The sequence below is a fragment of the Rhinichthys klamathensis genome, unplaced genomic scaffold (assembly GCF_029890125.1).
Source record: "Rhinichthys klamathensis goyatoka isolate OS25496 unplaced genomic scaffold, OSU_Roscu_1.1 h1tg000303l_1, whole genome shotgun sequence".
Classification (NCBI taxonomy): Eukaryota; Metazoa; Chordata; class Actinopteri; order Cypriniformes; family Leuciscidae; genus Rhinichthys; species Rhinichthys klamathensis.
The window spans coordinates 3,457,896-3,529,984 of NW_026606822.1; the positions used below are offsets into that span (position 1 = coordinate 3,457,896).

General features: G+C 37.7%; 4 protein-coding genes across 6 annotated transcripts in view; 1 reads left to right on the plus strand and 3 right to left on the minus strand.

Moving 5' to 3' along the window:
* Positions 1-5,617: 5,617 nt before the first annotated feature.
* On the minus strand, positions 5,618-35,805 carry gnb1b (guanine nucleotide binding protein (G protein), beta polypeptide 1b). Of its 3 annotated transcripts, none has more exons than XM_056270403.1 (11): positions 35,446-35,805; positions 11,562-11,669; positions 10,583-10,621; positions 10,344-10,450; positions 9,830-9,893; positions 9,168-9,330; positions 8,626-8,692; positions 7,859-8,060; positions 7,537-7,753; positions 7,005-7,119; positions 5,618-6,488 (listed from the first exon to the last, which is right to left on the minus strand). In XM_056270403.1, exons 2-10 carry the CDS (start codon positions 11,616-11,618, stop codon positions 7,013-7,015), a joined length of 1,023 nt encoding a protein of 340 aa, XP_056126378.1. In that variant the 5' UTR covers positions 11,619-11,669; positions 35,446-35,805; the 3' UTR covers positions 5,618-6,488; positions 7,005-7,012. The 3 variants fall into 3 exon arrangements, with proteins under 3 accessions (XP_056126378.1, XP_056126377.1, XP_056126379.1); XM_056270402.1 differs by having other exon boundaries at positions 6,977-7,119; positions 35,446-35,804; XM_056270404.1 differs by lacking the exon at positions 35,446-35,805 and adding an exon at positions 14,256-14,363 and having other exon boundaries at positions 6,977-7,119.
* A 12,610-nt stretch (positions 35,806-48,415) lies between these two features.
* Positions 48,416-51,074, plus strand: si:ch211-161c3.5 (uncharacterized protein C3orf18). The gene is made up of 4 exons (XM_056270526.1): positions 48,416-48,746; positions 49,165-49,190; positions 49,319-49,445; positions 50,763-51,074. Exons 1-4 carry the CDS (start codon positions 48,459-48,461, stop codon positions 50,841-50,843), a joined length of 522 nt encoding a protein of 173 aa, XP_056126501.1. The 5' UTR covers positions 48,416-48,458; the 3' UTR covers positions 50,844-51,074.
* Positions 51,075-53,843: 2,769 nt separating this feature from the next.
* si:ch211-161c3.6 (high mobility group AT-hook 2b) lies at positions 53,844-58,101 on the minus strand. Its single transcript, XM_056270557.1, has 6 exons — positions 57,901-58,101; positions 55,477-55,633; positions 55,312-55,395; positions 55,165-55,212; positions 54,788-54,820; positions 53,844-54,022 (listed from the first exon to the last, which is right to left on the minus strand). The coding sequence occupies exons 2-6, from the start codon at positions 55,579-55,581 to the stop codon at positions 53,942-53,944; spliced, it is 351 nt and encodes a 116-aa protein (XP_056126532.1). The 5' UTR covers positions 55,582-55,633; positions 57,901-58,101; the 3' UTR covers positions 53,844-53,941.
* Positions 58,102-59,642: 1,541 nt separating this feature from the next.
* mst1 (macrophage stimulating 1) overlaps positions 59,643-72,089 on the minus strand; it is an 18,479-nt gene continuing 6,032 nt past the window's right edge. The window contains exons 8-18 of the mRNA XM_056270512.1: positions 68,045-68,216; positions 67,828-67,958; positions 67,095-67,197; positions 66,751-66,887; positions 63,530-63,562; positions 63,328-63,442; positions 63,122-63,199; positions 62,890-63,036; positions 62,667-62,773; positions 61,940-62,079; positions 59,643-60,013 (exon numbers count right to left, since the gene is read on the minus strand). Coding sequence (XP_056126487.1) covers positions 59,852-60,013; positions 61,940-62,079; positions 62,667-62,773; positions 62,890-63,036; positions 63,122-63,199; positions 63,328-63,442; positions 63,530-63,562; positions 66,751-66,887; positions 67,095-67,197; positions 67,828-67,958; positions 68,045-68,216 — 1,325 coding nt within the window. The 3' untranslated portion in view covers positions 59,643-59,851. The remainder of the gene's footprint in view (positions 60,014-61,939; positions 62,080-62,666; positions 62,774-62,889; positions 63,037-63,121; positions 63,200-63,327; positions 63,443-63,529; positions 63,563-66,750; positions 66,888-67,094; positions 67,198-67,827; positions 67,959-68,044; positions 68,217-72,089) is intronic.

Here is a 72,089-nt window from a genome sequence, read left to right on the forward strand (position 1 = left end):
AAGGTTCCATGGGTGTTAAAGGTTCTTCATGGAACCACAGATGCCTGTGATAGCAAACAGAGCGGTTGCAATCACACCAGGATCAAACACTGAAGCAGTAAAAAACCCAGGTGTTAAGAGCATGATGAAAACAACAGAACCGCTACGTACTAAAAACAGCACCAACTCCCCTTCATAAAAAAATGTAGGCTGGAGTTTTACCTCACTCAAGCAGCGCTAACAAAAACCTTGTTCATCTCTCACTAAACTCAATCTGTCCATTAGCTCTCCCTTCTACTAGTGACAGCAGCCTTAATTGGAACATACCATTTTCAATTTAATTAACCCTTCACCATATATTTGAATAAATACATAAAAATATGATTAAAGGGATAGTCCACCCAAAAAAATGTATTAAGTCATTTACTCACCCTCATGTTGTTCCAAACCTGTATGGATGTCTTTCCTCTGCTGAACAGGTGAAGAGTGTCGGTAACCAGACAGTTGATGGCCCCATTGACTTCCATAGTATTTTCTTCCTCATACTAGTATGGAAGTCAATGTTTGGGTACCAACATTCTTTAAATTATCTTCCTTTGTGTTCAGCAGAAGAAAGAAATTCATACATTTCAACTATCCCTATAAGAACACAAGTGAGATTGAACACAAATAAATGAGACAGATAAAACACATCTGTACACACAGTTCCATAAATGGCTAAAAGGACCTTAAAGATGGGCATTAAAAATGACCGCGCTCACTCTGCTAAAACATGGAAATAAAACAGCGAACCCCAGATAAATATAATAAATGAACAATACAGAAAAACAGTACTTACACAGTAATGGAAGACTGCGGTCTCTACATCTTAATGGCAGTGAAGAACTTTTATTTGTATATTCAGTTTCATCACAAACCAGTAAAGTCGGTCAAGTCAAGTCACCGTTATTTATATAGCGCTTTTTACAATGCAGATTGTATCAAAGCAGCTTCACAGTGATAACATGAAAATAATACAACAAAGTTTGTTTCTAGAAGAAAATTGCGTCATCGTCCACCTGAAGTAAGGCAGATCAATAATATTGTTGAATATTAAATGTCCCCAACTAAGCAAGCCAAAAGCCAAGGCAACAGTGGCAAGGAACCAAACTAGGTATAGTCTGTTTGAGAAGATATTTGATAGTTAAGTACTTTTCATTGTTACAAGAGGACATCATGTAAGGCACAGAAATCATTTTTCCCCACAGGAAGAAAAGTCACAAATGATTTTTCTTCAGTATCTTCATTTTATCCCCAAATGAGATTAAATTAAGACTTTGAATCTCCTTCTTTATCAGATAGATAGACATCTCACATGCCTCTACTAGAAATCTACTGATCTTAATTTAATCTGCAATCAAACGTCAGAAATCTTAATTAGCTCAAACGTTTCCCATCATATTCTACCAAGACTAAATTCCCCAATCTATGGTGTCTTTTTTTACTGAATCTAAATCTAAACTTTTTACCCAATCTAAATTTCACTTTTATGAACACTGACTCCTAAGCTAGGAAAGATAAACATTTGAGCCAAAAAGTTGCAGTTTTAGTCAAGATTCCTGGGAAGCAGTTGTTTTTTCTGCGGATTGCAGTATTTGAAACATTTATCAGCATATCAGAAATTCTTAATTGTATCATTAGATTATATAAGTTCCAAAAATGAGAATTTTCAAACTTCAAAGAAACATTCAAAGTCCATTTGAGAGGAATTTTGGTGGAACATTTGTTGGCTCGCTGTAACTGTAGTCAATATGATTGAAGACGGGAAGAGCGTGTGATTTATACTTTATTTATACTTGATTTTTCACTGACTTCTTCTAAATAGCAACATAAAAAGGTTAATCAGTCTTTTAGCATACATTATATATATATCATAGGCACATTTGAAGAAATGATTTCATTGTTGATTTGTAAACAACATTTTGTATTTATTTTCCTGTTGCACTAGTATTATCAGAGCCACCTCAGTGCTTTCATGAAGGCATCCTAAAGAAGTTTTACCACTATACTTATGTACGTTACCACGTTTTCAATGTCTTATTCTTTTAACTTATTGCTATATTATTTTTATATTCTCTTCATTGTTTGTTTCATTTCTATTTGGAAAACTGCTTGTAAAAATCTCTTTGTAAAGCACTATGTGCAAGAAGGTCATTTATGAAATCCGTTTCAATAAAGTCAAAAAGCTTAATTATTGGTCTTGTTTTACTAAGTAACTAAAAACAACATTTTTAACCAGATACTGACCTTAGCAGAGCTGAAAAACTGGTATACTACTTACTGGAGTATACTGTGTATAAAAAAAAAATATAGCTGCCTAACATTTTTAAGTGCAATCAAAAGTCATTTCAGCATCTCAACTTAGTTTGATGAGTTAACGCAATGTAAAAACATGTTGTCATATCTTATTGATCATATTGTTTTTACGGTGTAGGCCTACATTTTTATTTTAAAAAATCTGTACACTATTAGCATTTTTTTCCCCTCAGTTGTCATTTACTCGTCTGAATCTCTCTGTTCGACAACCATACAGAATACTACAGCTTGAAACCTTTATCGTAACGTGTCCCTGTTAACTCGTTTGTTTCCAAGGGAAGTAATTGCTAAACTGAGGCATAGACACATGGTTCGGCCTTCTTTTCATAAGAAACAGGAATCGATCTGTAAGATAAGGTATAATTGGACTAAAATCACTTCCTTTGGAGAAAACAAAACAGAAGAAAGAGAAAACAGATATCTGACTGAAGAGGCACGCGTTTCAGTTCATATCGGAATGATCTGAACTCATCTAAACATTCTCGACCACCAGAAATGTTTATCTGGTTGGTATGCTGCCTTCTGTTCAATAATAAGAGCACTAGAAATAAAAATGCACCATTGAGAGACAGGTAACTAAGGCTCGTGTTGATATAGCATCATGCTACAATTATACAATAACCCATTCATGATGTTCGGTTTCAAAAATACCTGAACCTTTGACCATGACCGAGTTGCAGACACACGATTGGCTGGTTAGATTATTTGCATAATAATGAGCAGATGTAACTACAATACATCATCTGCTTTTCCCGAAGAGAAGGCCAAGTGCTGTCAAAAACTAGACTATTAAGAAATAACACTAAGTAGTTTGTTGAAATCTTGTACATATGTTAATAAGCCCATTATGAATTTATTGATTACTTTGAGAGCAATACCAGGTCCCTTAAAAATCTGCATTTTGGTCATCGTTTACTCACTTATGTCATTCCAAACCTGTCTGACTTTCTACAGAGGAACATAAAAGGAGAAATATAAGTGCCCAAATGTTCTTCAAACTATCTCTTTTTTGTGTTCCACAGTTGAAAGGAGTAAATGTTGACTGCATTTTCATTTTTGGTTGAACTATCCCTTTATGAAAAAAGCCAAGGCTGATTGTTATGTGGTCTCAAGTGCAATATCACCATCAAGACTCAAACTCTGATTACAAGGGTTTATAATAGCGCAGTATTTAAGACAATCCATCTCCATTTTTCCTGCTGAGATGATCAGCCTCCACAACAGCTGTTTTATTTGGAAACGGTATTCCTAAGAACTCGAATGCACTTGCAGACAGTTATTGGACAGTATGACATCTGGGTTAAGTAGGCTACCAAAAAAGGAGACTCAAAGCATTTCAAATAAGTACAGAAAAGATACTCTGGTTGGACACAACACTGATGTTTACATTGGAACAACTTTTGTTTATACAGCCATGATAATGGTTTTATGTTCACTTAATAATTTACTTTATTTTTTGGCTAAATAGTACACATTTTCTTTGCTGTTCTTGACCAAAAGCCAAGGTTCCCACAGTAAGACCAATAAATATTCATGGCACCAGATAAAGATTTTAAATAAATGGATACAAGTAATTTTATAGAAATTGCACTGAATAAAATGAACTATTTAAGAACTATAGTAGGCTATTTCAGAGCGAAACGTGGCTAGAACTTTTAAGATGATAGGATTTCCTGTGAGAAATCAAAACACTGATAAAAAGTTGTTAAAACACGTACCTAAACTAATTTCTAGTACAAGCATGCATCCATTAGACTGGAAACAAATATCATTTACACCAGGATGTCTGAAGAACGAGGAACTGCTAACCCAGTAGAAAAGCTCTTGAATTACGGTTACTCTCTAGCAAAACATCAGCACATCAGAGACATCTCAGACTTGTTTTATTACATCTTAAATAACAGTACATTGTAATATAGTATCTATGTTGCATCCAGCTTTCTGTGGTACACCGACAGACTGAAATTAAATACAAAAGGTGAGATAGGGAGATCTACAGTTATTAATGAAGAGAGAAAATAAGGGGAATCCATTTTAATTGAACTGCAATTAATCTTTACTGGTGGCAGCACACACAAATACATCACAATTATTGTACATTATCGCAGAGAAAGGAAAAAAAAAAAACAATAAAAAAAGTCACAACTATTAAAGAAAGTGCATCTGTTTACAGTGGAAAAAGAACAGAAGACTCTGCCATGTCAGATGCCATTTCAAAACGTTTAAAGAAAAGCCAAAAGAGTTTCTATCGAACGTTTCGATGTCGAAATATCTGAAAAACTCACTGAAGGTTTTGAGCGTCTCAAACGGGACATTTCGTAACTGTCGTTTAATTTGGAATAACTTCAGGAAGCATGGCCATGATTTACAGGTCGTCTGCAGGAAATACATGTGGTGATTTCTCACATAGGTGCATAGCTTTGCCAGTGAAAGTAAAGGATGTATGCACAGCATGTCTAAAACATTTGTGTCAATGGTCAAAATTTCTGCTTCGTATCGGTTTCGCCGTCCCAGTGGAGGTAAGTGGGCCTAAAGACGTCAGCGCCCGTTTAAGCAAATTCTACAGCATGCGACTACGTTAATTCATGGCAGATGAAATAAAACGCTTAACTTAAAGATTTCAGAATTATCATTATTTTCAGACATTGATTTGTACAACATTTCATTCACATAGTAGTAACTGTATTTCCAAGCACAGACGCAGGGCTATCTGTCATCTCTTTCTGGAACTGGGCTAAAAGAAAAAAAAGAAAGTTTTGTTTTCCCCAAACACTGATCCCGACACCACTGAAAAAAATCTAAACGTTCCCCGCCCGACCTCCCACCGACGAAAACAACCCCAAAAATCGGAATTAAAGCCAAAAGCTCAAAGTAAAAAAAAAAAAAAAAAAAAAAAAAAAAGTATAAACTTAAGACCAGAAGATAAGCTAAGGGGTTAGTTTGAACGGTTTTTAATCCAATGAAAGAGAGGATTGTATTTTTTGTGTTTTTCAGTTTTTTTTTGTACTTTTTTGTGCATTTTCTACATTAAAATTAGCATTCAATGTGATTAACGGCATGTGCTTGGTTAGTTAACGCTTAAAACGTTAGTTAAGTTTCTTATTGTGCAAACAAAGCTGTGACGAGACTGGAAAGAAACATTAGCTAAGATATAATGCTGCATTCGCGTGCAAGTCGGATACCCATATTTACAACGGCCATTCGTAGATAAATGAAGCGAGTACCTCGGACTCTCAGAAATGGCAAAGTATTTAAAAGAGAGAGATATGGCATTTTTATGGCATTTTCTTTTTTCTTTAATGACAAAAGGACCAGGATTCACACTGAAAGATAACTAATGCACAGATCATGATTACAGTTTTGGAAAGCTAGGGCTGCTCTTATTCGCCGGTGATCGGCAGTAGCCCAGCGACCGTTGACAATCGGAACAGATTAGAGGTGAACGCTGTCTGGGGCCGCCCAAGAATATGATTATTAAGCTTTCCTCTCGCTCGAGTCACGTTCATGAAAACTAGACAACCTGTAAAGCAACCTAGTGCACATGAAAATAACAAAACACATGATTGGCATCTTCAAAAAAAAAAAAAAGGCTGCTCTTCCATCCTGGTCTAGTTTCAGCATTTTACATGACTTTCATGTCGTTTTCACATGGTTTTATAATAACAGGATTAAAAGATTTTACTAATCAGAAACATATCTAAACAGAAAAAACAGGCGGGAAAAAGATCTAGAAGATGAACTATCAGATAAAAGGAATAAAAAAAAAAAAAAAAAAAAAGAGTTAAATAATTTGTACAATTACACTCCAACATTTGCTTTCTAGACACATGATACATAAGCGTGGGATGATAGTGTTTTGTGTTTTCTCTTACAGGGTGACACAGAATGGTCCGAGAGGGAATGCAAGTTATTCATTTGATACCACAGGAAATCTTCTTCATTTTTTTTTTCTTTTTTCTTTTTTTAAGCTGGGTGATAAAACAAATTGTGCTCTTCTTGGTGTAGGAAAGGGATTGTTTTCCCTTAGAAGTTTTATTTCTTTTCATGGTGGTGTCAGTCAGTTTTATAAGGTGTTTTGTTGTTGACGATGCTGTGAAATTTAACATTCTAAAGTTGGAATGGTCTTCCAGTCAACTTTGGAGTTCAAATGATATCTGCGGAAAAAAGAAAGAGAAAAAAAGACAACGATGAAGCAGATATTCATATTATGACAACCTCATATAATCTTACAATATAAATATGCAAATGTAAATTTAACAGTTTCAATTATATAACGAGAAAATTAAAGTGAGAACTGATAATCTGAACTAATTTATTTAGAAAGAACTCTCTAGATAACTAAAGTTTTTAGATTTATATAATCTTGCGTTACAAATATACAATTTAACTGAAATGAAATGGAGAAACTAAACTCATTCATTTAGAAATAACAGAAACTTTTATTTGTCTAGAGCAACTGTACATTTATGTCAAATTAAAATGGCAAAAAAATTGTACAAAATGTGGGTGTATTACATATTGCTCTTCACTAACACATTGCCAAAAATAGCAGGTGGAACAAGGATACATTTACATGGCGTGTAAAACACACAAAGTATCTCTTGTTTGTCGTTAGGTTGTGCTGGAAGAGGCTGATTCTTACTGTATTGGACATGTTGTATTGAAAGCACCTTCACGTTCAGTTCCAGATCTTGAGGAAGCTGTCCCAAGACCCTGTAGCCACTGCCATCCCGTCATCGGTTACACCCAGACAGCTTACTCGGTTGTCGTGGCCGGCCAGCACACCTGAAAAAGTCCAAACGTCAGTAAACCATAATGGAGAGGATGCCAGACAGCGTTTTCGCAACAGTGATAAAGCGCCTCATTTGTATGAAATGGTGATTCAAGTCTCGCCTGTATGCATGCGTTAAAACACCCGAGTACATTTCAACTCATTTGATGATGCTACATATGAACATTATCAAGGCTTTAAAACGTGGACCGTTTATCAACAGCCGCTTGTGCGGTGCATGTTGGCGTATGCAAAAGAAACAAACCAATGTGGCATGTAAACAAGCAAGCACTGTACATATGTAAAACAACACCATTGTGAGAGTGAACGGTGGTTTGTTTGCTTTCAGGCCAGTCACTAGACCAGATGCCACTGATAATAACTATTACTAACATACGTGTGCAGATATTTTTTGTGTGTGCAAATCTCACCAGCGCGGTCGGCCTTGAGGGTGTCCCACACGTTGCAGTTGAAGTCGTCGTAGCCGGCGAGCAACAGGCGGCCGCTCTTTGAGAAGGCCACGGAGGTTATGCCACAGATGATGTTGTCGTGAGAGTAGACCATGAGCTCCTGGTCGGCGCGCAGGTCAAACAGGCGGCAGGTGGCGTCGTCAGAACCGGTGGCAAATGCGTTGCCATTGGGGAAGAACTGCAGGGGCGACGTGAGCTCACATCAGTATAAAATCACATGAACGACATCACCGATTCCTAAGAGTACAGCATCAAGCCCTAATCTACTGCTAGGAGCACTCACACAGATGGCGTTGATGTCCGACTCGTGGCCAGTGAAGGTCTGTCTGCACATGCCCTCACGGACGTCCCAGAGTTTAGCAGAGGCATCACAGGCCCCTGACACGAACAGCCTGGTGTCTGGAGCCAGAGACAGGCTCATCACGTCACCGGTGTGACCCGCAAACGTGGTCGTCTGCTGACCGGTCTCTATGTCCCAGAGAGCACTGCAGGACAGATCACAACATTCCCATTTAGACGCTTCAAAATCAAGATTCATACGAATTGAAAAATCAAAACACACGTAGAGTTGAAACACCTAATAATAAAAATAAATGTATATCAAAAAAGAAAGAGAAAAATAGACAGATTTAACCTATAACCTAAATGGGCCCAAACGTTAGTTTTATTTCACTAATATATATATATATATTATTTTTTTTAATCATTTTTCTTCATGAGCTCAATGAATGCAGCTAACACTATAACTTGGGTTAAAAATAAAAAGTACTTGTTTACTTGTCTCCCCATTATGTTGTTATTTCCTACTTCCTGTTGATTTTATAGAAAGGACTTTTTTTTTTTATCGGAGAAAAATCATGCAGTAAAAGAACATGCACATTATGATAAATACAAAGCTTAGGTAATGTAAATGAATCATTTCCAATATTTTGATTAAAATGTATATCTGACTCCTGACTTAATTGTTTAAAAAAATGACAAACATCCCTGCTAAACCTAAAAGCAAGATTCCTGATATGGGGCTGCTGGGATACAGTTCCTCACACTCACCAGGTGGTGTCGCCAGAACTTGTAACAATCTGGTTGTCATCAACGAAGCGGCAGCAAGAGAGGTATCCTGTAGATTGGAGGAAGTTTAATGCACATCTCTTACAAACAAATATTTCACCCCAAAATTGAGTAGTAAGTAACATTTCACTTAAAAACCAAAGAATATCTGTGAATGAACAAAATGTCATTGTTTGGAGGATGATTTGCATTGCTTTATTACACTGAAATATGAAGAGAACGTGCTGAATTGTCATGAAAAATATCATGAAGACAAAGAAAACGGTTTAATTTAAATAAAATGTGAAATATGACCTGGACAGAATCGAATATGAGTGCATTATGAAATCTCTGATGCTCTTTTATTAAGGTCGATCATAGATCTCATCTCATAGATTTTATTAATGAGATCTATTTAAAAGGGTGCAAAAAGACCAATGCAGATTCACTACATAATTACAGCTGTGCCAAACATCAAACCTTGTGTACGTTCACAAGAGCCAAGAATGGAGTGTGTGTGAGTGTTTCGGGAGGACGTCCTCTACCTGTGTGTCCGGCCAGCTCGCGGCTGACGCGTACGTTCCCCTCGCGAGTCTTGAGGCTGTAGATGGAGCAGATGTTGTCTAGGCCTCCACAAGCAACGTAATTCCCTGAAGGAGCGTAGGCACAGGTCATCACCCAGGAGGAGCGCAGAGGAATGGCGTGGACCTGAAAAACAACACATGAATGCTCAGGAAGTGACATGGAAGAGGACAGGAAGTAGTAGAAATCTGTAGCAGAAACCATTTCAAACAGCTGATCATCAGTGTTTAGATTAGTTCCTGTTAGAGCAAGATCTGCACTATTTAAGGACTAGATTTGTTACAAAACTAAAATGCTTGACTATGCGAAAGCTGTGTAACTCAAAGCAAAAGTCAAAATTGACTTTGCTGAATCTATTGACTTCAAACAGGTGTAGCTCATTTATTTTTTGTGTCTGATTCCAACAAATCATACATCATTTTGAAGGGTTTTAAATGGAGCATGTTAACAACTCATTTTTGAAAATGTGCTCATTGTGACTCATTTGCCAGCACGGGTCTCTCTCTCTCTCTCAAACACGCGCACATATAAATAAATAAATAAATATTTTAAGTAAAAAATAAAATGGCAAATATGGCCAATATCCATCTCTAGAAAAGTGGAGCAACACTGAGAAATATCATACCTTATTTGTAGTATAACTGTCCCAAATAATGAGTTTTCCATCCTGGGAGGCACTGACAAGCAGCCTGCACAGAAAACACAAGATGGCAGTGAGTGGGGTTTACATCCTGAGAACATTAAACCCTATAGAGAACGTGAAAGTAAAAATCACAGCTTGCACAACTACAATCAGGAGAATTGTCTCCCAGAACAATCTCAAACTATTCCCAGCACAAAAAAATTGTATCATTATGGATTTTTCTTGGCTGTAGCTATAATAGTAACAACATGCTTAGTCATAACACCTACTTTCAACCATGAGTCACCACCTACACAATAAAAGAACATGATTCAATGCAGTAGGGATAGCGTGCAGTGGCCACCACACGAGCCATGAACCCATCCACCCTCACTGCGAAAGGGAAACCCCTCTGTGTGTCTCACTCTGATGTATAAGGATGTTTTCAAATAGCTTGTGAAAAAGGTCAGGCTGTCATGCAAATAACGTGACGGGGTTGTTCTGAAATATGCTGTACCTGGAATCGGTGCCCCAGTGCATGGCATAGATTTTAGCCAAATGCCCCCGCAGTGTTCTTCTTGTGCGCATCTGGATTCGGCCAACAGGGTCGATGTTGGCTGTGATCTGAAAACATATGTGCCATTTTAAAAAAAATATCCACATACAAATGGCAGCAGTATGGGGATTAATCCATTTATTTAAATTAGGGTCACTTAATTCAAATAAAACCGTTTCTTTACATGTGGAAGCTCTTACCTGTGATAGTGTGGCATCTGCACAAGCTTTCCTTGCATCCTACAACAAAGAAAATAAGAAAACCAGTTTAGACGCTGCGGAATGAGGCATTATTTCATGATAATGGAATAAACAAAAAATTTAGGGTTAATGTTTTGTACATAATAACCATACAGTAACATGAGAGTTGTAACAGTGATATAAAATTACATAGATAAGCTTTGTTCCATTGAACAAACGGAGTATCCTAATTGCTTGCATTATTGACCCGTTAAGGTTTATTTAATCATTGATTGATTGATTACGGCTAAAAGGTTATAGATTTGAGAGACACATTTGTCAATTTCAGTCTAAAACTGAAGAGCACAATAGCTGAGGTTCGGTAAACATCTCTGGCTTAGATAATATGTAAAGCGCCTTGATGGAGGAAGTATCGGGTATAAATTCTTTCTGGAGCGCTGAGAGGAATGAGAACAGTACAGTTACAGTAAACGCTCTTCCTTCATTGTGTAAACTATGTAAACAACCGCCATCTGTATTTAAATGTCTTTTGGTTATGCAAATATTACTGCGTAACAAGAGACTGCCAGGTAATCGGGTGAAAAAAAAAAAACATCTGAATTTAAATATGTCTAGTTTTAATATAAATGCGATCAATGTGTCAAATTCTCTGATTATGAATATGTGCATTACTTTTCTTTAGTGTCGTGGTGGTCCAAAATTACTGACCCCTTTCAACCTGCATTCTAGTCGATGCTCAATTTAACAAAAAAATGATTCTGTTAAAATCATTCAGGCAAAATAATCAGCAGATATCAGTAAGAGGATTGATATTGACCGGGCCAATCTATTAGTAGATATTTGACCGTTTCAAGATGATTGGACATTTAGAACATTTAGTTTATATCATGTTTAATAGCCATTCATTAAACTTTACATTATACAGGTATGGTTCAGGGATTAATGAACGCATGTATATATAAGAGAGAAAGGTTCTCACTCTAATCTGGTTCTTCAGCTGCTCAGCCTCCTGGCGTAACTGGTCCAGTTCACTCATTTTCCTCTTCTAAAGCTCTGCCTCACTCCTACTGCCGGGACACGTTCTGATCTGCAGCAGACAAAAAAAGAAGGAAAAAAAAAACATTTAGGCTCCAATTCCAATGTTATCCCTTCAATAGACATTTTGAGACAATCAATTAACAAAAGTCTGAACTTAATTGTCCATATTTCTGGTTTTCAAACATGTTACTTCCCACTACGTAACCGTCTCTGGGGATTAGCATCCGATATCGAAACACCCTGATATCACATGCTAGCTTCATCTATAAGAGGAATAATCACTGCATTAACCATGTCATGTAACATTGGTTAATGGATTGGCTAGAAGATTGTTTATCAATACACAAGGGTGTAAATCAAGATTCCACCTCACCACATTAGCTACTGAAAACACCCAAAGAACCATTTCCTCTTGTGGTGAAATGAGTTGTTGCTCCTTAATGAAAAATGCAGAAGTACAAAGAGAACAATGGAAAGAAATGAGCTGTGATTCTGTCCTTTTATTATGTCAATAATCAGCAAGGAAAAAAATACCTTACCCTAAACTCTAGCATGAAAAAAATAATACATCCATAATGTGACAAATTATGAGTAAAACCGGATATTCAATGAGAATGTAGGACAGGATTTTATCCATTGGGAATTGATTTGATGATGAAAACTGGGTGCTACATCCAAGAATGGGGTCATGTGGTTGAAGGGAGGGCTGAAAAAAACGAGGGCTTGATGACAACAGCTGAAAAGGAAAGTCGTTTCAAAGGCGGAGCAATTTATAACATTTTAATGTACGATTATGGAGAATAAACATTATGGACACCAGGAAAGTAAATAGGGTCATTTTAATTTCATCCGATAGACTAATAGCAATTAACTATGCAGTATATTTACCTTTAATGCTAGCTGTTTATGTCCTTACTGAACAAAAAAGCCAGCAACTATTGTTCGTCTATACAAAGTGCTGGTATCCAGGCTGAAACACTGATTCCATTCCTTAATAATAATAATAATAATAATAACCCGACGCACTCTGAAGCCCTTATAGCCTGTCCGTTTTAATCTTGATTTAGAGCAAACGCACTCAACTAACAACAGCGAGCCCTTCTAGGCCAGCTCTCATCCTATTAGCATTCAAGCCCACAGCCGTGTTTTCACACCTCTCTCTCCACAGTGTCATTGACATAATCCTGGGACACGCTTGATTCAGCTCCTTCAGGCAAATCCAGTTAAGACACACCGGGGACACTGATCGGAAGAGCAGCACCTATCCTGCTGACCCAAATCCTTCATGCGCTCAGACAAACGGCTGATGAAGGCAGCTGTTTTAATGGGCCATTGGAGTGTACGCATCTAACGCTGGAGAAAGGCGGCTAATGAGTGGATTAATTTTAGAGGTATGTGAAGAGCATGGAAAGGATCTGCTTGCTGCAAGAGATCCAATGACGGACAACAAACGTTTCAAGTTAATGCAAGTATAAGTGTGGCACGTTCACGGTCATGCACACGGCAATATACGGTTACTCCTCAAATATATTGAGGAATATTTGGATGAGCAACCGAGGCCAAGTTGGTATGGTCTATTCATGGTGCATACAAAATTGACAGGATTCATGATTTGGCCATCAAGAACTACAACACTTTCTCTTTTTTAAATGCATTGACTTCCGGGTCTTTAGCAGACAAATGAACAACTCAAAACAGTCCATTGTTCAGCCAATAAAAAAAAATAAAAAAAAATGCTGTTTTGCACATCCCAGCAATGTTTCCATGTTCTACAAAATGTTGAATTGATTATTCTAGGCCAACATTATATGACCTACTTCAAAAATGACTTCAAAAATTTGGAACAATTTGCAGCTGCACAATATCTTGATTCTTAAGAAGCTGTCATCTTTCCCGTTAGCCTGGTCTTAGTTGTCCGGATTGAGCAAGATGAATGCAGGTTCAAGCTTGAGTATAGACAGTCCAGATGAACATCAAGACCAAGGAAGGGCTAAGAGGAGAAAGGATGAAGAAATAATGACAAACACCCGCTATTCAAGCTGAATGGGTCAGCTGAGTACCATCAAGCAATGATAAATACGTTTGAGTGACATTAGCACTACATAACAGAGAAGCCACACATATGCTTGTTACTCCCAGATGTCTGTGGTCAGGCAATCTAGCACTATAAATTTGGTTGGATCCATTTCCTGTAATTGCCATTGCCCTCTGGTGCATTATGCCAGGTCCTAATTGGGAAATCAATGGTTCCATGTTTGAAATGTGAAAGTTAGCTGTGTGAAAGAACAAGGCGGATATGTCATTGGAAGATAACATTTCTTGAGTTTGTCACCCAACGAAAGAACTAAGCACCTCATGTAGGCGTTTATCTGGGTGAACAAAAGGTTTAGAAAGTTACATGCATAGCAAACATAGCTTAAAAAGACAACAGACAAGGAAACAGTTTAAATTCAACAAGTCTAAGGATACAGTACAAGCTTAAAGAACCAAAATATTTAAGTATGTTGAAGACAACAAGCAATTTTACTTCCTGCTATGTGCTGAGAAATTCCTAAGACACCTTACTCTGCCAATGTGGTATAGACCTTTACACTTTCTTAAAGTTTCAGGTTAGGCTATACTCTGAATTTCTTACCTTATGTGGCTTGCACAAGGCTTCTTGTGTTTGACAGGCAGAAAATGTTTCTCTTGGTTAACGTCTTATCCTTTCCTATACACTTGCTTCCTCCTGATTGGCTGACCTCTTAAATGGGCCTGCATCAAGACAATTTGCCTAAGTCCTCTAATCTTGCTGATCAAAATGACATGGATACAAAAGGTAAGTCCCTCACCTCACCTTCAGTTCTCTTCTAAAAGCACAACCCAACATGGATACTACCAGAGCACCACCAATATACATAGTTTGATGGATAAAGACAGTGATTTTTATTTCTATATTACAGTCGACAATCACACAATGGAGTCGGACAATATCATAAATGTATCATTTATAATTCTGTGGAAAAATAAAGCAGCATATAAAGTTTCTACTGCTCGAATTGTGGGGGGAAAACACTATTATGGGCTTCCCAATATCAACATAATCAGGCTAATGCCAACAACCCAACAAAGCAGGGCTACATGATATTCAGGGTTCCAGACTGCGACCAAATTGGTCGCACATGCGACCATTTTTTGAGAATGTGCGAGTTAAAATGTTATGTGGTTGCATTTGTGCGAGTGGACGCTTGAGCAACAGAACGCCGTTGCGTTGTATCAGCTGCTGCAGTCCGTAACTTATGTTCAAAATGAACGAGTAGGCTATATCATGAATCCATTTTCCAAACCGTGTTTTTGACTTATTCTGAATCCCTACGGTACGCCTATAATAAGTGTTTATATTCGGACTATTTTATCCCGGGGTCGTCTCGGCTGTGGAGTAGCCCAGTGCCTGCGTGACTCGCCATAGACATTAACGGAGAGAAGTAGCTCCGGCTACAGTGTTCTTCCGCAAGACACGTGCAGTTTATTTATTGACGAACGTAGACGTCACGCGCATCGCACACTGATGGTGAAACGCGCCAATTACGAATTCACGAATTAAGGCATATAAAAATGATAAAAATGGTCTCACGAAACACAGAGCCCCTTCCTCCTACGTCTTTTTAGCGGTTATATTTTCCTCTGTCGAGCGATTACTCTCATGATCGCTCGACAGAGGAAAAGGAAATTATTATAAAATGCAGAAGGTAAGGAGTGTGAGATTTCTGCTTTTTGTTACAACTATAAACTTTGATAACGAAAAATCTGTATCAGTTTATTATAATACTCTAATCTTTTAAAATGTAATGCATACATTTGAATGTTTAATGATTTTTAAAAGATAGAAAGATGATAATAGACAGATAGATAGATAGAATTTGATTCAAATGTAAATAGATAGATTGTAAATAACTCAAATGTAAAATGCTTAAAATTACAGATTAAAATTACTGTCCAAAATCCATGAAAATCCTGAAATTTGGCAATGATAATTAATATATGACAGGTATTTCTGCTGCAACCCAGAAAGCCTTTGCTAGCCTTGGTCCAATAAAACCACTATTCATCAGCATGCATTGATTAATCCCATGGCATGTAGCAAAAAAGAAAAGAAAAAAAGGTGTGACCAAATCATATGCTGGTGCAACCAACTGAGAAAGTTGGTAGCACCAGTGCAACCAGTGAAAAAGTTAGTCTGGAGCCCTGTTGCACATGTTGCTTGCCAATAAATAAAGAGTTGTCAATTCATGATACTTTCTCATCTGATTTTATTTATACTTAAAATACGTTGTTGTGAAAGGTACAATATGTAAGATTTTTGTAATAAAATATCCAAAAATCACTTGCACAGTCTGACATATTTCCTGCAGTAGTGTACTTGCAATATCCCAAATGTTCCCAAAGATTTTTAATTTCAGAGAAATTCCCATTTTAAATAATGGCTCGTCCCTGGTCATTGTCGCCTGACAATGACGTAATATCCGCGTTATCCCTGGTTTCCACTCGTACTGCCATAGTAACTATGGCGACAGATGTGGACAACTGCGTTACGTCTAGCGGCACGCTCACGCTGTTGTGGTTTCGTTCAAACATTATGGACCATGGCAAGCAGACTTTGGGACAAAAGGAGAACTAAAACGAAGATCAATATAAGCAAGCGTTTTCGAGATGCCAAGAGCTCCACGTCCGCAACTAACTTCGACTTGACAGAGATGCCGCTCTTGCATGTACTTTATAAGATGGGTGAGCAAATGTACATAAAACTAATCAATGTTATATATCTCAACATGATGAAATGTTAGAACATGATCAGTATATGCTATTCTAATGTAGGGCTGCAACGATTAGTCGACGTTGTCGACAATGTCGACAATAAAAATTTGTCGACAAATATCTTTGTTGTCGAGTAGTCGTTTGATCTCACTTGACCTAATGTAAGGGCCTGCAATCCCGCGATTTGACCGCTACGGCGCTGTAGCGCTAGAGTGTAGTGCAGCCCTTACAAATGCTATTGCGGTAGAAGAGAAAACAGCGCGAATTATGACAGTGCAAACCTATCCGAACTAGCAAGGTTTAGGTTTGGGAAAGTTTCACAAAACTTCAAATCAAGAATGCTGTCGTGTGCAATTTTCACGGGAGCACAACATGCATGTTGGAGTGCAAGAGGAAACATCCCGGCAAAAGAGGAGCCGGTGAGAAGTGAGTGTTCTCCAGCTGGAGCTTAGCCTACTAACCAGCGGTACATCTCTCTTTATTAGAGAATGCAATACTACTAATAATAGTAATAATATTATCAATAGTAATATAATTACAGTAATGTGATGACTTATTTTGCATAGAATAAAGCTTGATCGAGCTTAGGAGTCAGGGCTGTTTTTATTATTGTAACACTATTAGTATATTAGGTATTATTATAGTCTTATCACTTGCCTGTATTTTGTTCAATAATCATGAAGACTTACAAAACGAGATGTTATATCCTTCCTATGATATAGGAAGAATATCATGGCAGTTACTTTATCATACTATAAATTAAAAGGTGAATGAGAACGTCTCTGTCAGCTCAATTGTCATGTAAAAAAAGATTGTAATTTTATAATTATCATAATTGTTTGCAGATTAATATTTTACCATTCTTTGTGTCCTGAAGTAAATGTCCCTTTTTCTGTTTCAGTTCTAAGAAAAGCAGTGGGCCTATTAAACAATGCTTAGAGAGCATTTGTGTGTGATTTGAGTTGGACCGAAATCTGAAAACTTAAAGAGAATGACCTGTTTAGTTGGCTCAAAGTTCATTAAAACAACTATTTCAAAAGCTGAAGTGATTTTCTTTTTTTATATTATAATTAGAATATGTATAACTCAATGTTTTAACTAATTGGAAAAGCTGAATAATCGTTCCAAACTTACTGATTACTCTGCGAACTAATCGACGATTAGTCGATTAATCGTTCTAATAATCGCTAGATTAATCGATTATCAAAATAATCGTTTGTTGCAGCCCTATTCTAATGTTGATCTAGCTTACTGCTAGTCTCATACAGCCAACAAACTAACAAATAGAATACATAACTTTCAACACACTCAAATGCTGTTTAGTCAGGGCTCCAGACTAACTTTTCCACTGGTTGCACTGGTGCTACCAACTTTCTCAGTTGGTCGCACCAGCATATGATTTGGTCGCACTTTTTTTCTTTTTCTTTTTTGCTACATGCCATGGGATTAATCGATGCATGCTGATGAATAGTGGTTTTAATTGACCAAGGCTAGCAAAGGCTTTCTGGGTTGCAGCAGAAATACCTGTAATATATTAATTATCATTGCCAAATTTCAGGATTTTCATGGATTTTGGACAGTAATTTTAATCTGTAATTTTAAGCATTTTACATTTGAATTATATACAATCTATCTATTTATATTTGAATCATATTCTATCTATCTATCTATCTATCTATCTATCTATCTATCTATCTATCTATCTATCTATCTATCTGTCTATCTATCTGTCTATCTATCTGTCTCTGTCTATCTGTCTATTATCATCTTTCTATCTTTTAAAAATCATTAAACATTCAAATGTATGCATTACATTTTAAAAGATTAGAGTATTATAATAAACTGATACAGATTTTTCGTTATCAAAGTTTATAGTTGTAACAAAAAGCAGAAATGGAAGGGGCTCTGTGTTTCGTGAGACCATTTTTATCATTTTTATATGCCTTAATTCGTGAATTCGTAATTGGCGCGTTTCACCATCAGTGTGCGATGCGCGTGACGTCTACGTTCGTCGCTTTCAAGTAACATCACGTCGGTTTTATTTTGACATTATGAATACAATTGCTGCCCTCAAATGTTAATCTGAACTAAAAATAAACCTTTGTTTATAACTATACAATATTACATTTCATTTTGTCCAAGGAGCTGTTTTGTTTTATATGCTCCTAAGTATAGCTCCATCATTGCTCAAAGTAAAAAAAATATCATACTTTATGATGTTAGTTTTAATAAAAATATAATTAAAAAAATTTAAATCAAGGAAATTTATCTCGCACTTCTTTCTTTTTGCTGTATCGAAAACGTACCGAACCGTTACACAAGTGTATCGTATTGAACCGAACCGTGAATTTTGTGAACAGTTACACCCCTAAAACATCAATGTACACACTCATCCATAAACATTATTAGATCCATCAGCATGACGACAAGTTCCATAATTCTGCTTATGCGTCATCAATCTACGCCTTTGTTATTGTAAGAGGTTAGCGACCCCTAGCGGCGAAAAAAATTACATATTGTAGCTTTAAGAATAGCATAATTTATTTGGGCAGTCGGTATCTGTGATTGTAATTTGTATTTGCCAATACTAAAACACTGCATAGTCTTCACTGTATAAATTAATCTTTGTTAAAGCTCCAAAAGTGATTTTCTCTTTGCATTTTGTTGTTTGATTAACAATGACATGGATAGCAAAATGGGCAGCACTACTTATTTCACACATTTTCGAACCAGTATGTCCCAAAGGGCATTCTGAGCTAGCGGCGCTGAGTGGACTGAGCGAGCAGAGCGCAATCTCCAGGAAGACACTCTCCGCTCTGGAGGAAATATTACCACCCCGCTTACATGCTCTGGTGTGAGAAAATGTGTATCTTCAGGCCATCCTTAAAAATATTCTTGTTTGCCGTAACCCGACCGACCCTGTCAAATTAGGACCGACCCAATTATTTATTTTTTTCCCCTTTTAGTCCGACCGACTTGCCGGTTGTAAACTTGCATTAAGACCGACCGATTTTTTTTTTTACTCTTCAAACAACTAATACAAATGCAATAAAATAATATACATTTATTATAGTAAGTATTGTGAATATAAATTGCGTAGGCTACGTTCTTTCTTTTAAATAAAAACCCGTGGCGTCATCTATTATGATTATGTTTACACCATTGGTTTACGCATGTCACACTAGGCCTGTGCGTTCGCTTAGTTTCATTCACTGTCAATGGTTCGCGCTCGGTGATGACTGCGGCGCGGCTGCTTGTGAAATACGTCTGTATGAGCCTACATTTCGCTCATTATTCGAAATTCTTAATGGTCAAATAGGGAATCGATGTTAACGGCCTTTTCTCGGAGCGCGTCCAGCTCGTCATGACATGCCCACCGCGAACGCGCGTCACACAGCAACTGCAGGCTCTGACAAACAAACACACCTAAGTGTGGGAAGCCAAACACACCGAAAGGGGGACGAAACGGCGCGGTGTGTTACAGAGTTCGCGCTGCGCTGACTTGTAATCTGCGTGGCTCAATGGACCGAGACGCGCGAGCGCGACAGACTCGACAGCGCAGAGAGAAGTGTTTGCTTGCGCCAGCCAATGGTCAGAGCGGCGGGAACTAATCTCACCAGCGCCACGCTGACCAATAAAACAGCACATCCCATACCGAAATGTACTAAATTGCACAAAAGAAAATCGACCATTCCATAATGTGTCAGGACTACTTAATCGGCCTATAGTTTCCTACAATGCGCCTAGCTATTTGACCACACTGATTTCCGTTAATAATAGCAGATGTTTATGGGTCAAATCTCTCACTCTCTCCCTGCAACTTTTTGTTACCCTCCTTTCCTGCCCCTAGACCAGAAAGGGGGCTTGTAACAGTATGGGTCAAATGTAAACGAATGGTGCCAAACGCGCTGTTTTATTGGTCGGCGCGGCGCTGGTGAGATTAGTCATTTTAATTTATTTGTTTCCCTCTGAAAATCCACTTTCATTGAAATCTAGTGGCTCCTTTTGTTTTTATTTTTTTTATTCTGCCTATTTTTTTCCAAATGAATGCAGCTGTAATTAATGCAATAAATATGTTTTTTTTTACAAAGATTTCAAATTGTTTGTGGTCTATAACCTGTATCAGAATGAGGTTCGCAATGGTGCGCCCGAAGGCATGTGTTGAAGACACAGTCAGTGACGTCACGATATGCAAATTTGTTTAAATTCATACCGACCTAATCACCATAACCAAAATTATCCTTTTTTTTTTACATTGAATCTTGAAAAAAAAAATATAGACCTACCTACCGACCCTTTTTTTTTTTTTTTTTGCTGTTACTGCAAACCAAAATATTTTTAAGGATGGCCTCATCTGTTGTCTGATAGTTGATTGACATCTTTTAGATGCGTTATTGGTAGGGGTGTAACTGTTCACAAAATTCACGGTTCGGTTCGATACGATACAGTGGTGTCACGGTTCGGTACATTTCGATACAGCAAAAATAAAGAAATGGCAGAGAAATGTCTTATTTATTAAAAGAAAAAATATTTTTTTTAAAGTTTGAGTTGTCCTAAATCTTGAAACGTTCAGGTTTATAAATTGGGGTAATCTTTGAAGGATGAACAAATAATGTTTTGGTCATCATCACATTAAAGGGGTCATATAATGGTACATGCACTTTTACAAGTTGATTGTACTGAAATGTGTGTTGGCAGTGCCTGTACACAACCATCATATAATGATAAAAATCCATCCAGTGTTTTTGTTTTAATCTCCTTATATGTTTTCCCCTGCCTCAAATCGAGCCGTTCGTTTTTGTGACGTCAATAAAACGGACGCCCCTCCCACGATTGTTGATTGACAGGAGTCAGCACAGGAGTTTCAACACAGACCCGCCCTCGCTCGTCCTGTCAATCATAGTCTGCGCGGATCAGCGCGGTCATTGTTGATATGCTGGAGCACTGTCTATGAGCAGAATGGCGTATAAGCGATGTGGTGTTCTGTTCTTGGGTGCAATAACGAACACAGCAGTCATTTTAATGTTCCTAAATCCGAACCGCTGAAGACGCAGTGGCTGAGTTTGTTTTCGAAGGGAATATTCCCCACGATCAACGTCAATGCTTTCATGTTTGCGCGAATCATTTCTCAGTGGACTGCTTTATAAACGAGGGTCAGTATAAAGCTGGTTTTGCTGAGAAGCTGCACCTGAATAAAGGATCGGAACCTATTCGTGTTCCTGCTGAACCTTCAGAAGAACTAAAGTGAGTGTAACGTTTTATTAATCTTTATATTAATCTTTATATAATCTTTGCAAATCGCCAGCTGCACGCTTCACGATGAATGCGTCGGTTTACACTCAGGGTACATTACAGCATGTTTTCTATGTACAACGTTCTCAATATAATTCATAATCCCACGTTTATAATGAACAACGCGTGGTTATTGTGTTATTGTGTTACAAACGGTGTATGCGCAGAACAGAGGGGTGGAGTGAGCAAAGCTCATTATCATTTAAAGTCATATACACTGAAACGGCGTGCTGAAAACAGAGCTGTTTTTGACCAGGTAAAATAAGTGTTTTCTTACAATACTAATGAGAATTTTTAATTAAAGTATATTACAAACTTTTAATTTAGACCCTAAAGAATCATATTAGCTTGTACAAAAATGGCATTATATGCATATTATATTTATATCAGTGTTTCCCCTACCATTGTTTTGGGGGGGCGGCCCGCCATTTCACCGCTTCATTTAAGAAAAACTATCATCATGACATAAACAGAAACTCAAAAGGTCAAAAAAAAAGTTCGGTTTAACTTGACAGAAATATTTTACTGTTGCACATTAGAATTTAGATATGTCCCAATGTAATAATACACTAATCCAAATAAATTATCATCAAAACTGAAATTAAGGAATAATCCATGTTTTAATTTTAAAAGTAGGCTAAAGCTCATTGTGCAGCAAGTTATTTGACAAAAAGTTTATTTAATTTCATATGATTAAAATTGATGATAAATGATAAAATTTGTGTTTTGTCTTCATTTTATTACCAGAAAAAACACAACACAGAATTAGTGTGATTTTTTCCCTATATATATATATATATAAAAAAAAGTTATATAAGTTTAATGATTCATAATACATGATTTCAATTAATAAAAAAAAATAAAAAAAGACACCACGTATCCGTAACACGCCCGCTCCGCAACACTAGCAGTCCCCCAAGATCGGCTCGCGCTGCACAGATGTTGCAGGTCCGAACTGATAAACAGTCCGTGAAGCACAATATAATGAGTAGCGCAGTTTCGCTCCGCTTTCATTGCGTTTGCTATTTGATGTTGCGCAACGTTGTGGTGGTCGCGCCAGCGCGGATTTTGTCGGCAGGAAAAATGGTCCAAGGAATCTTTCGGTTTGTATGCGTACCGAACCGGAAGCCTCGTACCGAAACGGTTCAATACGAATACATGTACCGTTACACCCCTAGTTATTGGTATCGCCACCCTCTGGGGCCTCATTTATAAAACTTTGCGCAGGATTTGCGTCAGAAGTGGCGTACGGATGAAACATAGGACGTGCGTACGCACAGAAATATTCGGATTTATAAAACCGTGCGCACGCACACCCTACGCAGTTTTCCCTTAATAAATCACAATCAATTCTAAATGTTGCGCAGCTTTTGCGGCTTCATGTCACGCCCACAGTTGCCCATAAATAGTCCGTGAAACGCCCACAATTTAATATTCATCGATTGCGAAATCATGGCAAATACAGAGAGGAAAACAAAGAAACGTAACTTCACTCAATGTGAAGTAGAAATGATCGTTGGCGAGGTGGAAAAGAGGAGTAAAATGTTGTTTGGAGGGCATGCAGTGTGGGCATTACTATAGTAATGCCAAAAAGGCACTTGAGTGGCAAAAGGTTGCAGACGCCGTTAATGCTGCAGCCTCACAACCGTGGACCGTGAAAAAATAAATAGTCGGACATCAAAGTCGATGCAAAAAAGCGTCTAGCGCTCCATTACGTATTGTGATGGCATCATGACATTTTATTACCATCCATTTGATTGCATCTGACAAGCTACAGATGTGTTATGAGGATGAATTGCATAACAAGCCAATATTATTGCAGAACATATTTCACTTTTCTTTTTGCAAATATGTGTTAATTTGCATTTCTGTTGTTATGTAATCTTTGTTTGATTTTGTTTGTTTTACACTGCAGATCGATCAAACGGGTGTTCGTGTAGGCTGTTAATTGTAAGACTTGCTTTGTGAAGTCTTCATTTTATTTATGAGAGGCAGTATTGCCATTTCTTTTACACAACGGTCTACACTTTCACACACTTACACACACTTTCACGTGTTTTTTCCATCTGCCGACGGTGTCGCCATTTCTCATTTCACCCGTTTTTGTGCGTACGCCTGGGTCAGAGCTTACGTGAAGGACCGCACATTTTCCCGTCAAGTTTGCTTTTTATAAATACCAATTATTGCGTAGAGAGCGGCGTACGCCTTCTTTTGTGCGTACGCAACGTTTATAAATGATGCCCCTGGTTACATGAACGTGTCACCACCGCATCAGAACCGAGAACATGGAGATTTTTAATAATAATAATAGCACAACCTATTCGATATTCTATAATAAAATCAACTAATCGAATATTCGAAAATCGTGACTCATCCCTAGCGATTACCTGCGTCTGTCTTTGAGGTCAAGTCATATATATTCGTGAAACGGTTGTCGTGTCCAAGGAAAGCGGAATATTTGTCGTATCATGCTTTTAACGATTAAGGGCCGTTCACATATTGCATCTTTTGCGCGCTCAAGTTCGTCATTTCAAATGTAGGCATGCGGCAAGCGTGCTCATAATGGAAGCAATGCGTAGCAGAGCTACAACACACGTTTTTCGGCGGTTGAAATCCATTACTGAAACTTCCTCGTCGTTGTGGAGAGCGCAGTTCATGGTTGCAACGACAGACACCACGGGAGCACAAGTGCTTTGAATGGAGGAGGCAGCGGTGGTCAATGCATTGAATAAATGCCATTGGTCTCTATTAAGTGAAGCATCAGCTTCAGCATTACCCATGCGACGCATTGCTGGTCAGCTTAGCCTTAAAGTGGACTTCAAAGTAAAAATAATGAACACCTTGTTTCATTACATCTATCAGAACTAACCGCTATGCATATAAAAAAAGCCTAACAAGCTTATTGTCAGGTTTATGTTCTGTTATGTGGATCCTTAGTGACATTCTCTTCGGTTTACTTCACTTCCTGTTTCAACGCTGTTTAGTTTCGGTTACATTACTGAATATGTCCTCGTTTTTGTGCCTGCTGACCACACCGTAACACTTATTTATATATCAACAAATAAATATAAATGGCAATAATACCGCATATCGCGCTATTGAAATTGGCTGTTTAAAATTACCGCAAAGGAAATTCATTCACCGCGTCAGCCCCAATTGTTCTTTAAATTTTCAGTCTAAATCATTGCCTTCTGTGTATCAGAATAATTCATCATGTCATCGCGTTCATGATCACACGTGCGGCTGTATCAGTGTCCTTATTTGCACATTTCAATTGAAGACGTAATTAAATGTGCGCACAGTGCTGGTTAATGTTTAGACCAGTCTGTATATAATCCACGATCCACATTGCAAGCGTTTTTAAACTTATCTTGACGTTCCACGCAGAAACCGCTCTCATGTGCGCTACAGCTCTTGACAATATCAAATGAAACAACACTTTGTGCTACTGTGCTGAGGAGACGTACACTAAGTTACGACACATGTCCGAACGCAACGCTGAACAGGCAGAGGTGAAGAAACAGCACTGGAATAGTCTTTTGTGAATTCTCCGCTGTAATGCGATCTCATGCGTAATACAGCGCAGTGTAGGGGTGGGCGATATGAGCAAAAATTCATATCACGATATTTTTCACTGTCCGGACGATATAGATATTATATCGCGATATGAGAAAAAAAATTGGAATCACATTTTAGTACACCTTAGTTAAATTACAGGCAAAGTATGTATTTTAACAGTAGATAACTAGAAACAGGTGAGGCATTTCATTGGACATAGACCTGAAATGTTTTTTTTTTTTCTTGTGCCATTTTTTTTCCTCAAAAAGTGCAAACGTGCAACATGAGGTAGGCCTGAATGCACTTGTTATGTCTTTCCACTTTTTGCTCGTCTTGTCATAATGAGAACCGGCAGCGAATGAAGACTTCTATTGATTTCTGAGTGAGAGGCGTCTTCGGGTGTGCTCTGTCTCCGCCGGGAATATCTGTTGTTATAGTTTTGCTTTTTTAAATTAGTTTTTATTTTAATATCGTTTTCAATTTTGCTTTAAATTTCAGTTTAGTTTTAGCTAGTTTCATTAATGGTTTTGTTAGTTTTTATTTAGTTTTATTTTGCAAACACATTTCTATATTGTTTTTTTTTTATTTAGTTTCAGTTTTAGTAATTATAGTTTAGCTTTAGCAGAGCGAGCAGAACACTTCCAGTGTAGACCAAAGCGAGACGTTTCATTTAAGTTTAATGTTTGCACAGATTACAGTTAACTCTTATGCAGACATCTTAATAATAAAAATAAAATAATGGTTTGAGATTGAACAAAGCACCAAATAAATAGAACTTAAAAGTATACAAGAAAAAAAACAATGAAAATTTTCATACAAACTAATTCATTAGTGTAAGGAGACAGAATAAAGACCTACAGTTTGTACAGTATAAAACCCAATACGTCTATGGAGAGTCCCCACAAAGATAGTGGACCAGTGTGTGTGTATGCGCGCGCTTATGTGTGTGTCGTGTGTATGCGGGCGCTTGTGTGTGTCGTGTCCTGTTATTGATAGCCTAACGTTACATTGCGGGGAAATGTCTCCACGTGGATAATATTATTAGCAGTAAATGTTTTGTAAAAACAAAGATAATAACAGCAGCTTTCAACCTTCATGAAAACATGACATCTCAAACATACAGTAGCCTAGAACTTTAACGTTTGTTTGTGCTTGACGAACTTGTTTTGGTGTTGCACCCGCGTCTCGCAAATGAAACGCCATTCTAAAAATGCTGCGCTCCAGTTAAAAGTCAAACTTGCGTCTCATTACCTTGTTATTTCCCATTCCACCGCAAAAGATGCATCCTTTATGAACAGCCGCTTAGCACTAGCGATGTGTTCGACGTTATACGGTCCTTCATTGAACGCGTCACAGGACAGCGGTTAATCGCCTCAGCAACTTCACGCATGAAGCGCCAAATCAGCCATTTCCTTAAACAGCGTATTCGATTCTGTATCGACATTAGTGTTAACAGTTGTAAGGAGTAGGCTACCAAATTGAACAAAACAATATAACTGCAAAATGTGAATTTATGAATACGGTATCCTCGGTATCGCAAAATCCATATCATGGCACAACATAATACCGGTATTCACGTTCATACCGGTATAGCGCCCACCCCTAGCGCAGTGATTGGGTTAAAAGAGTTCATTCTCATAAACGCTCAGAACCGGAAGACGTACAATCGTTCTCTCCAGCCACGGCAGTCAATCACACACTCCGAATCAACGCTTACCTCAGATTCCGATGTTGCTTTGACTTTGCTTTTCAACCCTGAAAACTAAATTGCTCGGGGAAAATTTATGAGTACTTTTAGTGTTTTCAGTGACGTGCAGCTTGTACATGTCCGTTCACATCTCAAATAATGTGTTGAAATAAAGGGGTTTCATGACCCTTTAACTCAACAATATACATCCTATATTAGATTAATCAGATATTTATACAAAATAAACATAAAATTACAACTTATATTTGGCACAAATGCACAAGTGAACTTATAGTCATGAATGTTGTGGCTGCGGTTATCCTGTAACAGCAACTAAAGCCAAATAATTCACAACGTTTTTTTTTTATTACAATAGTGTTCCTATTATCATGTTATGTAATATGGCAGTCCCAGTCATAGTTATTAATGTCGTGCATTGCTGTTTGAGCTGCATCCGATGAAGCTGAAGATGATCACCGGTGCGTTTTATAAATGCATCCTAGGGCTGTGCGATATGACGATATATATCGGATGGACGATATAAAAAGCCTATCGTTTCATATTATGCCATATCGTTTATATCGTGGTGTCGCAAAAAAACATTGTTTACGGCAAAAATTTGGATGACTGCGATCTTTCACGCCACCATGGGGATGCAGGCAGAAACGTGAATAACAGCATGAATGAAGGGGTGACAGAACCGGGTGTTTCCGAGCAGGAGAAGAACCAGCCAGAACAAACCGAGGAGCTCGTTCCTAAACGAGGGGCTAGATGGTTTGGTTAACTTTCTATTTGTTGTATTGACCATTTTAGGGTGGTTTGGATAAATAAACGCCAGTCTCAAATAGAGGCCTGGTCTGTTTTTTAGTTTCGGTTTGTATTTAATCTTCTAAAACCCGTCAGATCGTCTGTTTAAACCAGTTATGTGGTGCAGATTGCGCGCATCTGGGCGGAGTTGTTAGCGCAAGCAGAGTTAGCGGAGGCCGGAGAGAGAAGGAGATCGTTTTACAGGGTATAGCCTTCATTCTTTCTTGTTGATGTGTTTCGGGCAACAAGTTCATAGGCTCGATGGATATTACCAGTAATGTATTGTTCAGCCCATGGCTGTCACATCGTTTCGTTTTTTTAAATTCTGCCAATAATCTAAAAGCTATGGTTATATTAAATGTACAATTATCGTTATGTATATACTGACTTCACCCTGTGCTGCAACATACATTTAGTTGTACATTCATTTACAGAAATCAGCTGGTTGAATTCAAATTGATGCTGTTATCGGATTTTCAGGTGATATTCCAAATTCATTCAGTTAACGGACGCTCTGAGGTAAAGTGTTCAGACTGCAGACTAAGCAACGATTGTATTTAATTGTACAGTACTATCATAACATAGTACAGACATGATCTTAATTCCATAATGTCCTTAAACATAACAATTTGCTGGCCATAAACTGACAGCGCGCGTCCGGTGTGCGATACCTCGAGTTGCTATAGACACGGCGCGCGCGCTTCTCGTCCGGTGAGCGACCCCCTTTAGACATAATAAAGTAGCCTAGGCTAATTCTTAGATTAACGGATTTGTTAAACACATTTATAAATAAAACGTAATCTTCGTTATCTCTAGGCCTACACTAAATGAAAGGCGCCTGTCTCATAGACGCCTGCCTCAAATACAAGCCGGTGCAGTTCGGCGATTTGGGAAAATAAAAGCCCGGGCTATTATTTGATGTTTTACAGTATATCGTGATATATATCGTTATCGGGATATGAGATGACTTCTATCGTGATATGAGATTTTGGTCATATCGCCCAGCCCTAATGCATCCTATATGAGATAAATCAGATATATGTACACAAAATAAACATAACTTACAATTGCACAAAATAAAAGGCTAGAAAATGCACAAGCGAACTTATAGTCACGACTCATGAATGTTGTGGATGCGCTTATCCGTAACACGCTAAAATACGGGCGTACAAAGAATTCACAACATTCTTTTACAATAGTGTTTCAAGGCTTGAAATTGCGACCATTTTGGTCACATATGCTCCCGAAATTGGATCTGTGTGACCTCAAATTATTTGGGAGAATTTGTGCGAGTGCAAATAATTGTTTTGGTGTGACCTTTTTTCTAGAAATGCACCAGTCAACTGTGCAAGTCCGGAGTAGAGATCAGCTAAACTTAAATTAAAATCCGTCCGACTTTCGATAGTGTGGTTGAAGCACAAATTTGAATCGGATGGTTTTTAATTTAGCCTTAATTTTAATATTTTGTTAACAGGACAGTAACACAGGCCAGAGATGGGAAACGCTGAAGACAGACGCAAAGAGGAGAGCGCAGACACGCAGCAGAGAAAATACCAGGCACAGCAAGATAATGTTTTTTTTGGGCCAACAAATAAATTTGCTTAAAGAAAGAAAGAAAAATTGGCCAATTTGCTTGTAAAAAATCTGAATCGTGATCGGTGCATTACTTACGTTTTCATTTCTCTACAAAGCGTGGTGTTTTAAAATAAAATAAATCTTTTAATATATATAAATTGTAGTTGTGGTGCTCCTTAATTTTCAGTGGGTGCTCCTAAACAGTTGGGAGTAGGGAGCACCAGTGCTACCAAGCAATTCAAGCCCTGTGTTTTCATTATAAATTCATGTAGCCTATATGACAGACTTACATTGCACTTAAAAGGTACAATATGTAAGAATTTTGTAAGAAAATATCCAAAAATCTCTTGCACAGTGTGATATATTTCCTGCAGTTGTGTACTTACAATATCCCAAAAGTCTCCAAAGATTTTTTATTTCAGAAAAATTCCAATTTTAAATAAGTGGCCGTCCCGGAAAAAAATGTCGCCTGTCAATGACGCAATATCCGCGCTATCCTCGGTTTCTGTTCATATTGCCATAGCCATGACGTAACCATGGCGATAAACGTGGACAACTGCGTAGTGCGTAACGTTTAGCGGCACACAGTTCTTGTTTATTTCAAACATAGACCATGGCAAGCAGACTTTGGGACAAACAAGGAGAACTAAAATGAGGATCAATATCAGCGTGGCGTTTTTGAGATGCCGAGAGCTAGCGTCCGCGACTAACTTGGACTCGACAGAGCTTCACGAGTCACGACTTGACAGCTTTATTAGACAGGTGAGCAAATGTACATAAAACAAATCAATTTTATATAACGTTAGCTCAACATGATGAAATGTTAGAATATGATCAGTATGTTATTCTAATGTGTAGGGCTGTAGTCAACCAAAGAAATCCTTAGTCGACCAAAGTCTTGTCCTGCGCAACGATTAGTCGACTAAAAAAAAAAAAAATTAAAAAAAAAAGACGCGATGTTTTGATTGAACGTTTTTTAACAATTGTCATAGAGCATTTATAAAACAACAACGAAAAAACATCAAAAATACATAAAACTATAATAATAATACAATTCTTTGAAAATTAAGTGATTTTTTTTAACTGCAAAAAGTGAGGAGCTCTGTCCTAGGTCTATAGTGACAGTCACAATCGCGCACCTGACCACACCACACGCTACAAAAAATATAACTGCTATCTGCCACAATGAAAAATCCTAACAAAAGCTCTCGTTTATACAGGCTGTATATTCTTCTTTACTTTCAAAGCTATAGGTTAACTTTTGTCCAGCCTATCTAGGCGTTTTAAAACAAACACACACAAAAACCCAAAGAGCCTAAAAAAACAATCCTAATAATAATAGGCTTTATTGTAGGACCGCATATAGGTTTATTTTCGTTGTGTTACATTATTTAGGCTATTTTCAAATGCGTCAAGTGTACAAATAAAAACAAAAACATATCAAGAAAACACAATCTATTGAGTCAGCATGATAAAGCCGTTAAAGGGACTGCTCACGTCTTTTGCGCGCTCAAGTTCGATTTCAAATGTAGGCGCGCGGTGTGCGCTAATGATGGAAGCAACGGTCGCGGTGCGAGTCGACGCGCTCTTTTTTTTCCAAGTGCGTCCACGCCGCATCGAGATACAAACATATAGTGTATAAAAACATAAAAACCGAAACAAGTAGCGTTCTAACTGAATGAATACAGCTAAACTACCTATATCCCTTACTGAGCACGAAGCAGCAGCGCAGCCAGCCACAGGTGCGAACCGAGTGTTCTATGTGTGTGCGCTAAACTGTGGCGCTGTTACAAAATAGCCTAAATTAAAGCATTTAAAGTTGGGGATAAACCATAGGCTAATTATATTTAGAATACAGTAATATTTAACTGCTTATAAAGGAATAAATATCAAGGAGTAAATCATTGAAAATTTCTTTCTATTGGTAAAAAAAAAAAAATGCAACTGGTCGACCAATAAGAATGTCAGTCGACCAAGACGGCATCGACCGATTAGTCGACTAAACGACTAAAGTTGACAGCCCTACTAATGTGTAGCTTAACGTTACTGCTAGTTTCGTATAGCAAATGAACTAACATGTAGTATAACATTATAACTTTTAACACACATTTAAATGCCGTTTAGTGTGATAGTGTAACGTTAGACAAAGTGAAGCAGCGCTGCATTACCTCACAAGTTTAATTCGTCTAATAAACTGACCTGTGTGAATAATCCAGCACTTACGAGTAGTTCGGTAGAATTAAATGTCCTTATTCCTTTATATCCGCGGGACTCGCGTGTGATATCTGTCTCTTTAGCAATCGCGACCTGCTTCATACCACTGTAATGTTAAAAAGCATGAATGTTTGCACTCATCCATAAACATTATTAGATCCATCAGCTTGACAGCAAGTCCCATCATTCAGCTCATCACTGCGTCATCAACCTACGCCTTTGTTATTGTTGGAAACTGCGCCCTCTTGTGGTGAAAAAAACCTACATATTGTGCCTTTAACTGTATTTTCCTTTTCGAAGTGATTCCAATCATACATTCATGCAATTCAAACCCATTATAGCAAACCGTGTGCAACTGAAGTGTCTCAGCTTAAGAAAATAATGCATTATTTATTGAAAAGAATTCTTATAGGGCCGATAATGATAACATTAAAAAATGAACATATATCGGAGAATACCGATATGGTGGCAGATATATCATGCATTCCAATATCAGACCAATGCAAATCTAAAAAAAGAAAGAAAAGATTGATAATTGTTCATTTACTTCATTAAAAACAGGAGGGGAAAAACCTACTTTAACTGCTAAAAATAAACTCAGATATTAACAGCTGCCCTTCTCAGAGTAATGCGGATCACTTTTAAAGAGTAAAAAAAAATGAACAGTTTATGACAATTAACTGTTATTTTCATTGAAAACAAGATATGGGAAAAATAAGCCTAGATATTACAGCCTTACAGTATCAGCTTATAAATCATACCTGATAATAAAAAATTAAAAAAAGATTTAACATTATATCATCTGATAATGTTACGGTCATCAATATATTCAAACATTGAACCCTGCTCATGATGTAGTTCAGTGTTACAACTTTTCCTTTTACTGTCTGCTAAAATGAAACTTATACATAATTACTCCATATTCTACGCCAAAGGCTAGAGTATAAGATAGCACAAAGCAAAGTCAAATGGTTGAATGCAGTATGGCATCAACATATGTGCTAGCAGAGCTCAATCTCACCCTCTCAACAAACACTTGATCAGAGTCAGCTGACTGCAGGACAAAAAGAGAGCTGTAAGAAATGGCCTAAAGGTGCCACAGACTACGTATTCTCAGGTCACTTTAGGGCAACTCTTTATTAGATCCTTTTAGAAAACATTTACTTGACCAAATCCTTGTAAATGATCTGAACAACACACTAAAAACGTTTTACTTGATAACACACACCGCCCCGATCTCCAAACAGAACTTTATTCCATCAACATAAATTACTCCAAATGTTGAGGATTATGCAGCATATTAGGCATTAACAGAAGAAAAATAAAATGCATATCGCTAAAGCTGGATCATAGAAAAGACAGTAACCAGCACTATCACTATCCAAGCCTGTAATCCTAAAAGCTAAAATCCACCTACAGTAAATCTGTAATCCCTCTCAGCATCACTCATGGAAAAAACAGCTGTCCAGAGCTGGGAATGCAGTCTAAGAATTTGTGTTACTGTTTCAGAAGAGCTTGCACTCTGAATTCAACAATTTACACTACTTTTAATACTTATCTTAATGACTTCTACATATTGTTCAAGTACAAATGAAGGGGGGGAAAAAACAAGGTGCTTCAGCTTTTTGGAAACCTTCATTCCTTCAAACCATGAATTAGGAGATACAAATAAAGTAATCTGAATAACTGAACAGAAATACATATCTGAATAACTGAACTGAACAAATGGGAGTCAGCATGAAAATAAAAAAAGATATTCAGAAACTCCATTATCTGAACAGAAATCAATTTTGCCATTACAACCATCCACTTATCAGCTTCTAAGGCGTCCAATGGGAATCAAACTGATGCTTTTAGTTACCCACAAATGCAAAAAAAAAAAAAAAAAAATCAATGTTAGTGTGTATTCAAAGCAAAATTGTCAAGCAAACAATGCAGATAATACATAAAACTTTCCCAACATGCAAATGCATGTGGATTACAAACAATGCGTTAGTAAATACAACGTTTATATAAAAATTAACAATGAATAAAATATATGAAACATTCAATGAATATCAACTTCAATGGATCCAACGTGAAAGTACATAATAAAATCAATATTTGCAGTGCAGCACCTTTTTGCGTCCGTCTTAAATTTATAAACCATTTAAAATAGCATTACCTAAACTCAACATGCTATTGTGAGCAAGAGAATACAGAAACCTCTACTAACAAAATACCAACATAAGTGCAGAGCATTTAAAAGCACAACGATTACGTCACAGAGTACTCGAAATACTATTCGATATGCGATTATTTCACAATTAATTTGGTGTAAAATGACGGATATGGAGCACATAAAGAGATATTAATTACAAAATTGATCAACATTGCATTGAAATATTTTCCAAGGCTCGTTTAGAAAACAAACTGCAGTGTTTATTATAGCGGAACGTTGCATTTCCTCGACGTTTGAGCGGGTTAAATCACCGGCATGCTGATATGAGTGCGGAGAGGAAAGCCGGAGAAAGAGAGAGGCTACGGACGCCATCTTGTTCTTGGGCCCCACATTGAAGAATTCATTGATTCCGTTTATTTATTCATGAACGGTGTTCCTTTATCTAAATGCCAGCCGAAGAGAAAGGCAAACTCGATCGGTAGGGGGAAAAGGAGGGGGCGAAACATATTTATCCCATAGCCTATATTTCCCCGACCAATCCCTTAATAGTGACCTCAATACTGAGCTGCTCGCCCGTTCTTAAAATATTCCAGCAGCGATAATAAAGGCCATCAAGCTCCATTCATTCCGCGTATCTGAAGAGGTGCAGTGCTTTTTGCTGCATTACTGTGATAAATGTTGGCCGGATCGCGGGAGAAAACACATTTAACATGCCTTTATCATCAGCAAAAGCAGTTTAGGGAGGATCTTAGTGGAGCATCACTGAGATGTCGGGAAAGGGAGTCAGTGCACCTAACGTTATGTGTTACCTGAACAGCAAGGCCTTTTAAAGAGAGACTTGGAGATAGATAATGGAATCCAATTAGGTTGTTTTAAAGAGTAGTTAAAACACTTAATGCAATAAAGACTAACTCTTTCACGCCAAGTCGCTTAAATGCACACTGGATTTCAGGTTAAGCCATTTGGACACAGTAATAAATCCATTGGCACGTAAATACATATGGAAAAACCGCACAGTAGAATAGCTTGTAATGCTTAACCAGCTGGTGCAGATACTAACGTTACTACATAATCGGGTGAACAAATAAATGACTAATCCTTATTTACCGACTGCAATTCGATCAATATTCACATTCAGTAACTTACACGGCAATGTGTTAACCACCATTTGGCGAACAAAAAAATGCTCGATTCTGTGCGTTAACATAGAGGAAGGCCTAGCTGGGTTGAAAGGCAGAATATTTTGCCAGCAGAAGCTCCAGTAATTAGCCAGTTAGCCTATAGACCAGCCTCTCAACCAAAACCCTAACCACTCTATATCAAAATCAACTTGTATTCCCTTTAAAACATTCCTAATCACCACACGACAGAATTCCCTCAATCGGTTTAATTTCTGAGGTAACATTAATGCCAGCTAGCAAGCTGACTCGAGCAAAACGGCCTCAAGTGAAGTCACCCGACATCATTCACACTGCAATGAAGGAGCGAACGATTAAACACTCTAAAAAGTCTAAATACTGAAATATAAGCGCACATAACCGATTAAAATAACTGTTTTTGCCCATTTGCCTAGCATTGTTGTGTATGTAAATCGGTCGGCTAGCCGCTAGTTACCTGCGCCTCACCCCACCCCCCCTTCATTCTCTATGGTGACCAGCATTTTATCCAACAAATTCATCCGTTTTAAACCAAACAACCTGTTCCACACACTTAAAATAAGCATATAGTGTTCCCTACCTGTTCTCAGTCGTAAATGGCCTTTGTTTATATGGCATTGACCGAAATAAACGATGGTGTGGCTGTCAAATCCACGCATCAACGAACAAGACGAGCTAGCTCGCTAACTAGCAGTGGGAGAAGTACCGAATCCACTTCCACAGCGACAAAACTCGCTCCAGCGGGCGGGGAATGAGCCTGTTTGAGGGGGATCTCAACTGCGATGAAAAACGGCAGTCATAAATGTCCGATTAGAGACTTTTGACAAAGAATAAGTCCGTCGGTGGCCACTTCCCGTTGCCTTCCTTGAAGGAGCACTTCTCTCCAGTTGAGTTCACCTCTCATCCGGCCATCAGACGGAGATGGGCGCGGTAACCCTGCAGTCTGCCCTGGGAAACCCCACGCCGCAGCGAGCGAGCGGCGCTCTTACGCAGGAATGGAATTGACAAACATTTCCAAGACAATTTAGCAACATTTGTACACACAAATGTACATTTTGGGAGCTAATCGTCTTTTTGATTTTATTTACATTGACTTTTTGTCATTATACAAATATATGCCATTCAAAACGCTAGCAGGACGCTTAATTGGCGCTCTTTTTGTTTATCGCCTTCTTTATTGCATATTTTAGTAATCATCGTACATTGGGTATCATTCGTATAGAGGCTTGTTTCCGCCACAGAATTCAAAATAAAAAGCCCAATTGCGACTTTTTATCCCACAATTCTGACTTTAATCTCAGAATTGCGAGATATGTCGCAATTGCGAGTTATAAAGTCAGAATTGCGAGAAAAACTCGCAATTAACAGAAACCATAGAATTTCGAGATATAAAGTCAGAATGTCAGAGATATAAACTGGCAATTGCAAGAAAAAAAGTTATTTGCGAGTTTTAAAGTCAGAATTGCGAGATATAAACTTGGAATTGCGAGAACAAAAGTCAGAATTAAATCATTTTTATGGAAGCTTCTTTCCGCCACAGAGTTCAAAATAAAAAGCCCAATTGCGAATTTTTATCCCACAATTCTGACTTTTAATCTCAGAATTGCGAGATATAGGCTAAAGTCAGAATTGCTTGATATAATGTCAGAGATATAAACTGGGAATTGCGAGAAAAATGTCAGAATTCTGACTGTATAACTCGCAAATAACTTTTTTTCTTGCAATTGCCTGTTTATATCTCTGTGGCAGCAACAAGCTTCCATACCTCCGATTGCTTACAAACTCAAAATTCATCCTGTGAAAACCGTTTTGAAATTGAACCTTGCGTTACCATGGAAACGGTAGGCTACTCTGAATTCTTTTAGCACTCCTGTTTCATATTACAACATTTTTTTTTGAATGACTTTATTATCAAAACCTTTTCTAATCTTGACAAACCACATATCATCATGTTCCATATTTTGTGATAGAAGTGATATTTTGGACAGAAATTGATTAATTTGTTACAGGAGAATTCAATGGAATGTGTTTGACACCCGGTGGCTATTTTTTGTTATAAACGGTTTCAACGGCAACAACATAAACAAACGTTACTGCGCATGCGCGCTTTTGTGGCCCAAACTTAACTTCCGGTAGAGTCAATAACAACAGAGTTCATCTGTAGAAACCATAGACTTTTTGTGAGAAAAAAGTCAGAATTGTGAGATAAAAAGTCTCAATTCTGTCTTTTTTTCTCGCAATTGCGACTTTATTTCTCAGAATTGCAACTTTATTTCTCACAATTCTGACTTCTTATCTCGCAATTATGAGATAAAAAGTCTCAATTATTATTATTTTTTTATTCTTCATGGCCGGAAACAAGCTTCCATAATTATCTGTTGCTTATCATGAGTTTGTTACCTGTAACGAAGTGAGTGCTACAGATCCTTGAATTCTTCCAAGCCTCTCATCGCACAGCGGTGATCCACGCTCGCCGTCTCCCTTCGTTTTTAGGAAAAGGAATTTTTTTATTTTTGATAAGGTATTTGTCCCAGAGCCTCAGGTTGCATCCCACAACACAACAACCTGAGCCCAACTTCAGTCTGCTCATCACCTTAATTTTCACTGCGTTTGTAGTCGGCGCCATATTACCAGAGAATGATATTATGATATTATGATATTACCGGTTAACAAACACAGACCGGAAGTTAACTTCGGGCCAGCGCGTAACCCGGGCAACGCGCGTGCGTTCGATGAAACCGTCTATAGCGCCTAAACAAAAAGGGGGGGCAGTTAAGGGGTTAAATTACACTTGCGCAAGAAGACTGGGGCTAGTTGTTACACTTTTTTTCTAAGTCAGCCTTCGTTTAGGACATTTAAATCTTTTATAAATGTGCCTGAGAAAAAAAATTACTGGTGTTCATCTTGAGACAAAGCAATCTCACTGACATATTTTAAGATATTCAAATGCAGGTTATATGAAGGTTAGGGTTCAAAACAGTTCAAACATGCATTTTAGTCTGGGACTAGCTTTGTCCGTGAAACCAGAGGAAAGTGAAGATTTTGAGGGGAGGTACATGAGAGACCATTGTACATTTTAGTACTTGTTTTGTAAGTGTTAAACATGGTGTTATAATGGTATGTCCATTGGATAATTAGTTGATAGTGTGTTGAGTTCACCATCACTGACCATGGAATTTGCATTGTATTCCAAGGTACTTCAGAGAATACCATGGTATTATGAGCCAAATACAAAAATAACCATGACATGTTTAACATTTGAGGATCAAAAAGCAATTATTTTGAGAACTATTAATTTCCACCTTTCGTACAATGACAGTGAGGGGAGCTTTTGTAAAATGATCCAGAACATCTTTTTTTAGTTCGCCAGATTTTGAACCCTGAGTTATTAGTGTATCAAAGCGACGCGGTCAATGTGTGATGAATATCTACAACATGAAACAAATGTTCTGCTTCCCTTTTTGCTCTAACATCACAAATCTTATTTTTCACCCCCTCCTCTCAAAACACCTGTCATATAGAGACGGCTCAAGGATCAATTCATTCCCATTGGATAAAATCAAGTCCTACCATTTATTCTAAGTTCTCGCTGAATACTCAGAAATACAACACAATATGGTTGTAAAATAGTTTCAAATGCCTTTGCATGTGAACTTTAATGTGCTCATATCATTATTAGCAAAATATTTCATATATTACAGCTGCACATAACAAAAAATATTGTTTTGATCTTTAACCATCTGAATGAACAAATAGCAATGACAGTCGGTTTTAGACTTCATGGTAATGAGAGTTAAGAGGGAACATTATCTGTCAAGAAAATAATGTCACAGTGCAAAACAATTTTAGTGGTCCTAAATAGTCTACATTTTCTTTACAAAAAATATAATTTCCTATTTCGAACCTGTCAAGAACATGTCATGATACTGCATGATTTTCGTATTCATTACCATGATCATAATGTCTTGTATACTATTTAATACATATATTACAATATATAACATGTAAGATTAAAACATAACTTGTCTGAGAAAAACACTGCCACTTGAGAAATGAGAAGTCAGAGATATAGGATTATTTATTTATGTGAAGAAAATAAAATGTACTCAAAGAATATGTTTTTTAATGAATGCCTTTGATATTCTTCTCATAAGACAGACTGAAAAAAGGTTGATTTCTAAAAACAAGTCATGCTTGTGGGGTGTTAGCCTGCAAATAAACAGGAAAAATTATGGATGTCTGAAATACATGAAAAGTTTTTCAAACGTTAACTTTTTTTTTTTACTCAAGTAATGTAATAATATAATTTGCACTGAAAAATCTAATACAAAATCATTGGAAGGGACATTAAATCAAACTTGGGCAAATTAAGTAAAAAAAATCGCATATGGTACACTGAGTGTTGCTTACATTTATTATCTTGTAACTAAGGATTATATTTACTCTTAGCATGTTAGACAGTTAATTTGAGAGCAGTTTGGCTTGTGTTTCATAAGCACAAATAAGAGGATTATAGCGGATAAGCACTGCCGCACTGTCACCACCCCACCGCTAGGAGGCAGCGTTTGACAGGAAGAGATTTTAAATAGCATATGAACGACGCCATCTGCAGATTGTGTAGTCTAGTGAACACATTTTAATAATTGTTACAAAACATTAGACAACTGATGTGCTTTGGTCTTGAGGCCATTTTTAAAATGACATCAATCATAATCCATCCATCTTTTGGATTAATTTTAGTCAACAATTCAGTTTAATCAAGGATTAGTTTCCCCACATTCAGCGGCTAGCATACCAACACTAATGTTGGATAAAATGCGTTTTAATACTATTAATATTAATAATAAAATGTTGTTTTGACAGGTAAAGGCATGGGGTTATGGCTCTGTACCACGAAAGAGGCTAAACATATCAAGATGCAGAACGCATGGCCTTCAAAGTCTTTGATAAGAAGGTAAAGAACTTTTTTTGTAATTATAATTTAGCCTACACCTTATACAACTTTTTCAAGGATTCATGTGTATTACAGTGTACATTAGCCGACTATTTTTAAGTGCATCTCAAGAAGAAATGTTCTTATTATATTTAATCTAAAAAGAAATAATTTAAATAATAACAATAAAGTTTCTTTCAATAATAAACCTTTCTAAAATAATTGCTAAGTGGTTGCTGTGGTATTCTGGGTAGTTACTTACTTTACTTTAGATACTGTAGTTTGAATAAAGAAAATGATGTGAGGAACATTTAGATTTTTGCATTGTAGGATTATTTTCATGACAGCACTAGTTTATTCAACACACACACACACACACACACACACACACACACACACACACACACACACACACACACACACACACACACACACACACACACACACACACACACACACACACACACACACACACACACACACACACACACACACACTACCCCTAAACCTACCCATCACAGAAAACTTTCTGCTCTTTTACATTTTCTAAAATACATCATTAAGTATGTTCATTAATCAATTTCCCTTGTGGGGACCATTGGCTAGTCCTCACAATGTAGGTGATTTCACGTTTTACTATTCTTGTGGGGACATTTGGTCCTCACAATGTAATAAAAACAAGAACACACACACACACACACACACATTAATTTAAGATTAAATATGATCTGAACATTTCTCTTTGAGATGCACCCAAAAATAGTAGGCCAATGATATATAAATTATTATTATTAAATATATACACATGTCTGAAAAAGTTCAGAGAATATATATATATATAGATAGATAGATTGATAGATTGATAGATATATATATAAGCATGATACAATGTAATCCGATAATCTGAGAATTGGGAGGATTCTTGTTAATTTAGAGTGAATCCAGAATTGACCCAGACATGTTCCTGACACATGAATTAATTAAGACTAAACAAAACAACTAAAATTAAAATGAACAAAAAAGCTTTTTCATTAGTGTTTGAGACCCGGACCATTACCCATAAATCGTCTGATTTGAGTTCACATCATGCACAGGTGAGGCAGCAATGGGTTAACATCCTTGAACTCTCTTCCCTAGACACATTCACAGCATCTGTGTCCAACCATTAAATCCTGTCCTCATTCCTGCTAAGCTAGACGGACAGCCAGCTGAGCCAATCACAGCCTTCAGCTGCCCCACAGCCAACCAATAGCAGAGCAGGAACGGAGGAGGGACGTTGCTGGATCACATAGCTTGGGTTTGTAGCATCCTTGTAGCTCTTCCTGTCTTGTCTCTGAATAAAATGATATGAAAGAAAAACAGAAAACAGCTGAAAAGAAAGAAAAATGAGATGTGATTTTGTACGGTGGGACGAAATGTGGTGAACGCAGGGATCCAGAGGGGGAAAACATTTCAATTTACAGCCTCTCATCTGGTCTGTTCTAGCTGAGGAACGAAGGAGGAGGGGTGAAAGGAGAAATTCCCTCTGCTTTTTTTCCATCGGCTGCCTGGAAAACCTTGGAAGGACATCGTCCGTGCCCACATTTCTCCATGAATAGGTCTGTGTATCTCATATATTTGCAGCTTGTGACAATAGAAAACATTTTCTAATCAGATTTCAGCTTATTAACCCTCATTTTAATCTCTTTAAATGCTCTATAGAATTCAATTAATGCAGAAAAAAAGATTTATAACTGATAAGGCACAGGAGCAGGCACCTTATTTTGGTGTCTGTTGGTATGTCTATCTTTGTCTTGTGGTGGCCTCTGATTGGTCGAGGAGGCAGGCTTAAGAAAGCCCGAAGCGTTCTGATTGGCCGAAGGACTAACATGTTCTTCATTAAGCGTGCAGACTGTTTACACATTGACGAGACAGAGCTTTCACTCTAAATGATTACGTAAGAAGTTAATCAACACCACCCAAATACACAGATTACTGGGATCTGCTGCAGATATTCTTGTCTTCTATGTTTGAATGTCCTTTTTTTGACAGGGAAAAACATCAGAAAGTAAATACATGTAGTCTACTGTTTGTATAAACAAACAAAATCACATTTACAGGATTGTGCTTGCAATGGAAGTCTGAGCAATGGATTTTGCCAGGAAATCTTTTAAAAACATACTTTTTTTGGCTGTTTTGAAAGTACAGCCTTTACAACACTGTAAATGTTAATGTAAAATTTGCTTGCCGATGCAAAGTTATATCTTATTAGACACCATGACTCCTGTGATGACAACGTAAAGCTGGTAAAAATGCGTCCAAGCATACTAGAAAAAGATATGATATCAGTAGTGTTTACATAGAGCAAACTTCATCTAGGAATTGATGCAACTTAAATAACACAGTTTTTGCCTTGAAGAATTATTTAAAGTGCATTAAAGAAAATGGAAGCTGCAGATTTTGGCTTTTAAATCCTCTAGTTTGGTTCTCTACACTATTGTAAGTGCATTCCTGGAAAGACCTGGTAAACGAGGGACAAGTTGAAAATATTGTTTGTGGTCGGTGTTTTAAAGTGGTGTGATTAGTTGCTAGGGTGTTCTAGGTAGTTGCTAGGGTATTGCTATAGGGTGTTCTGACCAGTGTTGTTAACCCTTTTAATGCATTAAAAACTGTATATACCTGTTGTATTCCCGGGTCCAGTGGAATTTAAGCTTATAACAGTCATAATTTAAGATTTTTATATTGTAACTGATCATATTGTAACTGATTAGTAACTTCTCATTAATGAGTAAATGTGCACATTTAAAAAAACAAAAAAAGTTTTGAAAGTTACCATGGTTTTACATTCACCCCTTTTTTTTATTAATATATATACACTCACCTAAAGGATTATTAGGAACACCTGTTCAATTTCTTATTAATGCAATTATCTAATCAACCAATCACATGGCAGTTGCTTCAATGCATTTAGGGGTGTGGTCCTGGTCCAGACAATCTCCTGAACTCCAAACTGAATGTCAGAATGGGAAAGAAAGGTGATTTAAGCAGTTTTGAGCGTGGCATGGTTGTTGGTGCCAGACGGGCCGGTCTGAGTATTTCACAATCTGCTCAGTTACTGGGATTTTCACGCACAACCATTTCTAGGGTTTACAAAGAATGGTGTAAAAAGGGAAAAACATCCAGTATATGGCAGTCCTGTGGGCGAAAATGCCTTGTTGATGCTAGAGGTCAGAGGAGAATGGGCCGACTGATTCAAGCTGATAGAAGAGCAACTTTGACTGAAATAACCACTCGTTACAACCGAGGTATGCAGAAAAGCATTTGTGAAGCCACAACACGCACAACCTTGAGGCAGATGGGCTACAACAGCAGAAGACCCCACCGGGTACCGCTCATCTCCACTACAAATAGGAAAAAAAGGCTACAATTTGCAAGAGCTCACCAAAATTGAACAGTTGAAGACTGGAAAAATGTTGCCTGGTCTGATGAGTCTCGATTTCTGTTGAGACATTCAGATGGTAGAGTCAGAATTTGGCGTAAACAGAATGAGAACATGGATCCATCATGCCTTGTTACCACTGTGCAGGCTGGTGGTGGTGGTGTAATGGTGTGGGGGATGTTTTCTTGGCACACTTTAGGCCCCTTAGTGCCAATTGGGCATCGTTTAAATGCCACGGCCTACCTGAGCATTGTTTCTGACCATGTCCATCCCTTTATGGCCACCATGTACCCATCCTCTGATGGCTACTTCCAGCAGGATAATGCACCATGTCACAAAGCTCGAATAATTTCAAATTGGTTTCTTGAACATGACAATGAGTTCACTGTACTAAAATGGCCCCCACAGTCTCCAGATCTCAACCCAATAGAGCATCTTTGGGATGTGGTGGAACGGGAGCTTCGTGCCCTAGATGTGCATCCCACAAATCTCCATCAACTGCAAGATGCTATCCTATCAATATGGGCCAACATTTCTAAAGAATGCTTTCAGCACCTTGTTGAATCAATGCCACGTAGAATTAAGGCAGTTCTGAAGGCGAAAGGGGGTCAAACACAGTATTAGTATGGTGTTCCTAATAATCCTTTAGGTGAGTGTATATATTTTAATTAAAAATTTAGCAAGAACTACAGTAAAAAACAGTTTAATACAAGAAAACTACACATTATTCTTCTAAAATATTCTGAAATGTTTTCAAACTAAATATATTAATTAAACTAAGTTTCAGAATGAAAAAAATCTGAAATTAGTAGATGAAAAAAAAAAAAAAACGAAATACAAAAATACAAGAATTGGTGCAAATAAATGTTGCATTGGCAACTGGCTGAAATATGTTTAAGTTAAAGTATAAATTAGACTAAAATTGTAATAAAAATAACAAGAGCACATGACAAAAGTACTAATACTTAAAGCCGTAACATTTTTGGGTTAAAAATTATTCCAAATAAATGTGTGAGCAAGTACATAACCAGCCAGTGTTCAACGCTATCTGCTTGCCGTAGCTCGATTCTAAACGGTAAGCTTGTAATAATGTTTTTAATTCCAGTGGTACTGGTGGATTTCCGCGGGAGATTCGAGCATGTCTTTGCGTCATTACGTCACATCTGTACACATAAAGAAGGAGTCTCGGCTAGTAGGCTATATTTGCACATTCTCCTCAAACATTGGATTCATCCGCGCTGTGCCGTGCCGAGGCACAACTCACGTAAAGTTATTCCGCGAATGACTGCAATTGCAGATTTCAAACAGAATGGCGACAAAGAGGAAAAACTACGGATTGCAGCTTTAAACTAAAATTAAACTAAAACTGAAAATATAAAAATAAAAGTTATATATATGGCTATATATATATACTGTATATATATCTCAAAATATGAATAAATACTATAATACTAACTAAAATAACACTGGTTCTGGCTGGTTGCTAGCGAATTGCTAAGTGGTTGCTGTGGTAATCTGGGTTGTTACTTCATTGTAAGTATGTTGTATTTTTTTCACCTGTTTTATCATCAAAAAATTGTGAAAAGTCTGATCACTTTAGCACTTTTCACAACTGCACATTCTTTTAATTCCTAGTGTTTGGGGTTTGTTTAAATCACCAAGTATGAGCAATTGATGTTTGCCTTACTTAAATGATCATATACATTCAGCAAGTGTGTGCATTAACGTATCAGACATAGGTTCAGCGTTTCAGCTGCAGGTGGCCTCAGGCCTGTTGTTAGAAAGAGAGGGAGAAACGGCGAGAGCAAGCAAGATCACATCTGTGCATCTCTTTGTCATCTCTTACGAAACGCAACTCTTTCAACGTGAACCGTGTTTCTGAGTACTTGCTTTCCTATGTAGAGTATCAGACTGTGTCTCTTTCTCTGTGCCACTCGTACCCACATCCTGCCACGACACCCACTGCTGCTGGGAGGAAAGAAGTATAACGACAACAACACACACACGCACACCCACACCCACACCCACACACACACACACACACACACACACACACACACGCACACACACGCGCACACACACACACGCACGCCCATACACACACGCACATACACATGCACGCACAGACACACACACCCACACACGCCCATACACACACACGCCCATACACACACCCATACACATGCACACACACACACACTTTCAGGAGAATTATGGGTGAATTCATTAAAACAAGCCCAATTTAAATTTCACTCAGAAAAAACCCTCTCCCTTGTTCTAAACCGGCTTCTGCTGCAGAACACAAAACAAGACTTTTAAGACTTTTGGGTGAATTATACCTTTAAGATATTTTTCAGTGTGACAGTTTATTCATGCTAATTCCGTAAAAAATTGTCAAGCCGAATTTTCATTATTTTAATTTAATTGTTTTTAATTAATATTATAAAAAATATATTATTTAAATCAGCAAAACAACCCATTTTTTTAACAGTGTACCATTATAATGTATAAATAATTTTCATTTGAAAAATGTCATTTATTCATTTTATTTTTACATTACAGTAAGTAGAATATGGTTTTGTCGTAAAAATAAGCGTTCTTTTGGGGCGAAATCCTTTTTTTTTTTACAAGCTTTGTGAAATTATATATCGTTCACATTCAGACACATTTTTATACATAGTTACACTACTGTTCAAAAGTTTGTCTGTAATAATTTTTGAATTTCTTTTTTTACAGAAGTATGCTCACCAAGTCTGCATTTTGATTTTTAAAATATTACAATTTATTTTGTTAAAATGTAATTTATTCCTGTGATTCCTGTGTATTTCAGCATCATTACTCCAGTCTTCAGTGTCACATGATCCTTCAGAAATCATTCTAATATGATGATTTGCTGCTCAAGAAACATTTCTGATTATTATCAATGTTGCAAACAGTTCAGGAAATAGAACGTTTAAAAGAACAGCATTTATTTGAAATAGAAATCTTGTAACATTTTAATTATCTTTACGGTTACTTTTAAACAATTTAACGTGTTTTTGCTGAAGTTAAAGTATCGTTCTTCCAAAAAAAAAAAATCTTTCTGACCCCAAACAGAAGTGTATTTTGAGAACGGTCGTGTATTTTGAGAGTAAAACTACACAACATACTTTTTCTCTGTACGTTCTTCTAGAAAAAAAGTTGATTCATGCCACCAAAAGCTGTTCATCTTTGTTTCGAAGGTCTTGTCTATTTGTGTTCATCAAGCTAAATATTTTTCAAAATGGTCATAGAATTTTACTGTTCTGAATTTCTGTCATTCTAAACCCGTATGACTTTCTTTTTTTTTTTTTACAACGAAAGTTTACTGTTACTGCATGAAAAGAACCATAAAAGTATCATAAAAGTATAGTCCATATGACTCATGCACAATATTCCGAGTCCTCTGAAGTCATACAATAGCTTTGTGTGAGGAACAAACTTAAAGATAAATCCAATTTTCACCAAGATATCATATGGCTTGAAATATTCATTGGATTTGTTTTGTTATGAAGGTGAGCCAACAATAACCGACTTTTATTTTTTGACATGGCCCTTTAACAGCATGAGAAGTTCTTTGTGAATGGAGACAGTCTGCGGTTTAGGAGATTTCTACATTCTCATTCACATCCACGAGATCTCAACTGCAGATTCTCCTATTCTCTATTTTAAGCGGCGAGTCTCGTTCCTGCCTCCAGCCCCCACATCCACATACACACATACACACGGATCCTAACGGTTGTAGTGTGGAAGGAAGCTTGCGGTTTGCCAACAGTATCTTAAAAGTTCACACATCCATATGTTGTCCACAGGGTTTGTACTTGAACACACACACATACATTCAGTCAAGAGCATGCAATCACACACAGATTTTCTCACTGAGCCACTATACTATCCAAACCTGAATGTATAAAATTCCCTTTTTTCCCCCGTTTTGAGTTTCTAATTGACTGGTGCTTTCAAGAGCAATGACAAGTTTCTTGGTTCAATCTCAGATATTCATAAAGAAAAAAGACTGAGTTTAGCACTTCTATCTCATTTGACCAAATCACATTCTTTTCAGAGAATTTGAACGAAATTAATCATTTTATTTAACAAGGATGCTTTACAAGTGATCAACAGTGACAGTAAAGACATTTAAAATGTTACAAAAGATTTCTATTTCAAATAAATATTGTTCTTTTTGAACTTTCTATTAAAGAAATAATCCTGAAAAAAATGTTTCACGGTTTCCACAAAAATATTATCATTGATAATAATCATAAATGTTTCTTGAGCAGCAAATCATCATATTAGAATGATTTCTGAAGGATCATGTGACACTGAAGACTGGAGTAATGATGCTGAAAATTCAGCTTTGGTCACAGGAATAAATTACATTTTTCAATATATTCAAACAGAAGACTGAATATTAAATTGCAATATTATTTCACAACATTGCGGTTTTTACTGTATTTCTAACAAATAAATGCAGCATTGAAGAGACTTCTTTTTTAAAAAAAAAGTAAACAATTTTGACCACAAACTTTTCAATCAGTTCTGAAATATATATATAAAAAATTGTATTTTTTTAGACTGTTTTGTAGTTTAGACTGTAAACGGTATATGATAGTGGAATCAATTGTTTGCTTGCTTCATGTAAGTAATGCTATTTATGCCAAATATGATGAGGGACCCCTTACTAAAGTACAAAAAGCAGCTGTTTTCACGTATAAATTTATACCGTTAAAAATAAAAATATAATTAAGTGTGTAAAATATTATCTGGAGAACATTTATGTTTCTATTAGGTTAGATTGTTTCTTTTTTATTACACACCAGTAGAATATTTTTAATGTAAATAAACCTGAAAAGAAACAAATCTACGGCTATCAATTGAATTAAACAATGTGATTAACCCCATTATTTTCAACCAGTCTTTTGAAAGAAGAATGAAACCATGTCAAAATGAAAGAACAAAAATATGAAATACAAACATAAAATACTTATATTCATTTTCTTCTGTTTTTCTAGTTTTTTTCCATGGACCCTATGTAGGCAGTTTGTTAACTCTCACCATGTTTCAGAACAAAGCCAAATTCGATCCAACATTAAATGATGTTCCTCCACAGGGTTCCTGCAGGAGTTCAGGAACACCGTGAGCGCCTCATGGCTGCCGCCCATTGGAGGATCGAATCCCAGTAAACACACTCGGCTCGCCTCCACGCCGGCGTCCTGCAACAACCATGTCTCTGACCACCACCAAACCCCAGTTGTTGACGTCCACCCAAACCCAAACCCTGACCCCATTCCCAGCCCCCACCCTCCCCCTCACCACCTTCATTCCTGCTCCCACAAGCTCCGGAGAGCCCAGAACTGAGCCGGAGAACATCACGTCTAGGATCACGTGGTCCGCCAACGGGACGGGCCTGAACTCCACGCAGCTGCCCGTGGCGTCGGTGGAAGGCGCTGGGATGGGAATGGTGCTTGTACCCTTCGGCATCATCACAGTCATTGGGCTGGCTGTTGTTGTGGTGAGGAAAATAAATCATGGATTCCACAAACATGTTAGGCAGGGTCATGTGACACTGAGGACAGCTTTGCATCACAGGAATAAGATACATTTTAAAATACAGTCAAACAGAAAACAGTTTATTATCATTTTTGATCGAATAAATGCAGCCATAGTGAGCATAAGAGACTTCTTTCAAAAACATAAAAAAATCTTACCGACCCTAAACTTTTGACCGGTATTGTATATGCTTGTGTACTTCTAAAAGTTGACAAAATTAAGCAGATATACACATTTAAAATGTAACACTCTCTTTGGTGATGAAATTAATTAGTCTTTTATGCTATCATTCTGTTTGTTTTAATTGATTTAGAATGTAATATGTGAATTTATGTAACACTTGTATCTTACATTTATTTATTTTTCATTTTCCTTACCAGCTTCTGTACATCCGGAAAAAGAAGAGGTAAGAATATTTGCATTCCTGTCTCGCTCCACTTCAGCCTTGAAAATGGAAGGTTCTACACAGTGAATATTTAATACGAGGCTGTGAAAATGTTGCCCATATAGAAGCTGTGTTGTGTTTTTCTCTAGGCTGGAGAAACTGAGACACCAGCTGATGCCCATGTATAACTTTGATCCAGCTGAAGAACAGGATGATCTAGAGCAGGAACTCTTGGACCACGGACGAGACGGAAGCCCAGCAGGACCAAACTCCAAAGTAAGAGTTCAACACCACACGGGCCGAAGCAGACAAAAACATACCATCAAATAATATAAGAATTGTTAGGGCATACATTGCTGATTTTTAAAATAAGTAAGTAAGTAAGTAAGTATGTATGTATGTACCGGTATGTATGTATGTGTATGTATGTGTGTGTGTGTGTGTGTGTGTGTGTATATGTATGTATGTATGTATGTATGTATGTATGTATGTATGGATGGATGGATGGATGGATGGATGGATGTATGGATGGATGGATGGATGGATGGATGGATGGATGGATGGATGGATGGATGGATGGATGGATGGATGGATGGATGGATGGATGGATGGATGGATGGATGGATGGATGGATGGATGTAATGGTACAATGATAGATAGATAGATAGATAGATAGATAGATAGATAGATAGATAGATAGATAGATAGATGATAGATAGATATAATGGTACAATGATAGAATGATGGATGATAGATAGATATAATGGTACAATGATAGAATGATGGATGACAGATAGATAGATAGATAGAGAGAATGGTACAATGATAGAATGATGGATGATATATAGATAGATAGATAGATAGATAGATAGATAGATAGATAGATAGATATAATGGTACAATGATAAAATGATGGATGATAGATAGATATAATGGTACAATGATAGAATGATGGATGATGTATAGATAGATGATAGATAGATAGATAGATAGATAGAGAGATAGATAGATAGATAGATATAATGGTACAATGATAGAATGATGGATGATAGATGATAGATAGATAGATAGATAGATAGATAGATAGATAGATAGATAGATAGATAGATAGATAGATAGATAGATAGATAGATAGAATGGTACAATTATAGATAGATAGACAGACAACATGGTGTATCTTTAACAAATAATTTCTACCATGTTATTAAATGCTATATCTTAATTTCAGTTTCTACATTCTCATTTCTCTTAAGTTCTGACACAAGGCCATATGGTTTGTTATTTGTGGTAAAGTATCCATCACTGTAAATATGTATATATTTTTTTACCATTAGTCCATTTAATATCACTATTAATGGTCATCAAACAGCAGCTGTGACTGAATCCACCTTTAAACACTCGTCCATTTGTGTTCTGGCTCATTACTCATTCTCATACTGTCAATACAATTCATTACAATTTGCGAATTGATATTTGTGAAATATTACACTGTAGAACTAGGTTTAAATGTGTATTATTAATTCTATTCTATAATGTTCTTCCGTCGATGTCGTATGATATTTACTTACTTTCACTCTCTGTTTCCCGCCACAGACACTGACCACAAGTCAGGGAACAACCCAAAAACCCAGTCGACTTGTTTTCACTGACGTGGCCGATGCCATTAATGCATGACGACACTTTGCAGGCTGCACGGGAACAAAGCGACACCAAATCTGGACAACTGGACACACTGGGATTCAGGAATATTTGCATTGACATTTGGTACAGTATAGTACACTGTAAAAAAATTTGGGTTAACTGCTGCCTTTTTAATGAATAATTGCTAAGCCAAAGTTACAATCTGCAGCACTGAGATCATTACATTTTTGACCACTTTGATTTGAATTATATAAGCATTTAGTATAACCCAACAGTGCAAATGACAGAAGTTAGTGTAACAAACACACAATGACATGAATATTTTTTTACGGTGTGCACTGACGAATAAGACAATATGCATTTTAAGGATACGCGATTAAAAAACTGCAAAAAAGACAAGTACTTCAACACAAACGTCCTCTGCATCTGTCCAACTGTTATGAACACTCATGCAACAGGGACTTTATTATCATAGATAATCTCTAGTGTAATAAGAATCATTTTGAGCCTCATTCATGAAACATGAGCAAAACGAATGTCTCTGTAAATCTTTTGTTAAACCATTTTGTCATAAATTGCTGCATAATGCGACAATTTAGCAAACAGTGGTTTTAGAAACACTGGATGAGGCTCACTGTGTTACTTGAATCTGAACGACTGATCAAATAACCAGTTATGCGGATTATTTATTTTTAAGAAGGGAATCCAAATGCAACTTTTGTCTGTGAGAAATCTATAAGTTTGGTGAATGAGAGAACCACACGATTTATTATTTATTCACAGCTGGAAGCATTCTGTGAATTGATGTGTTTACTACAAAGAAATACATGAACTTTCCCATGAAGAGAAGCTCAGCTTTAAAGTTACACTTGTTTCATTTCAATTGTGATGAACTGTCAGACATGACATCAGTGAGACAGTATTATAAAGATCTTCCATGTGATATGAGCGTACTGTTTCAGTTCATTGAAACACAAATGTTCTGTCACAGATTGACTGATTACACAAGATTTACCTTTGTGTGTGTGTGTGTGTGTGTGTAGATGTAATAATCCTCTGTGCACCACAAACCAGCGGTAGATCATTTTAAAGAAGTTTTTAACTTTTATGACAATGAAGGACATAATAAAAAGGATATTTACACTATGACACGTGCATGTGTGTTCTTGGAAACTAGGGAATCATTTTTGGTTAATGCAATAAAGACAATAACTGTTGGATCATAAGTAACTTTATTCATGAACATACGACTGCACAAACAGCATTACTGGCCTTTGAGGAATGTAGAAAAGAGGTAAGGAAGTTACCTGAGGCTGTATTTATGAGGCACGTTGTCAAATGTTTAATACGCAAATGACTAAACTTCACTATATACCATGATGCCTTTGAACAATGCTTGGTTGACTTCAAATAAAACAATTCCTCATAAGAAAAAGTTCTTTCTTGAAATTAATTTTAAGAACCATTTGTACCTGTTTTAAGAGCATTTTACAGTATATGAACTGTATTGTCAATGGGAGACGCTTTAAACATCAGTCATGTTGTAAACATAACCCCCATGATATCAGCGCAATAACACAGTTCAGAGCAGTACAAATTAGATTGGACGATAAAAAAAAAGCTAATTGTGAAAATATAGAGCCAAAATTATATACTGTTGTTCCAAAGTCTGCATTGACAATATATGCATTTCGCTGTAACAAATGACCCATTGTGTAGAGTGAGCAAACAAATTCACTGAGGTTTCTGGTGTTGAGGTACTGAATTACAAGTATAATGATTGTTGTTGAACATTTACATCACTGATGAAGTCATCATTTCTGTTTGGTGTAAACAGACACGATAGAATCTATTCATTCCACTGTAAACATTAAACTAAAACAATAAAAGGTAACACTTTACAATAAGGTTCATTAGTTAATGCATGAACTAACAATGAGCAATACATTTGTTGCAGCATTTATTCATCTTTGTTAATACAGTCGTTCATTGTTTGTTCATGTTAGTTCACAGTGCATCAACTAATGTTAACAAATACAACCTTTGATTTGAATAATGTATTAATAAATGCTGAAATTAATATTAACTAAGATTAATGAATGCTATAGATGTATTGTTTATGCTTAGTTCATGTTAACTAAGGTTGTTAACTAATGAACCTTATTGTAAAGTGTTACCCAAAGAAATTATACATTAAAAGATCAATCATTAAAAATGTTTCAACATTAAAATGATGAGTAATTTCAAGCTTCGGTAATATGTTGTTTCCAGAATCCTGAGAAGTACATGATTAAACAAACTTAATATAACCCATCATCAGGCATCATCCATACACCGAGATGATTTTGTGGTGCACTGATTTTTAAATCCCAAGATCCTGAACATTAAATAAATGTCTTGAACAAAACAAGTTCATGTTTTTTTGTTGTCATTTTGAAGTGATAAAAGCCCAGTTCACACCAAGGACAATAACTATAATGATAAAAATAAAGATTTAGTTCACACCACGACTATTTTCCTTTCAGCTGATGAACGATAAAAACATTGACAGCCAATCAGAATCCATCCTGCTTTAAAGAGCTGGAGCATTAAATTGGCAGAACTGCAGATAATAATAAACAGAACAATATCGTCTGCTGGTGTGGACGCTAATAAGGTTATCATTATAGTCATTGCTCTTGGTGTGAACGGGCTTTAAGACATACTACGGTGTCTGGCCACCAACATTGTGCGCAAAAACGTGTTTTAAGAAAGCAAACCAGTTCAAATTTAAATTCTTGTTGACTTTAAGAATCCATGATAAATGATGATAAATGAAAAGATAAAATGGCAGTGTAAATTGCTGACAGGTGTCCACAATAAAGAATGTAAGTCAATGTGAGTCGCTTTGGATAAAAGCGTCTGCTAAATAAAAAATAAAATAAAAAGATGGGTGATTATTATAGATTTTAGGGTACCTTTTGAAATTAGAAATGTAGTAAGGGTAGGGCATGCATGTCTGATTTTGAGCCCTCCGGTTTGGGCGCAATTTGAGCACTGGCACGTTTTCATTTTTTACAGTGTACATGAAGGCAGATTAGATGGAGAGTTACCCCTGATGAAGTATCAAAGTCATCATCAGTGAGGTAGTTCTAGTCGCTCTCCTGTGATGTCAACGCAGCAGGCGGAGTCTGAGTGGGCGGGTCTTCTGTTGACTCCGCCCCTTCACCAGTCTAGGTGCAGGGGAAAGAGAACACATGAGGAATGTGTGTGCGTGACCTGAGAATCACGACAGTTGGGACAGGAAACCAAGAAATGTAAGGAGCTATACTGGATTTCCCTTAAACGCACTGAGTCATTTAGTTCTGTTCTAACCTGTGAATTGTTTGAGTAACGGGGAGTTTCTAAACGGTTTCTGAACCCATATCTGGGTTTCACTTCAAAAAGAACTGTACTTTTGACAGTCACTGATTGACATGTTTATCAGGTTAAGTGTTTAACGGATAGGATGATATTAATTTTGTTCTTTATGGGTTGCAGAAAACGAATCAATATGACGGATAATGAAAATAATCGACTCGACTAATCGAGTTTCATTATTAATTCGAGTCTTTCCCACTTTAAATTAGTGAAAAACATTTCTATGAACACTTGTATTCTTGTAATGTGAGCATTGTAACTGTAGACAAGCAATTAAATGTCTCTTTCTTCGTTAAACGACAATTATTTTTTGAAAGAAATTAATACTTTTATTCGGCAAGGATGCATTAAATTGACGCATTAAAGTGACAGCAAAAACATAATGTTTCAAAAAATATTTCTATTTCAAATAAATTCTGTTCTTGTGAACTTTCTATTCATCAAAAAATCCAGAAAAAAATGTATCCACAAAAATATGAAGCAGCACAACTGTTTTCAACATTGATAATAAGCATATATATATATATATATATATATATATATATATATATTATAAGCATATATATGTTGTTTTTTACCTGCTGTTCTTCCTGAGGAATGGTCTTCTGAGGCTATAAATTAGAGAGAAAAGGTGAGAAACAAATACATTTCTGCCAACTCAACACATAAACAGTGACACAGGATATTTAACAAGAAAGAATAAAGGAATCATGTGCACGTAACATTAATATCTAATCAAGTAAATAGGGTAATGTTTGATTTCATATTAAAATGGGTCATATTATTGATAAAAGAATTTCCTTTACTCTTTTGAAAGAGTATGATAAAGGAGACATACTCTACTAGTCAATCCAGACCATTTGTGAATGCTGAAAGCTTAAAAAAGTATTTGTACAAGAATGTAAATTCTGTTATATTTGAGTTAATCAACTTGAGTTAATCAACTGATTCTCACCCATTTTCGTGGTCTACCTCGAGGTCTTCGTTCTCTCAGTGGCTCAAGCTGCATCCAAAAGCAGATGAAGGAAAGAGAGCGCATGTTATATGTCTGAAGAAGAATCAGTGAGCTTAAGTGGAAGTGCACTCCAGCAAGTTGTCTTACTTTAGCTGTGACCCGCTGGCCTTTATTTTTACTGCCTCTTGGTCTTCCTCTCGGCCTCTTAGGAGCTGAGGGCTCAACAGGCTCCTGAGGGAATCAATTCACTTGGTTTAACTCAATTTATTTAGTATCCATCCATCCCTCCATCCATCATTGCATCTCTCTGACCTGTGGTTGTTTGCGAGGTCGTCCTCTGCTGCGTTTGGGAGCTGGTGGCTCTTCTTCTGGGGCCACTGTCTCCATCTGACCTGCATCGGTCTCCTCCACGTCCATCCTGACCCCAGAACACCTCACACATGCATGGACACACACAATCTAAACGAGACTTGAGTGGACACAGGAAGAAATGGAGAGAGATATGGTTAATGGACAATTTGATGGATGTAGAAAGAGCCTACAATTAGTGTAAAAGCCAACCATTTGTACAGTCAGCTGGAATGTATTGCAAAATAAAGTGAGGAGGAGAGGTCTTCATTTTACATATACTACTGCACATTACCCAACTTATAACATGGCTACTTACTAAATAAATACATTAATAGATATGAAATATTGATTTGAGTTTAAGTTATTTCATTATGTGAAAGGAAATTAAAAAGACATGAAACTAGCAAATATTTGACCATATGTTTAATTTTTTTTTTTATCATACTTGCACCTAAATTGAAAACAGGCAAACTACTTAACTAAAAAATAGTTAAGCTAAATAAAAATCATAGTGGTTTGATGCGTGAGAGGTTAAATCATAACCATGCATCATAACTTTACGCTTTGTCCTCGTTAGTCACGCACTGCCATTAGTTTAATACGGTCACTTTATATTTGGACAAAAATCTCTGTCTCATAATCAACTTCTCATCTTCTATAGTCCCTGCTGCTCTGACATCATCTCATTCCTACAATGACACAGACATTAGTCATAGTTTTAACAGTAACAACTTGGTGCGTGAGAATGTGATATTCCACAAAAATAAAGTCTCTCTCTCTCTCTTTATATATATATATATATATGTTAACCTAAGAAAACACAAGAGTAATTTCAGGTGTTCAGTATTTACTAGTCAATATCATCATATTCACTGTAGACTCTTCATCCTACAGCTACACGTTCATATGATCATATGTCATTTATTGGCCGTGAATGTATATACACATGCATTTCATCAATGACAGCTTATTTAACCCCTGCTGGCAGAGAGGGATCCTCTAGGAGGCTGTTCAATGGCATCTATTCACATGAAATATAACTTTCCATGTTCCTCTCATGCATATATAACTAACCGCTATACACCATAAACTATGTCTCAGTGACTCCTAATAAGAAAACCTAATAAGCTTTACTAAAATAGTACCATGTGCTATTGAACTGTTTGATTAGCATGTTCATATGCAACAGTATTTAAAAGTCAATGTAAGGAACTTCAAAGAATTCCCATCGTGGTAGATGACGAAAAACATGTTTTTTCCTTGCATATTTTGTGGTAATAATAAGGTACTTTTTGTATCAGGGAGAACACACTAATAAAAAAGTACCCAAATGTACCATAGTAGTGCCACATTTTTTTGTTTATCATGTGTTTTTGAACATATACCAACACATCAAAAATAAAATAGTAAAAAATTAGGGTCTATACATAAATAAAAAAAGATCTGGAATGGAAGCGAATGGTACACTAGCTATTCAGTGAGTTTTCAGTGGTCTTTAAAATATTTTTCCATATGGTGGGCAATTACGACAGCCCACATTTTTCACATACTTTCAGACCTACAGAAAAATGTAGCTGTCGGTCGTGAACTACAGCTTAAAACGAGCACGCTTTGCGGTGTCCTAAGGATCCAAACACAGCCTAGCAACATTTAAAGAGGGAGACAGAATATTATTACAGACACTTCAACTTCAGCGGCCACAGAACAGAAGCACGTCAGAGATAAACACAACAACAGAGGTAACAAAACAAAGTAACTACAGGTACCATGGGATTACCATGTTTTTGAGGACAAAATATCATGTACAATGTTGTTGTTTTTTAGATGCAATGACATTTTTGGGCATATACCATGGTAATTCTTTAGTATTCTATAAAGATGCAAATACCATGGTAGATCAATATGGTATGGTATATTTTGGTGTACCATGAATGGCATTCAACAAACTACTTTCTGATACTGTACACTTCTTTTACAAAACGTACTATGGCTGTGGCACCATGGTATAGTATCACAGGCATACTTTCATACCATAGCATTGAAATTTACCATGGTATTTATATGGCACTCCAGGGTTCCAGGGTACTCTGAAGAATAACATGTTAGCTATGGTATATGCCTAAAAAGTTGTTTTAATGTATTTTTTATTCGATTTCTTAATTAACGTCTATTTCTTAATTAAAAAAAGGTGCCAAAAGTACAGTACTGTCCTTTTGTAGCATGGCTATATTAAAAACAATTAAATTGCATTTGAAATCTGAGATATTCAGATACCATCACCAGATAACAACACAACATTAACAGATAACAACAGATAGCAACATTAACAAAACTGACTTGTAAAAAAAAAAGTCATAAGTTGACATTTAGTGTAGAGCACTTTACCTTGTTTACGTTGTCCTCAGCACTCTGCGTTCAGCGTTCACCTGGAGCAGCGGCGTCGCGTGTGATGAGACCGCGAGTCTGTACGTCAACATAACATGATTGACATCATTTCTGGCCCCGCCCCTCCTCACGTCAATCATTCTCTCAGAACTGAAATGAAGCGCCACGCTTCTTTTAGCTCGTCTTCGTTCTTCTAGCCAAGGCTATGCAGTTCTTCTTTTGCTGTTTGTAATGGCATCTTTCATGTCAGGCTAAATCGCTTCCTTTCTTGGATGCTGACGTCGCGTCGCGTTTTCTTGCCGCATAGGCAGCTGTTTTGATTGGACAGTCTGTGGCATCGCGTCACAAGCATGACGCCCATATGATAAAAATCCATTTAAATGCAGCTGCCAAACTTCCGACAATGTTACCACCAGTTTACAAGAATATTAGCCGTTTGCTACTGTGATGTCAAGACCATATAGCGTAAAGGAATGAGTAATCAGGTTTTTTTTCCTTCTCCTAAATAAGTATTTCAAGAAAACAAAAATTAGTCATTAGCAGAAGAATGAGAAAGCACTAGCAAAAGTCCCTAAAAGTGCCATGGTATTACTATGAAGTAGATAGATTCTGTTTGATTGTGTTTTAATCATTATAGGCCTATCCTGAAATTCACATATCGGTATTAATGAAAAAAAAAAAACATGATGATACCATATAAAACAATATAATATAATTTGGGTAGCCTATTTATTGACAAACAATAATGCAATATAAATGAAGTCCCCCTGCAGTCAATAATTGATCATCTTTGATAACCAAAACGAGTCGTTTTTCCCCCTGTGAAAAGAATTAATCTATGCCTAAAATAGCTCGAGTGTAACTCTATATGCGCATCATCATGAATATGCTAATTAGCCCCGCCTCTACTCAATCACACCAGCTCGGACAAGCTGAATAATGCCATCAAAATGAACAAAAATTCCCAAAAAATGAAGTTATGGGGGGAAAAAATGCCTTAATAATGAGTTCCTGATTTTTATATAACGATAGTTAAGCAATAAGCTATAACACAAGCAAGTGCTTTTTGTCCCTAAAAAGCATTTTGCAAATGTGATATTGATATTATAATACAGTTAAATAAACTAAGTTAACAAGTAATTTACATTTTAGACACATATTGTCTGGTTTTGCTTCTTCAACGAAAAAAGTTCCAAACAAAGTCACATGAAAACCGTTGCGTAACTGGAAGCCAGTGATTATAAAGTTATAAATATGGATATTTTCTTACAAAAACACTCCAGAAGGCATTTATTAACCCCCTGGAGCCATATGGGATTACTTTTATGATTGATGGATGCACTTTTTGGAGCTTCAAAAACTCGGGCACTATTCACTCCCATTATCTTGGAAGAACCAGGATATTATTTAATATAACTCCAATTGTGTTAGGTTGAAAGAAGAAAGTCATTTACAACTGGAATGGCTTGAGAAATTATGGGATAATTACAATTTTTGGGGTTAACTAACCCTTTAAAAGGATCCTATATATACAGTAACAACTGCAGTAAATTACTGGGATTAATAATTACTAATCATAATTCTGTGGGACGACATTAGATGAATGTTGGAGGGTAAAAACAGAATTTTGAATACTTTATTAATAATAAATTCTACAAAGTTCAGTATAGTTCAGACTGGTGATGTCAGTTTTAATGTAAATTTATGTGCACCTGTATATTCATATGTTCCACAATTGCAAGCATAAATCTTAATGTCAATTAAACCCCCAAATTCAGAACGATACAAAAATGCTTACATAATCTTATAAAAACACATTTTTAAGTATATTACATTCCATCTACTTAATATATTTATATTTTTGAAGATGAGGCAGTGTGAAATGTCTTGTAAAGTCATGCTGCTGTCATGTGTGTGTTGTGTTGTGTTGTGTTATGAGCTGGTCTGTCAGCTAGGTCATCTCCATGACCTTCTTAATCCAATCCACATAAACAGACACACGGATGAAGATGTTTGGCTGTCCTGAGTGTCCGCAGCGGCGCATGGGTATGATGACTCCCTCTAGAACCCAACAGTCGCTGTTCTGACAGGCCAGAGGGCCACCGTAGTCTCTCTGAAAGTGAAAAAGAGGACTGTTACAGTGCACCTGCACACGGCACATCTTACTCATTTCACAATCCACACTTACATCTATTGAACTTGAAACTCGTGTAGCCGCACAAACGTATAGAAAGGAAATGTTTGAAGCACTAAATGCTTCACTTTTAAACACACATTTTGCAAGATTTTTTGCAAGCTAAGCGGCATCTAGATCAGTGGTAGTTTTACTTTAAGACACAGATTTTACATGTTTATCATACAAAAATGCTTAAAATGAATAAAAATAAAAAACCACCAAATTTTCTACCAAAAGACTGATGAATTTATCAAAATACTGAGTAAAATATAAGAATAGAATTAAATTTGATTAGACACACAGCCTTTAATATCAACAACGAATAATATGGGATGCATTTCTACAAAAAAAAAAAAAAGCTTATTTATTTAATAACTATGAATGATTATGTGTGCAGTTGCATCTTATTATTTGCATTTAGCACTGCTTTTTTCATGTCAGAACAGACATTTGAGAAGCACTGGTCTTTACACATCAATCACAACTCACATCAAGTCATATTTGTTCTCAAATTATATAGCAATGCTTTCATTGTAGTGATTCTTAAAGTCCCCATAAATTCAAAATTGACCATACTTACTTTGTTTGCCTAAATTGATCGTTTTGTGGTGAACAATTCATCCATGCAAGTCAATCCACACAAAAAAAATTTTGGGCTTTGTAATCTTTAATCAAAATCTGAAATTTCCCCTCCCCTCTGCATTGGAGGACCTTCCCTGATGACGTGGGTTTGACGGTTTGGGTTCTGCTTAACATCCGTAACCACGCCCCTCCAACTGACAGTAGACAGGCTGAATGACAACACCTACTTTTCTAGATCCAATCAGGTGCTAGTTAGAAAAAAAGCCACGCCCACCATTTTGCCTCATTTAGTGTTCCGTTTCTCTCGGAAACACGTCACAACACTGGAGAAAAGTCGTTTGCAACTTCCACTTCACGGGGACTTTAAAATCACCATGAATTTAGAATTGACAAATCTGTTTTTTTATGGAATATTGCGAGCCTGGTTAAAACCAGACCATTCTCAGTTGTAACTGAGTTATGGTCTGGCAAAGCATCATAGACAAATCATTTCCAGAGGGGCGTCACCAACGGACGTCGCGGATAGACCTAAACCCAATCAGAGCGATGAAGGAGATGACGTATGCAGAGCGGCGGAGAAACATCTCCGAGTGTTGTTCTTTGCTCGGTTTTTAACTAAAAGGAAACGTTCAAATGGCTTAAAACAGACGCGATAGCTGATTGGAACGAGTGATGTTCGACGGCGGTATCCATCTTTGTAATGTAGGCTACAAAATCTGCTTCAAAATCCCAGCGCTGTCGTCATTGTGTAAAGCCCGCCCCAACGTTTCTGATTGGTGCCTCGATTTCGACGGATTGGAAATGGGCTTGAATGAGCTCTTTGCCAGACTAACTTTCAGAGCAAATCTAAATTTGCCGGAAGTTGTCTGGGTTTTCCCAGGCTAGAATATTGCAGTATTTATTATAAATGATTTATCCGCAAACATCATAATTTTTTTAAATTCATGTGCCTCGTAATCTTTAATTAAAATAACTTGTCCTCCTCTTGCAGCTCATCTCTTCTCTTCTCTGATGACGAGGGCGGGGCAACCTGTCACTCACATGAGATCCACCAATAGCAAACCACAACCATCCAATCAATTCCCCATTATCAAAATCAAGCCCCGCCCTTTTCGAGCTTTCCAAGAACATTTGTTCTTGTTCCAGATGCCGTCTCACTCTGATATGCGTCGTAATAGGGAGGAAAAGACTATCGCAACTTCTGTTTCATGCAGACTTTAACTTATATGGTGTTAAAAGGCATAAAAGCACAGCACAAACAACAGGTCAGCACACCAGTACCTCACAGGCGCCCACTCCAGCCTGGAACGGCATGGTGCACATCTCATTCTCACGGACACGACCCTTGAAATATGGGTTACAGTCTTTATTGCTCAGTACGGGCATCTGAGCCACATTCAGAACAGTTTCATCCCCCTTTCCTGAGAGAGAGAAGAAGAGAAGATCAATGGTGGGAAGGAAAGGATGCATAACTGGATGGGTGGGTAGATAGAGATCCAAAAAACTGTATTTTCAGCGTCAGATTTTACATCTAACCGGATGCTACGCATTTCTAGCATTTTTTGTGCACAATGAGAGTGAAAATGATGCACAAAACGAAAACATCCCAGCCAATTACATGATGTTAATATTGTCTTCAATTCAGTTCTTCAGAATTTCATAAAGTCAGAATTTCGAGCTTCCTACTTTGGAAAAATGTGAATAAGAATAAACATTTTCAGAGGTATATTACCTCTCTGCTGAACAAACATTTGCACTATCAAATATTATTACAATTTTAAATAACTGTTTTCTATTGTAATATATTTAAAATTTTAATTTATTTCTTTGATCAAAGCTGAATCAGCATCATTACTCCAGTCTTCAGTGTCACATGATCCTTCAGAAATCATTCTAATATGATGATTTGCTGCTCAAGAAACAGTTGTGCTGCTTAACATTTCTGTGGAAACGGTGATACATTTGATGAATAAAAAGTTCAGTAGAACAGCAATTTATTTTTTATCACCTTTTGTTTCTCCCCAACCAGCAATTTCACAGACGGTCCCCTCTGGCACGATGTAGCGCTCAGGAGGAAGACATATTTGAGACACACGATCATTAAACTGGGCAGGACTGCAGGAGAAGAGCGACAAACGTGTCTATTAGAGGGCAAAGATACATGAAAGAATACCACGGTACACGGTGGAAGCAAAGCATGTGTAAATGTGTTTGTGTGTGGTATGAAGTACGTTTCTAGCTGAAGCATGACCAGGTGTGATTCAGACGGGCCGCAGACGATCTTGGTGAGAGCAATGGTTTGTCTATCTGGATCTCCTTCCTTTGGATCACGGAACAAGGTGCCCATCATAGCACTATATCCTGTGAGCTCGACGTAACTGCATACAATCACAAACGATCATGTGAACATATATCAAAACGCCCGTACTGTCCAACTATGAATCACTGCAGACTGTGAGTTACCAGGAAGAAAAGCATTGTTTGGTGCTGATGACCCATTCAGAATTGACCAGAGAACCTCCACAGAAGTGATTTCCTTTCCTGTGAAGATAAGGAGATTTAATCAGCTCAGAATAGGCTACAATAAACACTGTTCATAAACCTATTTTACTTCCATAAAGTGACATATTTCGGGCCCGTTTATTTGGGCAAGAAATAGTAAGACTAACCGGTCTCTAAGGCTGACGGTCCAGGGAGAGTTTCCAGGTGTGCCGCCCACTATTCTTAACTTGGACTTGACACGACGGTCGTCACGCTTTCCACACTCGTTAAACACAACCTCCGCTGTTTACACACATAGATCATTATATTAGAAGCACAACTGCACACATCAGAGTCTGTACTACTCTCTGTATAATGTTTTTGACTTACTTGTTGGCCCGATGATTGGCACTTTCTCCCCAGCTATTACAATATAAAGGAGAACACAGAAAATAATAATAATAATACATTATTATAAATCATTTCATTAGTTATTATTACTATTATTAATGTATAATTCTAAATAATAAATGATAATAAATAATTATAAAAACAAAATAAAATAAAATAAAGACTAATAATTATTAATAATTGTGCTTGCAGAATTTCACAAAAATATCTCATTTGGTACTAACACATTTCAGCATTTATAGGGCCAGATTTACTAACAGCTTGCGCCGGCTCAAACTCTGTTTTTGGCGTTAAAAAACAACTTTCAGGATTTACCAAAGATTGCGCTGAAAAGACATTGACACAGTTATTTTTGCAAATGACCTTATTGCACATGCATTTGTAGTTTCAAGTTGCATTTTTAGTTGCAAGTTTCCCCTTCAGATGCAACATTTATGTGAGGACTGTATTTAAATGAATCACAAAAGGTGATTTACTAAGGTTTGCGCTCGTCAATTTACTGGTATTTGCGCCATTATTTAACGGCCAAAAGCATGTCTAATGTGGTCCCTATGCTTTTCCACTTTTTCAACTTTAGTTAGTGTGTAATATTGATGTTTGAGCATAAAAAAGATCTGCAAGGTTACAAAGCTCAAAGTCCACTCCAAAGGGAGATATTTCATTTAACAGAATCCACTTTCCAAGAACTACAACGAAGGACTCGTTTGGACTACAACGCGGGCTTTGTGAAGTCATAATGCTACTCATCTAAATAATCCCCGCCCATGGAATACGCAAAAAATGGTGCAAGGCCTGGTTGAGCTGCATTAGCGAAGACAGTGTTGTCGCTATATCATAGAGACGCTGTTTAGTCCACCACGATTACAAAACTCACTTGTTGGACCTTCTGACAAACCTAGAGTGGTCCAAATTGACAACGTTTATCTGTGTGCTGCACATTTTACGGGGAACAGCTTGCAGAACCTTAGAGAGTACAATGCAGACTACACACAAAAGCTTCTCCTGAAATAGAGCAGTTCCCACAAGGGCCAATCTGTTGTTTATGGATCACAACTTGTAAGTATGTCTTATTATTTGTAGTTATGTTTTCTATTAACAGTTCCAATTATAAGTTGTATGTAGTTGCTATGATGTAAACAAAGGGCAGAGCTTTGCCTCCGCTAGCCTGCTAACTAACATTACGGTATTAATGTGGTGTTTACTTCAGCTTTTGTAAGCTCTCGCTTTTCTAAGACGGTTTTTACCGTCTCTTCGGAAAATTAACCTTGGTTTTGTGATCGATCACTGTTTGCATTACCATAGTTTTCCAACAAATATCATGATTAAATGGTGTATAATGTTTCAAAAATGTACACTCACCGGCCACTTTATTAGGTACACCTGTCCAACTGCTCGTTAACACTTAATTTCTAAGCAGCCAATCACATGGCGGCAACTCAGTGCATTTAGGCATGTAGACATGGTCAAGACAATCTCCTGCAGTTCAAACCGAGCATCAGTATGGGGAAGAAAGTTGATTTGAGTGACTTTGAACGTGGCATGATTGTTGGTGCTAGAAGGGCTGGTCTGAGTATTTCAGAAACTGCTAATCTACTGGGATTTTCACACACAACCATCTCTAGGGTTTACAGAGAATGGTCCGAAAAAGAAAAAACATCCAGTGAGCGGCAGTTCTGTGGGCGGAAATGCCTTGTTGATGCCAGAGGTCAGAGGAGAATGGCCAGACTGGTTCGAACTGATAGAAGGGCAACAGTGACTGAAATAACCACTCGTTACAACCGAGGTATGCAGCAAAGCATTTGTGAAGCCACAACACGCACAACCTTGAGGCGGATGGGCTACAACAGCAGAAGACTCCACCGGGTACCACTCATCTCCACTACAAATAGTAAAAAAAGAGGCTACAATTTGCAAGAGCTCACCAAAATTGAACAGTTGAAGACTGGAAAAATGTTGCCTGGTCTGATGAGTCTCGATTTCTGTTGAGACATTCAGATGTTAGAGTCAGAATTTGGCGTAAACAGAATGAGAACATGGAACCATCATGCCTTGTTACAACTGTGCAGGCTGGTGGTGGTGGTGTAATGGTGTGGGGGATGTTTTCCTGGCACACTTTAGGCCCCTTAGTGCCAATTGGGCATCGTTTAAATGCCACGGCCTACCTGAGCATTGTTTCTGACCATGTCCATCCCTTTATGGCCACCATGTACCCATCCTCTGATGGCTACTTCCACCATGTCACAAAGCTCTAATCATTTCAAATTGGTTTCTTGAACATGACAATGAGTTCACTGTACTAAAATGGCCTCCAAAGTCACCAGATCTCAACCCAATAGAGCATCTTTGGGATGTGGTGGAACGGGAGATTCGCATCATGGATGTGCAGCCGACAAATCTGCGGCAACTGTGTGATGCCATCATGTCAATATGGACCAAACTCCCTGAGGAATGCTTCCAGCACCTTGTTGAATCTATGCCACGAAGAATTGAGGCAGTTCTGAAGGCAAAGGGGTCCAACCCGTTACTAGCATGGGGTACCTAATAAAGTGGCCGGTGAGTGTATAAGAAAATTACAAAAAACCATACCACTCTGAAACATTTGAAATTGACGCCATCCTTAATATTTACACCTGAGCAGATGAAACTCATGGTTATGGTAAGAGGCGTGACATTTCCTGAACACGCGGTGCCAATCACAACACACTGGGCCAGCTAACCAATCACAGCACATTTCGTATTTCAGAAGGACGGGCTTCATCCAAACAAGAACCGAATGCTGCGTTCGAATCAGACTGGGGAGAAAGCTGCTGTAATAATGTAAAATATGTGAAAATAATGTGTGTTTTTTTAACAATCAAGCATGAAAGCATATTCTAGTACACCCCAAAAGCAAGACTTTGTAAAATGGCATAATAGGACCCCTTTAAACTAGACGCTGATTTGAGCTGCTCTTGGTAGATTGTGTTGGTCATTATGGAAATGATCTGACTGCGTCTGTGATCTTTAATTTGCTCGTCGTCAGTAGATCACTTTTCATCGCTTGTTTGGATTTGCGCTCTCACACTAATCTGCCCTGATTAGTAAATCTGGCCCTTAAACTTCTGCGCACAGATTCTGTATGGGCCTGGTTATTAGAGGCTGAAAGAGCAGAACTGACTGAATTAGACTGGAAAGAGCATCTATAAACACGGTAACTTTACCACACTGCTTGATGGCACAGTAGTCAAATTCAGTTTTGGGGTCAGAGGTGTAGCACCAGGGTCCGTGGTGGTCTCCGTCAGGGTTCCTGCAGTAGTTGTCGGTCAGATTGGCCTCTGGGTGTGTTTGGGGGTTTATCCTGCAAATATATGTCCATAAATTATCTTGAATATATGTCATACAGCAATAAACCTGCTTTAGATGAGACAAACAAGAATGGAAAGCTCATTTCTGCGGTTAAATTGACATTTTCCTATACTTATTTTACTTACTTAGTAATTTTCCATTGGATAATACACGTTTTATGCATTTGTGTGATCCTATGGTGAACATTTGTTAGACTTACTTGGTTTTGTGAGGTGTATTGACGCTCCATTTCTGGCAGAGAATACCTTTACGTGTCTTGCGGACAACACCCCGATAGTTTTTGCCGATTTCATTATAGCAATCTAGTTTAAATGGAGGAAAAATGTTTTGGTTATTTCCAATACTGTTCAAAAGTTTGAGCTAAGTACGTTTTTTTTTATGTTTTAAAAGATGTCTCTTCTGCTCACCAATGTTGCATTTATATGATCAAAAATACAGTAAAAACAGTAATATTGTGAAATATATATTACACTATAAAACAACTGAATTTATTCCTGTGATCGAAGCTGAATTTTCAGCATCATTACTCCAGTCTTCAGTGTCACATGATCCTTCAGAAATCATTCTAATATGATGATTTGCTGCTCGAGAAACATCAATATCAATTTTGAAAACCGTTGTGCAGGTTCATATTTTTGTAAAAAAGCATTCAGGAAAGAGAAAGTTAAAAAGAACAGCATTTATTTGAAAAATAAATATTTAAAACATTATAAGTGTCTTTACTGTCACTTTGATCAATTGAATGTGTCCTTGCTGAATAAAAGTATTAATTTCTTTTTTTTAAAAGCCCAGCCTTTTGAACGGTAGTGTATGTACAGTCATTATGAAGTGTGTGCTGAGGTTTTCTCTTCCCGCAAAGCACAGTCAAAATGTATCCTTAAAAAATAAAACTGCAGTTGATGTGTTTAATCACTAGTAGGCGCCAGCTGTACCCTCGGCCTCAATGTCATCCGCGCAGCGCTTGATCTGCAGGCACAGAGCCGTCCTCATATCAGAGATGGACGTGAAACACCAGGGCGCCTCCGAACCGTCCGGGTTACGGCAGTAGTTCTCCTCCAGACCCCTAAAAGTGGAAGAGAAAGAGAAAAGTCACAATCAACAATCAGTTCTATAGATTTTCAGGACATATCCAAGCCCCTCTCCACTCACTTGCACTCGTAGGTTTTGGGGAAGAACGGGTGTTCGTGGGGTTTCTGGGCGTCCCAGCGCTGACAAGGGATTCCAGAGGTTGTTTCGTTGACTTTGCCCCTGTAATCCTCTCCACGACCCCGAAAACAGTTAGTGGTGTAGCCGGAGCGAAGACGGCGCTTGGGAGACTCGGCTGCGGGATGAAAGGAGAGTATCTTCTTGTTAAAATGACTTTAGTTAGTAGTATAGTAGGATACTGGACACATGCTGTCCTACCAACTCTATATTCTAAAGCTCCTGATGGATCAGTCGTTGCATATTCATAAAGAATCATACTGTAGCCCGTCTTGTGAACCCAATGCAATAAACTGCTATTAATGTTGTGCTCTCGAGTTTCTGATTTTCGATTATTTAGTTGTCTCTTTGAAAAGCACTGATGCGATTGGAAATGACAGTGATGTCCCCGGGAAGATGAAGATCTGTGTCCTTTAAACAGAACGAATGAATAATAATCCAAATGATTTGCATGGAGATTGAAATTCATGCACTGCTAACAGAATGCAAATGACTGTTGAAGGTTATTAGTGTTATGCAAGCATTTTAAAGTTGACTTTGCATCAAAACGGACTTAAAAGAATGTATTTGTTCAAGTTAATCTCTGATATGTCTCTATAAACTTTGACTTTTGAACCAAGCTTTCATGGACACATGGATATTGCAGACCTCATGTGTTTTATTTCTTCATAAAGCCTATGCTAACCTTACTGTATATCCTGCATGTAAAATGCTTCTGTTTACACTCTTTATCTTATAAAGAATAATAAAAGCAAAGAGGTCAAGGTTTGGCAGTTTAACCCCTGCTGCTGGTCAGATGCTCGAACTATATCATACTCTTCCAAAAACAGAACCCTAGGGTTCTCGACTCAATTGTATAAAGAACCCTTTATGCCCAAAATATTCTATATAAGAGGAAATGTCTTCTATAGGGCTTTTCACACTTGAACTATTTAACATAACATTCTAACAAAGCTTTGTTTCACACTGTCACTAAAGCAGTGCTAACCTTGCTCCAGAGCTCATAACCTGCTAACCCTGCTCATAACCCTGGGTAAAAAGTGGTGCTAACCCCGTGTCTAAATTACAGGTGTGAAAGCTTTCTTTACCCAGGGTTAAAAGCGGGGTTTAGAACGACGATAACCCGAGGTTGAGCGCCGTGTGAAAAGGACTAATGATTGTATAATGCTTCCATGTTTAATGGGTTATTTCAACTATGTTTACAAGCTGCTTCATTCATAAAACGTTATTAAAATTAAAAATATATTAAAACCAAATGAATTAATTAAACCTAAATGCATAAAATGATCCAATGATGGGAATCCCTTAACCCTCTATGGTACGGTGTTGCCTCCAGGCAACATAGTCTATTTTAGCTTTTTTTAAATAAAAACTAATACAATTTTATTTGTCAATGCTCTCTAAGGGGAGGGGAACTCAAATACTAACCAATGAAAATGCAAAAGAGTGGTAACATGACCCACAGGGGTCCATTGTGTTCCCTCTTTCAGCACACGTGCACATGTCACATGGCTCCATATTTTCTCCACTGACAAGGGCATTTTTCACTAATTTCTGTCCAGATAATCAACTACAAAAAATCTTAGTCACCTTCATTGGTAAGTAAAGAAGTATTTTCAAAAACATTACATTATATATCATCAAATGTATCATAGGGAATTACATAAAACTGCATGTTGCCTCGAGGCAACATTGTACCGTAATGGAATCACATAAGGCCATACCAGGCATACTAGGTTTGAATACAAGTATAGTTTAATTGTAAGGAAAAGAGTTTGAACTATCTAAATGTATCTGGATTTTTACAATCTGAAAACTCAGCATGGTTCGACAGTCACTATTGGCCACTATAGTGGGTAATCGGGCAAATAGTGGATTCGTGGGACGGGCGTGTGGCTTGTGAGTGGTCAGTGAGGTCGACGGGACATTTGGCCACTATAGTGGGTAATCGGGCAAATAGTGGGTTCGTGGGACGGGGCGTGTGGCTTGTGAGTGGTCAGCCGGGGTCGACGGGACATTCAGCCACTATAGTGGGTAATCGGACAAATAGTGGGTTCGTGGAACGGGGCGTGTGGCTTGTGAGTGGTCAGGGGGGTCGACGGGACATTTGGCCACTATAGTGGGTAATCGGGCAAATAGTGGATTCGTGGGACGGGCGTGTGGCTTGTGAGTGGTCAGGGGGGTCAACGCGACATTTGGCCACTATAGTGGGTAATCGGACAAATAGTGGGTTCGTGGAACGGGGCGTGTGGCTTGTGAGTGGTCAGGGGGGTCAACGGGACATTTGGCCACTATAGTGGGTAATTGGACAAATAGTGGGTGAGTGGGACGGGGCGTGTGGCTTGGGAGTGGTCAGGGGGGTCAACGGGACATTTGGCCACTATAGTGGGTAATCGGACAAATAGTGGGTTCGTGGAATGGGGCGTGTGGCTTGGGAGTGGTCAGCCGGGGTCGACGGGACATTTAGCCACTATAGTGGGTAATCGGACAAATAGTGGGTTTGTGGGACGGGGTCGTGGCTTGGGACCGTTCAGTGGGGTCAACGGGACATTTGGCCACTATAGTGGGTAATTGGACAAATAGTGGGTGAGTGGGACGGGGGCGTGTGGTGCCACACAGGATGAAGGCGGCGCTGCTTCTGGGATTTTCGGATTTTGGGGTGCTCCCGTCGCATGCATGGTTCGACAGTCACTATTGGCCACTATAGTGGGTAATCGGGCAAATAGTGGATTCGTGGGACGGGCGTGTGGCTTGTGAGTGGTCAGTGAGGTCGACGGGACATTTGGCCACTATAGTGGGTAATCGGGCAAATAGTGGGTTCGTGGGACGGGGCGTGTGGCTTGTGAGTGGTCAGCCGGGGTCGACGGGACATTCAGCCACTATAGTGGGTAATCGGACAAATAGTGGGTTCGTGGAACGGGGCGTGTGGCTTGTGAGTGGTCAGGGGGGTCGACGGGACATTTGGCCACTATAGTGGGTAATCGGGCAAATAGTGGATTCGTGGGACGGGCGTGTGGCTTGTGAGTGGTCAGGGGGGTCAACGCGACATTTGGCCACTATAGTGGGTAATCGGACAAATAGTGGGTTCGTGGAACGGGGCGTGTGGCTTGTGAGTGGTCAGGGGGGTCAACGGGACATTTGGCCACTATAGTGGGTAATTGGACAAATAGTGGGTGAGTGGGACGGGGCGTGTGGCTTGGGAGTGGTCAGGGGGGTCAACGGGACATTTGGCCACTATAGTGGGTAATCGGACAAATAGTGGGTTCGTGGAATGGGGCGTGTGGCTTGGGAGTGGTCAGCCGGGGTCGACGGGACATTTAGCCACTATAGTGGGTAATCGGACAAATAGTGGGTTTGTGGGACGGGGTCGTGGCTTGGGACCGTTCAGTGGGGTCAACGGGACATTTGGCCACTATAGTGGGTAATTGGACAAATAGTGGGTGAGTGGGACGGGGGCGTGTGGTGCCACACAGGATGAAGGCGGCGCTGCTTCTGGGATTTTCGGATTTTGGGGTGCTCCCGTCGGGCCCCTGGGGGGGTCAGCCCCCCCTGACCTCACACGGGTCATTAGGTCGGCCTGGGAGGTCTTCCACATGTTTGATCTTGCTGATGTTCAGGCCTGGCCTTCATATTAGGAAAAGGTTATGGTGATTGTTAATGTTTTACCCTGAAACAACACCGATTGTAATGTTTTGATATGATAACTTGATATGATGGTTTGTAGTACTTGCGTTCCACGATGGTACAATGTTGCCTGAGGGCAACAGCTGGATAATAAATGTTACTTTTTATTAAATATGAAATGTGTAATTCATTAAAAACTTGATAAATGTGTTTGTTCAAGTGTTTAGTTAAATAAATTGATGTTTTCAATAAATCTATCATTTTTTTCTTCATGAAAATGTCAAATGTTTCAATTTGTCCATTGTGGTACAATGTTGCCCTGAGGCAACAAACTTTTAATTAATAAATAAATAAATAAATAATGATA

What these genes read in the sequence shown, in the direction of transcription:
- si:ch211-161c3.5 (XM_056270526.1), top strand. Translation starts at nt 48,459, where the DNA reads ATGTCTCTGACCACCACCAAACCCCAGTTGTTGACGTCCACCCAAACC. An exon ending in TACATCCGGAAAAAGAAGAG is followed by an intron (nt 49,191 to 49,318) that starts GTAAGAATATTT and finishes GTTTTTCTCTAG; the next exon opens with GCTGGAGAAACTGAGACACC. An exon ending in CAGCAGGACCAAACTCCAAA is followed by an intron (nt 49,446 to 50,762) that starts GTAAGAGTTCAA and finishes TTCCCGCCACAG; the next exon opens with ACACTGACCACAAGTCAGGG.
- gnb1b (XM_056270403.1), bottom strand. Translation starts at nt 11,618, where the DNA reads ATGAGTGAACTGGACCAGTTACGCCAGGAGGCTGAGCAGCTGAAGAAC. An exon ending in CACTGGGGCACCGATTCCAG is followed by an intron (nt 9,894 to 10,343) that starts GTACAGCATATT and finishes TTTTCTGTGCAG; the next exon opens with GCTGCTTGTCAGTGCCTCCC. An exon ending in CGAGCTGGCCGGACACACAG is followed by an intron (nt 8,693 to 9,167) that starts GTAGAGGACGTC and finishes TCCAATCTACAG; the next exon opens with GATACCTCTCTTGCTGCCGC.
- si:ch211-161c3.6 (XM_056270557.1), bottom strand. Translation starts at nt 55,581, where the DNA reads ATGGACGTGGAGGAGACCGATGCAGGTCAGATGGAGACAGTGGCCCCA. An exon ending in GACCTCGCAAACAACCACAG is followed by an intron (nt 55,396 to 55,476) that starts GTCAGAGAGATG and finishes TGATTCCCTCAG; the next exon opens with GAGCCTGTTGAGCCCTCAGC. An exon ending in GAGGTAGACCACGAAAATGG is followed by an intron (nt 54,821 to 55,164) that starts GTGAGAATCAGT and finishes TCTAATTTATAG; the next exon opens with CCTCAGAAGACCATTCCTCA.